Source organism: Rhinolophus sinicus, chromosome 17 (genome assembly GCF_057876585.1).
Source record: "Rhinolophus sinicus isolate RSI-liver-muscle chromosome 17, RSI-T2T, whole genome shotgun sequence".
Classification (NCBI taxonomy): domain Eukaryota; kingdom Metazoa; phylum Chordata; class Mammalia; order Chiroptera; family Rhinolophidae; genus Rhinolophus; species Rhinolophus sinicus.
Window position 1 is genome coordinate 211,376,716 of NC_142517.1, and position 70,089 is coordinate 211,446,804.

Genomic DNA, 70,089 nt, shown 5'->3' on the forward strand with positions numbered 1-70,089 from the left:
GTGTCACAGGGATATGAAGCAACTGGAAATCCTAGCCATTGCTGGTGGGGATGAAAAATGGTGCAGCCACTTTGAAAACTGGTAGTATTTTGCAACACTAAACCTACTCTTACCACACAATCCAGCAATCCCACTCCTAGGTATTCATTCAAGAGAAATAAAAACTTATGTTCACACACAGACTGGTATGTAAATGGTCTTAGTAGTGTTATTCATAAATAACAAAAAATGGAAAGCAACCCAAATGTCCATCAACTGGTGAACAAATAAACAAAGTGTTCTATGCAATACTACTCAGCCATAAAAAGGAATGACATTAATATATGTAGCAACATGGACGAATCTCAAAATCATAAGAGAAACAAGTAAATACAAGACTACGTACTGTACGATTCCATTTATATGGAACTCTAGAAAAGGCAGAATTACAATAACAGAAACCAGATCCGTGGTTGCTTGGGTTGGGGTGGGGGAAAGAGATGGACTGCAAGTGAGCAGGAGGAAGCGTTTTAGGGCGCAGGAATGTTCTGTCTTGATTGTGGTGGTGGTAACATAATTGTATATAATCACCAAAATGCACCAGCCTGCACACTTACAATGGGTGAATTTTATTGTATGTCAATAATAAATATAAATTTTAAGTAAAAAAACTCCACACCTAGATACATCATGGGCAAGCTTATGCAAACCAACAGTGAAAAGAAGGTCTTCAAGGCAGCCAGATACACAACAGACAGAACAAAAATAACTACAGCTGACTTCTCTTTAGAAACTCTGTAATCCAGAAGGGAAGGGAGTAAAATCTTTAAAGTACCGAATGAAAGAAAACGACCAGAATTCTGCAGTTGTTGACACGATCTTTCAAATGTGAAGGTGCAATAGAGACTTTCAGACAAACGAAAGGTGAGGGCATTCATTGCCAGCTGACCTGTGCTAAAAGAATCAGTAAAGGAAGGTCTTCAGACAGGAGCCTGACACCAGATGGAAATTTCGATCTACACCAGCAACGAAGAGCATTGAGAATGGTAAAAAAAAAAAAAAAAAAAAAAAAAAGAAAAAAAAAAAAAAAGAAAAGAAAAAGTAAACCGAAGTCATAAAGGTACGCATTAGAACTAGGAGCAGAGCACACGCGTCCAGACTGCTAGCGGGCTCTCTGCAGCGCGCCTGCGCGTGGTGGAGGGCACACAGGTGGGACGAAAGCACAGACACTTGGCACAACAGCGAGCGAGCGCTGGCGCCGCCGTTTGGCTCTCACCGCCCAGGGAGTTCGGGAGGCTGGCACACGCTGGCCCTACTTTATAGGAGCAGAAACGGAGTCTCAGAGAAGACGAGTTACTGCTGCACTTCACCAGGAAGCCACATTAAGTAACAGGATTGGGCGTTTTCTGTTCCGTGTCGTTCGAGTTAACTTAGTCCCCTCGGACTCTGTGAAACAGGCCACACACACCTGGAAGTGGCGTCGCTGTTAACCAGCCCCGGCGGTGCCCTGTAACACGCGGCGAGCACCTTCCTGCTCCCCGCGGCCGTCGGGAGGGTCCAGGGAGAAGAGGCAACCAATCCGCTCGCAGCGAGGCCGTGGGCAGGGCGACCCCGCCCCGCGTGCGCGCGCAGCGGGCGGGCAGGGGGCGGAGCGCCGCGGCGCGTCCGTTGCTAAGGCCGCGCCGCCCTGGCGACCGAGCAGTCGCGGCCCCGCGCACGCGCCCTGACCGACTCCGGTGCACTGTGGGATGGAAACCCGAACGGCGCGTCTGGGCAGGAGAGAGCGCCGGCGGCCGGGCCGGAGCGGCGGGTGAGCGGGGCTTCGACTCGGCCGGCCGGCGGGAGCGCGGGCGGCGCCGCCATGAACGCGGCAGTGGTGAAGCGGACGCAGGAGGCTCTGGGGAAGGTGATTCGGCGGCCGCCGCTGACGGAGAAGCTGCTGAGCAAGCCCCCGTTCCGCTACCTGCACGACATCATCACGGAGGTGCGTGCGGCTCCGGGTCAGGGCGCGGGTGCGGGGAGCGGGTCGGGACCGAGGGCGCGGGCGGGGTCGGGGCCGGAGTGAGGGCCAGGGGTCAGGGCCCGGGGGGTCGGGGAGCGGCCCGGGGTCGCGGCCCAGGTGCGCGTCGCGGATGAGGGTGGTGGTGCGAGCCGGTATCCGGGCCCTGGTGCGGGTCGAGGTCGGGCCCAGGTGCGGGCCGGGGCCAGAATCAGGGCTAGCGTCAGGGTCGGGGCTCACGGAGCTGGCGCAGCTCCCGCCCGGAAGCCTGGCCTGCGGCCCAAGGGGTGCCCTGGGCCCAATTCGGTGATGCCTCTGCGAGGATGTTCATCACCGTCACCCCTGCTCTTCCTGCTCGTCCATCCCTGGACCTCCTCTTCTGGGGAGTCTCCCGGCCCCTCTCAGGGAGCATTATGTCTTTCCAGCCTCCCCATGGATCTGTTGGAGCACACACTCTGTTCTGCCTGCCAGCGCTGCCTCAGGGTTCTCTTCCTTCGGTGCCTAGCACGCCCCCTCCCCTCCAGGTTTTCCTCCACAGGGCTCTGCACACTGGTCACCACATATTGGAGGTTTAATGGACACCTGTGGTTGTAGGGGAACCAGAGAGGGAAACTATAAAAGAGCAGGTTAGTATCTGCTGATAAATGGCACAGCCTGCCTTCAGTTGAGATTACTTGTTGGCTTTTCCCCAATGGAAGGTGAATTCCTCAATGACCGAGACCGTAACTGTTTTGTTGGCATGTCCCGGGTGGCACTGGGTACGGTACACAGAAGGGGCACAACAAACAGTCACTGTTGAGTGGAATCCGTCAAGGCTCCCAGTAGCTCAGGGAGGCGGCGCCTGTTCCTATGGTGCATCTCAGGTGGGTGTTGAACTTGGGAACTAGGGCGTACTGGTCGGGAGTTAGGAATCAGGCTGAGCTTGGAGATGCCGGGGCTCCTGATCTCTCCCCGTGTGGGTCCTCGAGCTTCATTTCTCACTCTTTCCAATAGGCTGGACACCTTACTCTTCCACAAACTTTGCTTTACTCATTTCTGCGATCTTAACTTAGTTTCTAATGTGTGCCTCTGTGTTAAAAACCCCAATTGTGCTGAAAACTTTCTGGAATCCCACCCACATCCCAAGGGCTGTCTGGCCTGGCCTCCTCCTCCTATAGCTAGTCCAGCACTTCCAGCTGCTCTGAACAGTGTCTGCGGAAGGGACGTGGCTGTGTGGGAGCCCGGTGGGTGCTGGGCCGCGTGCTGCGTCACCTCTGCCCTGTGCGGTAGGCAGGTAGCGTGCTCCAACCCAGGAGGGAACAGGTAGTCACCAGGACGTGGGCCTGGCCAAGCAGAGCAGCTGCCACCACAGCCTCATGCTCTCATCTTGTGCGTTGGTCCTGTGAGCCCACTGAAAGCAGAGTCAGGAAGGGAGTGGGGGGACGTGCCTCATCCCGGGGGTGGGGGTCTTGCTGTGCTCTGGGCAGACACATTCCAATGCAGTTTCAGATAATAGGTGGAGAGCCTGGTATGAAAATCTTTACTGCCCCTGAGTGTTGTAGTCAAGCCACCATCTTACTATTTCAGCTACAGCTAAACCAACTTTGCCTCTTTCATGAATCAAAGCACTGGTCTTGTGACATCAGTATCTCTTGTCACTTAAAATTATTGCTGACAATTTTAACTGCCAACGAACTGGGAAAACCTTGAAAGAAACAAGGGAAAAGTTGCCAGGAATATAAAGTGTAGGCTACTCTTAATATTCCACCTGTCTTCTCAGGAAAAATAGTAGCATAGCTCTTAATTAATTAAAAATAGCAGCACAACTCTTAAGTAGTTTGATGAGGAATGAAAGCTAGCTTAGTTCATAGCTTGCTGCAGCTTCTTCGCCTCAGAGAAGCCTGGTATTAGCATGCGACTGTCCTCGTTTCTCAACACGGCTTGCAGTGACACATATGCTTTGTATCCACCCGGGACACACACATACAGGCATACTCATCCTTACTACATACAGTGCCGTCTGACTCTTTTTTTCTGTTTCATTTGAAAACAAAAATGCTGTTGCTACCCACTGTGTTGACCTGTCACATTTTGAAAAGCTCTGGTCTGAGAGAAGCCAGGGCCCTGGCTGTGTGTGGGGGTGGGGAGGAATGAGGAAATCACCACCCCAAAAGCTAGTTTTAGGGGTCATCGGGAGGTCCAGGTTGACTGAGGGGAGAGAGCAGAAGCGATGTGGCTCCAAGCACCCCTGGCCTAGGAGGTGAAGAACAGTGGAGGAGGAAGACCTTTCCGTCCAGTGTCAGAAATCCGGCTGAGCTGTTCCTTTTCTTCCCAGAATCCAGTCTCTCCACTGGGCCTGAGTGGCCCTTGTAAGGTGCTGTCCCTGCTCTCGAACGTCTCAGGGCCTCGTGTGGTCCTTAGGCTAAGTCCGTATTCCTGAATGGCTTCGAAGGCCTTCTGGGTGAGGCCCCCACCTGACTCTGGCCGGTTCCTCCTGCCCAAAACGCCTTATGACCCCTCGAACAGGACCCTCTTGGCCCTGGACCTTTTGGGGGCTGTTTGGCCTGGCACGCTCTTCCTTGGTACCCCCTCCCCCAACTCTTCTCCTGCTCTCAGTTTAGATATGATTTCTTCTGGGACGCTCCCTGACACCCCTCACCCTCCTGAATGTGGATTTGGGACGGATCGTGTTCTCCTTTAGTGCTCTGCAAGTCTTTGTAGCGTCTACCTGTCCCCACAGCCGGCTGGGTCCTGCCCAGCGCAGGGCCTTGCGCATAGGAGACACGCGAGTCTGCTGAGCCCCTGGGTGTGGGGTTTAGTGGCTGGGGTCGCAGGGCTGACCACGGCCTCGCTTTCCCTCCTGAAGGTGATCAGGACGACTGGCTTCATGAAGGGCCTCTACACGGACGCCGAGATGAAGTCAGATAACGTGAAGGTGGGTTTCAGGGCGGTCCCACCCCTCGCCTCAATAAGTGAGGTTTCCTTTATAAACTGTGTATCGTGCTGTGCGGCAGTTATATGCTGACAATGGTGGGGATACAAAGTCGACTAATTTCAGAATTGCTGTATACCCTTTCATTTTATTTTCTCATTTTTAACAACTGTGTATCATGCTAATTTTATCCATTGAGAAATGGAATTAGTGTTTCCAAGCTTAATGCGGGTGCATCAACTAATGTTAAAAGGTTTACTGAGCTGTTTTTGTTTTGTTCTAAAGAGTCGGTGTTTCTAAATTTGACATCTAAATATAGCTTTTCACCTAAACAGGAGCTGTGTGTGCCTATTGAGCATACTGAAGATAACAGTTTTTTTGAAGTAGTTTATTATTTGTGTTTTAAATGGAAATCTTTTAGGATAAAGATGCCAAAATTAGCTTCCTTCAGAAGGCCATAGACGTGGTGGTGATGGTGTCAGGAGAGCCGTTGTCTGCAAAACCAGCCCGCATTGTGGCCGGGCACGAGCCTGAAAGGACAAACGAGCTGCTGCAGAAAATTGGGAAATGCTGTCTCAACAAGGTAATGCTGCAGCGCCAGCCCCTGAACCTGCCAGTGCTGAAGAGCGCAGGTGAGGGTGGGGGCACCTCCCAAACGTGCACACGGTGGTTTAGGAAGGAGCTCGGAATCTGATCCCACCTATCCTGGAACCCCGCCGTTTGGCGTTTCGGGCGAAGTAACATCCAAGTGTCAACACAGACACACAAGTTCTACACGCTTCCTAAAACAGGCACCTCGCGGGCTCTTGGCTCTGGGGGCAGGTGCCAGGCTTCCAGGCCCTGCGTGCCTCCTGCTCTCAGGCCTCCATTCAGGGCAGATGACTGTTTCCACCTGGGGACCAGGGGGATGAAGGCTGCTTTTCTCTTCCAGGGCTTGTGGGGCATCCCTGTTCTCCGCCTTCTTTTCCAGTCTCCGGTGTCTTCTTCCTCCCCTCTCTTGCTCCCGCCCTTCTCTGCTCCATTCCTCCCTCTCTCCTGACTATTATTTGCAGAGCTATGCTGCCTTCAAAGAAATCCTCTTTCGGTTGTACAGGGACGGGTTTGTTGTTAACACTGGAGATTGCCACAGGGGCCCCTCTCAGTAGATCCAGGTCATTGGAGAAGGTCATCCCCGGGGCCTGCCTTGCTTGTGGGAACCGAGTAGGCCCCAGAGGAGTGGAGTTGGACCTTTATCAAGGGCATAGCTAATACAGCCCTTTGGGTACCTGGTGGGCTGTGGGCCAGCGGCAACGCTGTGACGTCACCGCAGCAGTGGGGCCTGGGTGGGGAGTGGTGGCTCCCAGGAGGCCCCCGGAGAGCCTCGCCCTGGTCTGCGGCCGGCCGGCCAGCTCGCAGGCATGGAGAGCGGAAGCGGATTCCACAGGTGCACTGCTCGCTGTCCTCAAGTCCCACCTGCACTCTCCATGTTGCTCTTCTTTCTGAAAAGCAAATCTGACTCATGTCTTCCATGCCGGAGCCACTGCCAGCTTCCTGTTGCCTTGGGCTGGGGGGGCACCGCCAGCTCTGTGACCTGCTGCCACTCCCTGACCTCTAGTTCTTTTCTCATTTACCACCAGCCTGCACCACCCCGTCTCCTGTGCTGGTCATGCTCCCTTGCTTCCTGCTGCCCGTTTTCTCGGTGCCAGAGCTGCCTCCCTCCTCGCAGCTCGTCTGGCAGCAGTGGAGCGGTCGTTCTGGAGCCCTGGCCTTTCCTCTTCCCAGGCCGAACTCGGGGCCCCGCTGTGTTCCCGTAGCACTCAGGGCTCTCCCCAGTACGCAGTGTGTCCTCGGCCTGGGCCCCAGCCCTGGCAGGCAGCAGTCACCCCGTCCGCCCTGGGGGCTGACCGGAGGTGTGCCGAGGCCGAGGCCGGCGGACAGCGAGGCAGCAGAGTGATTTCTGCGTTTGCTTGAGTTGGATCATTCCTTAGGCCTCTGTGACCCTGTGGGGAGTAAGTGGTAGGTGTTCCCGGGGTGGCGGGGTCAGCTCTGCTGTCCCTGAGCGACACGTGTCTACACTTGGCAGCTGGGTCAGCCCTGAGACAGGATTTGTGTAGCGTGGGGGGGCTCAGCTGGGGACGTGGAGGGGCTGGAGGCGAGGGTGCCCAGCAGACGTGGTGACAGCCTGTCCTCAGCGCTCCACCTTCTGATCTCACTGGCAGACTCTGTTTAGTGAGCTGCCTTGCAGTGTTGCCCTTCGTATTTGTCACTTGTGCCGACCTCATTTTCACCTTGCATTTCATCTCCTCCCGTTGCGACAACAAGCTGTCAAGTGAGGACGTGGTGAAGAGAGTGTTAGCTGGCGAGAAGGGGGACGGGAAGGGAAGGACCTCGCTGACGTCCAGACCTCCGGAGGCGGACAGCAGGCCTGTGAGAGACGAGCAACCCCGGGCGCCCAAGCATCAAGAGGTGAGGTGCAAGTTGCACGTACTGGGAAGTGAAGCCCGGAGTCTGTGTGTCTTTCTGGCAAAGACATTTATAAGTGATACTGTTATTTGACTTTTCTTTTCAGGATAGAAGAAACTCTGAAAAAAACGAGAGAAGTATAAGCAGAGATCGAAAACAGAAAGAAGAATTGAAAGAAGAAAGCAAACCGAGAGAAAAGGAAAGGGACAAGGGGAAGACCAAGGAGAGTGACCGCGACCGACATAAAGACCCCGAGAGAGACAAGTGCCAGGAAGGGGAGAGAGAGCGGACCAAACCCAGGGCCAGGCGGGGCAGGGACGAGGACAGAGGCCACAGGGACCTGGACCGCGAGAGAGAGAGGAGGAGCGAGGGCGGCAAAGACAAGGAGAGGTGGAAAGACAGGGAGAAAGAGCGTGAGCGAGACAGGGAGCGGCGGAGGGGGAGAAGCGGGGAGCGTTCCCGCGACCCCGACAGGGACAAGAGCGGAGAGCACGATAAACCCGAGACAAAGGTGAGGCCCTCTGAAAACCTGTGCCTTTCACTTAGAGACGGCGGTGCTCTCAAAAGCGAATTGGGCTTTGTTAGAGTGCGGGTAGGAAAGGAGTTTTTAGTTGCCAATTTAAGGTTATGACACTCTTGGGTCCCAGTAGAAACCCAAAGAGACAGCAGCTTTTCCCAGGTGAGTTAAGGTTTGCTCTGCGCTGTGTGTGCGCGTTCGGGCATTTTCCTGACGCTTCGGAGTGGCCTGTACTGCAGTGTCGTGAGCAGTGTCACAGGCAGGCTCAGCGGTGTGTGGGCTCTTGCAGCCTGGACACGCTGTGCTTGTGGAGGACCAGGGCTCCTTCCTGCGTCAGGCATTCGCGGAGCAGCGCACTAGGACCTCGGCGTACTGTAACTACTGTAACTCTTGTTGAAGGGAAGTTTCAGGTACGTTTAGGGTTGGCCAGAGCATTCATTCGTTTCAGACAGTGTTTTCTAAGTGTGCAGTTACTCCGGGCTCACTCTGGGTAGTACAGGTGTTCTGTCAGGGCTGGTGTTCCCGGTGCCCGATCTCGTGGGGCTTCGTGTGATTGTAAAGCGCCCTGGGAAGGTCGTGGGGACCTTCTGGCCTCAGCTGCTAGAAAGGAGAAAGCCCAGGTCTGGAAAGGTTCACGGTCGTTCCAGGTGACGTGGGGCGGTGAGGGGCAAGGCCAGATTGAGCTCGCAGTGTCCTCTGGAGATGGCGTCAGTTCTGTGGCGTGCCCTGCGGGAGCCCCGCACACTGGACCTTGCTGATCAGGGCAGCGCACATCTGGTTTGGTTAGTAACTGAGGGGTTCTGCTGGGGGCTTGGGGTCTCCCATGAACCTCCTGAGTAGCGGACCCTATGGCAAATGTCACAAAAACCGGGGTTCCCTTAGGAGTTTGGGAAACAGAGACATTCTCCCTCTTTCCCCCCTATTCGAGGTCTGAGGAAAACGGTTTTCACCGACCTCGTTCTTCTGAAGCACTGGCATATTTTGGTGTCATTTACTATGCGAGGTGGCCCCGATCAGGACGGACCAGGGTGAAGGGACTGCGTTCTCGCTCAGAACTGCTTCCTTCTCCCAGGGAGATTTTGCTGGTGTAGACGGGACTGCTTCATGGGGTGGGCGTGGGTAGCACCGGGCTTGGCAGCTGTGGGCAAGGTGGGTGACCCCGGCTGTGCCAGCGCTCGCCCCGGTCACACCATCCACTCACCTCCACTTAGTTTCCATTTGGAAGTGACAACAGCCTTCTCAGCCCCGCTCTGGGCTTTGGGAAGAAAAGGTGAAACAGTAGGTGTGAAAGTGCTGTGGGAAGTCGGGAGTGGGCCACGTGTGGGGGTGAAGGCCCCAGCCTCAGATCAGAGCGCCGTCTGCGGGCACGCTGCCCTGCCACCTCTGGGGACAGCGGGGTGCACCAGGGGTTGGGGCATCCGCGCAGGGTGTCCCTTCATGATTCGGTGAGGACGCTGTGTCGTCGAGGTCGTGAACAGTCATCCTGTGCTCTTCGGAGGAAAACCCTCCCTCAGCCGTGGCATCTTTTCTCCTCATGCCGAGAATCGAGTCCAGGCGTGAGGTGGTGTTTAGTTTTCAGGTCATTTGTTTTGAGGGTGCTTTCCTGACACAGTCTGAAACCTTTGTGTGAGCAGGGCCACTCCGTTTGAAGGTGACCCACCACCCCAGGACGTAGGAGAGGGGCAGCCTTGCCCAGGTGTTGGGGTTCTGTTCAGCCCTCCCCGGTTTCCAGATGCCCTGTGCTTCACCAGGACGTTCCCGAGAAGTCTGGCTGGGCATCAGGATCCCTGTGTGGGGGGGACACTGCCTCTGAGCCCTGGCCCCCGGCCTGGCCCCTCGGGGAGTGATCTGGAAGGTCCTGGGGAATCCAGGCTGCCTGATGACATCGGAGTTGGACCTGGAGGGTGCCATGGTGCCATGTGGGAAGGGATGTCTTGCTGAGACATCTTTCATCTTGATGTGTTTTTATATGTGACAGATCTGAATAATTCTAGAATTTTAAAACAAATTTTTTTTTTTTTTTTTATAGTCATCAAGCTCAGGGGAGGTTTCTAAAAAGTTGTCTAATGGATCTTTTAAAGACTCCAAAGCTGAAACAGAGGTAAAACATAACTTTTAAAAATACCTTTAAGAGAAGCAAACCCGAGCTGCTGTGCTGGGGGCCTCTGCTGGCCCCCGAGGTGGGAGGACGCAGCGTAGGTCACACACCATAGGGCCCTATTCACATGGGTGTAAGGAGTGATTCGAATGGGTTAGCGCCTGTCACATGCGTGGGTTGTGTTGTCCTCTGGTTTCCTGTGGTGGGCCCCGGGGTTTCTCGACAGCTTTATTTGGCTGTTGAATGTGTATGATGCACAAAGACACAGGGTAGGCATTCGGAAGCCAGTGGGGGAGGAGAAAGGCACCAGGCAGTCAGGGAAAGGGAGGCCCAGCTGGAGGGACTCCTCCAAGCTCTGCCTCGTCTGGGGGACCCTGCAATGCGTTTCGAGCTGGGGTATAGCCGGGCTGAGCCCCATCGTCTCTGTGTCGGCCATCTGAGGGAAGTTAGGCTCATCCTAACTCTCATTATCTGACTTGCATGTCAGAAAGCGCATCTGGGAAGCTGCCGGGAAGAGGGACGAGGTGTGCGGTGGAGGCCGGGAGGCCAGCATGGCAGCTTGAGAGGTGGGGGGGTGGGCTCTGCTGTCTCCTCTAATTTGGGCTCAGAGCTATTTACAGATGTGTTGAAGTAATTAAGCATCTAGCAACAGACGTCGAGTCCTCTAAACTCACCTGATAGAACAGTGTTTTCCAAAGTGTGGTTGGTAGACTCTGGCCTTTTCGGGGCTGTACAAAAAGGTGGAATTCTCAATTTAGAGCGAAAGAGGGTTCCGCTTCCCTCTGATTTGCTCTCGGGTGTGGAGGGTTTAGGTGAGCCCATTGACGTCAGTTCCGCTCTGAGGTGTATGGATGCTGTTGATCTGTTTCCTCCTCTTCCTCGAGCAGAGCTTGAATAATAAATCTGCTCATTGTATCTGCGTGATGTATTAAGTTTTTTCATTCTCTTTTCTTTAAGACCGAGGTTTCTGCTAAAACATCCAAGTCAATGACGACAAAGTCATCCAAACGGCGACCCAAAACCTCGATGGAAGGTACTGTGAATTTTATAGAAGTAGCTGAAAATACGGAGATCTGTTCCTTTGCCTTAATCACGATATCTGGCAGAACAGTGGTTCTGTGGCTAGATCTGCCGATTAGGGGGAAAGAACGACTGTGTGAAAGTGATATATGTGTGTATGGCTCTCACACACGTACACACGTGTGTGAGCTCGTGACACCAGGGGCAGAGTAGCACCTCTGTCTGGAGATCTGTGTTGCAACCTAAAACATGCGATCACATTTTAAGTTTTCAGAAATTTGTATCAGTCATTCATGTTTCATTGACTCTTGTCTTTTGAGCGATAGGCGGAATCTAAACCTCATGCACGAGCATCCTGCGCTTAACACAGTTGGTTTTGTGCACTTAAAAAATAGCAGAAGTTGTCACTGGGAATTGGGCTAAAAGCTAAAAGCTGAAGCTGCCGTGAACAGGCCTGGCCTGGGCTTCGCCCAAGAACAGACCTTGTTATGAAAGACCAGTGAGAAGGGAGCGTCGGGCCAGTGGGGGCAGGAGGTGCTGTTGGAAGCCGGTGGTGTTGGAGGTTTTAATTAAGTGTAATGTTCCTTTGAATGAGCAGCAGTTTCTGACAGACCATCCTTTTCATGAATTATAAAAGTTGAAGAAATATGGCAAGAATGTAATGTTGTAATTTTTCACTTGGAAATTAAACTTGGATGGTAAGTTTCAGTCTTTCACAATAGCACGTAGTGCCTTAAGGAACACCTTTGTGCCAGAAACTTTTTCTCTCTTTTGTATGATCTCTGTGGGATGGGTTCCCAGAAGTGGGCGTGCTGGCACAGAGGGCATGGCTGCTCTAGGGTTTCAGCTGCAGTGCACCTCTGACTGTACCCTCTGCCCGCAGTGCACCTCTGACTGTACCCTCTGTCTGCAGTGCACCTCCAGCTGTACCCTCTGCCCACAGTGCACCTCTGACTGTACCCTCTGCCCACAGTGCACTCTGACTGTACCCTCTGCCCGCAGCGCACCTCCGACTGTACCCTCTGCCCACAGTGCACCTCTGACTGTACCCTCTGCCCGCAGTGCACCTCTGACTGTACCCTCTGCCCACAGTGCACCTCTGACTGTACCCTCTGCCCGCAGTGCACCTCTGACTGTACCCTCTGTCTGCAGTGCACCTCCAGCTGTACCCTCTGCCCACAGTGCACCTCTGACTGTACCCTCTGCCCACAGTGCACCTCTGACTGTACCCTCTGCCCGCAGCGCACCTCCGACTGTACCCTCTGCCCACAGTGCACCTCTGACTGTACCCTCTGTCTGCAGTGCACCTCCAGCTGTACCCTCTGCCCACACTTTCTCCAAGGTTTTAAAGATTGTGATGACGATAGATGAAAAACGGACAAGGCTGTCTCCCTCCATTTACTCATGAAACTGCACGTTTTTTTATGCCTGTTAGTAATTTTTATTGACTTCCTGTCTGTTCTTTGTCTGATCCCTTGTTGCTCTGCTGGAAGTCCCTGTCTTCTTAATTTGCACGACTTCCTTATACTTTGAGGACATCAGCTAATTTTTTAGAAAGTGTTTGTTTTTTACATTTTTTTCCCCCAGTTCATTTCTACTGATTATGTTTGGTTTCTGACTTGCCTGAGTGTTTAATTTTTATGCACTGGAAGCTGCTAGTATATTTTTTTTTTGCAGTTTGTCTAGAGTTTGAAGAGATGGAGATTTGTGTTTTGTCACACATTTTTACATTTAATCTTTTTAGTTATCTCTTTAATTTACAGTGTAAGATGAGGCTATAGATTTTATTTTTATTTTTTTCAGAATAACTCACCAGATTGTTCTTTCCCCCATTTTTTTCCTAGTCTAATTTAATAGATCCTGTTCAATTAAGTAGAAAAAGCATGGGCTTTAGGGTCACACACAACAAGTTTAAATCTATAGTCCACAGCTTGTTAATTCTGTTGGCCCTAAACAAATTGCTTGACCTGAGTCTCAATTTGCTCCTCTGTACAATGGGAGTAAGAATTCTCATTGCATTGTATTCTGGGTAGTAGTGGAAGAAATAATATGTAAAGTTCCTGAAACCTACAGGATGGCCAGTGAGTATTAGATTCCTTCCTTTGTTCTGATCTGTGCCAGAAAACAAAGAAAAAATTATCATCTTATAAAAGTATTAAAAAGAGCCAATTTTAAAAATGCTTTCTATGTACCAAGAACTTCACAAGCACTTTAAAAGGATTCTCCCATCTAATCCTCACAACAAGCCTTTTACTGTTATTATGCCCATGTGAGTGTGTGTGGACTCAATCCAAGGTTCTTCTGTTGATTTTTTGGGGTTTTCTAAGCTCATAGTCATATTGTCTGCTTTTCCTTTTTAATGCTCAGGATGTTTGCATCTGAGTTGACTGGGGAGCTTGTGCTGTGGGATCCTTTCTACGGTCTTTAACAGATTTGACTATCAGAGATTTGCAAGCTTTATGATGTGACTGAACAGCACTCTTCTTCCTTGCCTGCTAGCTGGGGCACCGACTCCCCCACGGACCCTCACACAGCCAGCCTGGCAGTGCCCCTCACATCCTGCCTCGCTCATCGGGAGCATCCTGGGAACTGTCCAGCCTCCAGAGGGTGCATGAGCCACGGAGCTTGTGTGTTCTCCTGGGGGATCAGCCCTGCGTGTACTCGAGTGTGAGGGGATTGTATGTTTTAGACATATCTGGAATCTTAAAGCCATTCTAGAACCCCTCCAGAATCCCAAGAACCTTCTGCATAAGAATATATGTGGTAACTTTTGCCTGTTCTTAAATAGTGTATTATAGCAGAGCTGATCACTTTGAGTTGGTGCTTTTTAATTCCATTTGTTTGCTAACTATGCAGCATCACATAAATTAAGTTTAATACATATTTTCGTTGTGCAATTTCATGTCAGGAAGAGGGGACTCTAGGACCAGTGAACATAGTGTTTCCCCTGAAAAAGCACGTAGCTCTTCCTGCAGTGCAGCTGAGAAGAGGCCTGGGGAAAGCAGCAGGGTGACGGGGCCGGCCCAGCGGAGGCGGCGTGATGTTGGACAGCTGACACCTTAGCGCCTGATGGGAAGGCTGCTTCCCTGTCATCACTGACCAGGTGCAGCTCTGGGTGGTGCAGCCCTGCGTGACCTGGGCCTGGGCTCCAAAGCTCCGCCTCTGGCGGGAGTGGAGCGGGGGCAGAAGAAGCCCTGCCAGGGCTGCAGGGCTGCCCAGCCACGCGCGGATTTCCTGCCAGGACAGTCACAGGCCGAGATTACCATTGGAACGTTCCTCTCTCTAGTGTGCAAGTCTTTGTGGAGTAATTAACCACGGACAGTACAATTAGAGGCAGAAGACAGGTAATTAGGAGAACACGGTGTATACACTGATGTCAGTTAGCGGTGAGTTTTTGGAGGAAAGTGAAGCCAGGAGAAGTGCATCTGAGAAGGGGACGTCTGCACAGAAAGCTGCCTGGGTGAAGACCCGCAGGGCTCCAGGAAGGGCAGATAAACTCTTCAGAAATATTAGAATTCTTGAGTCACGTTTAAGGGAGAAAATAGTGTAAGTCTGGACTCGGAGGCTGAACTCTCCTCGCGTCTACCTGTTGTTTAAATTGTGTGCCTGTAGCTGGGGTGATGCCAGCCACCTTTCCATACGCGTTTCCTCTCTGGGAACCCCCCTGAGAGGGCTGTGTGCAGTTCTGTGTCTGGGACCAGCAGGGACGGGGTGAAAGGTGACCCACGCTTTATCCCACATAGGTCACCTATGTGTCGTTTAGCTGGGTCTTCAGCACTAAGGGACGACTAAGAGGTGACTGGGCTGGAGCAGAATAAGGTTCTAGTGAAAATGCCCCTCACAGCAGCCCCATGTTGCAGCCCCACCACATCTCCTGATGGATGTCGGATTTGCAGGAGCTTTTCTCAGCTGCAGGCAGGGGTGGAGGAGGGAAGCTGCCAGGCACGGACCACAGGGTGGGCAGTGGGGCTGGGGAAAGTGGGAGCGGGAGACTCCCGTTCCGGGCAGTGGCGGTCAGTGGGAAGAATTCCACCTCTCCCGCTTACCAGCCGCCTGGCCGTGAGCGAGCCGCGTGGGTCATTCTCTGAGGCAGTTTTCTCTTTGGCACATGGGTTGAGAGGACATGAGATGATGTCCCCCAAGTGGCCGCCGGTCACAGGATGCCATCCATATGTGATCTGCTTTAGTTTACTGAGAACCCCAGTCAGGGTGAGACAGCGCTCTCTCAGATGGTACGATAGATGTAAATACACTGGAATATTTAGACGTATAGCATCACTTTGTCCATATGACCTACAGTGTGAAAGTGAAAAATCTGTATTTCGGTAGCACAGAACCCGGACTGTTGAGCTTTGCAAAGATTAGGACGGAGCATGGCGCCACCTGGTGGCCGTAAGCAGCGTCCGCTCGCTCTTTGTCCTTGGGTCCGGTCCTGGTGACCTGGCCCTTCCCTTCTCTCCCCGCCAGACTCTTCTCCCCTTGAGTGCTGCCACTGGACGTGCCCTGGGTCCCAGTGATCACCCTCACTCCAGTCACAAATGACATCTTGCCGTGGCAGTCACTTAACTTCTGGAGCGCAGGGTTTGTCCGCAGGTGTTATAGTTCCTTAATTTCTCTCCTGGGGTGTGAGTTCCAGATCCAGGGACATGGGGCCTGGCGAAGGAGCCTTTCCTCACAGTTCCCTTTCACTCCTGGCACTTCAAAGACAAACGAGCCCCTGTGGTGTAGACCGCTGGCCCTGTCTTGTCAGGGGTGTCGCGGGACAATTTGTCGGTTTTGTTGTTACTGTTCGCTGTTTCGGGTGGATTGAAGAATTCAATACGGAATTGATCAGTTTCTTGTTTAAGACATGACCTGTGTCTTCCCTCACTTGCTGTTGTAATGCGAGCTGCCTGAGAGTCCTTGTTCTATTAATATTTACAGCGGTTTGGCAGTCCGGGTTTTCCTGGCACATGAAGCCATCCATAGTTTTAGTTTGCCTGGGTTCCCTCATTTCATTTTGTTTTATTGTTTAAACTTTTTTCATTATGAAAAATACAGAAAAGTAGAAAGAATACAATGATTATAGGCCTCTCACCTACACCCAGTGGTTCTAACATTTGTCGTATTTGCTTCATCTACACTTGTATATTTTTATGAACTATGTCTTAGTATATTGAAAATGTCCTAACACTTTACCTCTAAATACTTCCCTCTAAATACTTCAGCACGCAGCTCAAAAAATAAAAAAGACGTGCTCCTACGTAGCCACAGAATTACTGTGGTGCCCAGTGGAATTCTCGGTCCTCATAGCATCTGAAACCCAGGCTGTATTCTAATTGCCTCAAAAAAGTTATTTCTTTTTTAACGCAGGATCTAGTTCAGATTAATGCACTGTATTATGATGATGATGATCTCTTTAATGTGTTTGAATTTGGAATAACCTCCTCTCTCTATCCCCTTGCCCTTTTTGTGTTCCAGCATATTGACTTCTTAGCAAGATTGTGTTGTCTTGTAGAATGTGCCACCTTCTGGATTTGTCTGATTGTTTCTCGTAGTGTCATTTAACTTACGACACCCCCCCCCCCCCCGGCCCCCTTCCCATCTTTCTGTTAGAGCTAAAGGCCCGATTAGATCTGGGTACAGTGTTTTGCACAGAACGCTAGTGGGATGGCAGGCTGCTTGTGGCTGTGTAGTGGGTTCTACATGCGGCTGGTGAGTTTCAGGGGTAGGGACTGACACACTGGCCCTCCCTGCTTTATGCACACGGCCCTCCCTGCTTTATGCACACGGCGCTCCCTGCGTTATGCACACGGCGCTCCCTGCTTTATGCACACCGTGCCACTGAACTCTACGGTAACTCCACAGGGTGGGGCGCCTGTAGCTCAGGAAGGGCAGGCGCCCGCTCCAGGTGCAGGTTCTCCCTAGTTACCACTGGTCCTGACAGCAGATTGTGCTAATGCACCGACTTTTTTGCCAGTTCATAGTAATTTTAATGTTTTATGATTGCATTATTCTTAAGCTATCATTTGGCAAATTGGTTAACCTGCTCTGTATGAGTAAGAATTGATTGTAGTAGTATTAGTGAATATATGGCCTTTTTATGTTCTTTCTATTTGTGTGAATTGGGACTTAGTAAAGCGTTCTTAATTAAGAATACCCGCAGAACTTTGAAAAGATAAAATTGTGCAGTGTCATTGGTCTCCTTGAACTGCAGAAAAAAATAATACATTTGTATTAATAATTTACTTATTGTGCTAGTGGGTTTTGTAGAGTATGGAAAAGGTTTGACACTTTTAAATAAAATAGAACTTCAAATTATTGGAGTGTTTTCTTCTAAGATTGGAATAGTTACCAAGCTGATAATTATTTTATTTTTACATTTGTTTGTTTTGGAACTTAATATTTCAAATTGATTCTTTGGCTGCCCTCTGTAAGGTATCATAAATACACACATTGACCCACAGCATGTAAGTCTGCATCATTTTGTTTTTTAATTGAAGTTTATTGTGGTGACAATTGTTACATCATTTTTATAGATTGAGAAAAAATATCCTTAGAAAATTGTTATATACTCGTATTTTATGTAATTCTATTACATAAAATAAAACAGTCCTTTGAGAGTTAATGACAGGTTGATTCTGATAAAAAGTATTTCTTTGAATACTTTTAAGAAATTATAAGACGTGTTTCAGGAGAGGGAACATTTTTCAAATTTTATTTTTTCTCCCAGTTTCCTTTTAGACATTGGGTCCTTTAGTGATGGATCCCTTTCCAGCCTAGGGTCCTGCCACAATTCAAAGTCTGTTCCTCCAGCACCTCCCTGCCCCTCTTTTGTTTTTAATCGGAAAAGCATTTCTCAGGCAGTTCATACTGATTTCTATTTTTATAACCATCGGCACGTCAGTCAGTCATCAGCAGACAGGTATTTGGGAGCTTTCAGTATGTCTGCGTTGGCGGGGGTAGGGGTTGGGGGGCGGGGGGCCCAGGCCTGTGCCTGTGCAGAGTGGACCGGGGCCTGCACACTTCCCACTGTCCTGACCCCAGGGCCATGCCCGGACAACTGTTCTGGGCACGTGTTCTTAAAAGCCGCCTTTGGTCGTCCTTTGGAAGGAAGCCTGCACTTTCCCATGTGGGAAAGCATTGATCGGTGGGTGCTGTGATGACCCGCCTGCTGTGTAGTCTTAACGGCCCGTTTTGAACTGTTTTATGTCAGGAACAAAAGAAGGTAATACTAATTCAGCTAGTATGTCAGACGAGCATTCACCTAGTCTGTGGCGTGACAGCACTGAGCCCGTCCCAGCAGTGCCGCAGAAAGGTAAGGACGCCCCTTCCCACTGCTGCCAGGTCAGGGAGATGAGCAGCTCAGGGGTAGCATCCGCCATCTGTGGGAACCTCCCTTCTCGGGTCTGTGGCCCACGTGGGGTCCAAGCCCTTAGCCTCAGGTCAGGAGGACGTGCCCAGGGACTCCCTTCCACCTCTTTACAGAAACTAGAGTGGAATATTCTAGTCACTGATAGCGCCAGATTCTCTCCTGTGTTCCCCCCATTCTTTCTGAGCGAGATAAGGTAGCAGAGCCTGGCAGTGTCAGGAATGATCCAGAACAAGCTTCAGAATCCTGCTGGGAGGCCCGCAGGCTGAGCGCACACCTCCCGGATCTCACGTTCAGAGAAAATGCTTAAACAACATGAAACGCTGCCACTGCCACGATTTTTCTGTCTGTGACGCTCTTTTAGTGTCTTAAGTTGTACCTGGTTAGTCTCTGCTTTCAGCACAAATTTTCTCAGCATTTTAACGAAAGTTGTGGTCAAACACACATTCAGCATTTGCTGATTCAGGCCTAGAGGGGAGCAGTGCTTCCCTGCAGAGCCTGTTGTACTCCAGGAACCCCAGGAACCAGGCCGGGCATGGGCATGTTGGGATCAGGCAGCAGGGGTGTGGTCAGGTGAGGGCTGGTGTTTGTCTGTTTGCTCCAACAGGAAACATTTGTTGAAGGCTTACTGTGTGTGTCAGGCTCTAGGGCAGTGAGTGCATTAGTGAGCAGAAGTCAGACTGGAGAATGGCACCATGCAGCAGGGGGGCTGGAGGTTGTCGGGTGGAAAGGGAGAGCCTTTGCGGGGGGCACTCTGGCCACTGGAGACCCTGGGTACTGTGGAAGCGCAGAGAGCCAGCTGGGTGGAGCAGAGCATCGGGCCAGCTCCTGCCAGGCGTCTGGCTGTGTTAGGGAGTTTAGCAGCAGGAAGCCCTGGTATTTTTAGGAGTGGCTTAATCATACTTAGATGGTGTTAGTTTGAGAGGCTTAGCCAGCAGTCAGGTGGAGAGAGTGGCCTGAGCTGTGGTGTGATGGGGATGGGAGGGACAGGCAGATTCTAGAGTGGCTCACACATCTAAGGACATACACAGCCCAGCTCAGGAGAGGCCTGGACCAGGGATGACACGTGAGGGTTGCTGGCATTTAGTCGCTGGTGGGTGCCCTGCTATGGCTGCTGTCACCTGGGTCAGAGAACAGCCTGAGGGAAGAGAGGGCAGGAGAACCTGCCATGCCTGGTGTCTGGCCCTGGAACCCGGGGAAGAGGCTGAGCAGGGGCAAGGGTCCCGGGGCGGAGAGCCGGAAGGCCGCTGAGCTGTGGGGGTGCTGAGGGCTTGGGGACTGGTCCGTGATGGGTAAGAACTGCTGTGCGTACTTGTGGCCTCATGACTCAATTTCCTTGTTGTCAAGAACCCTTCTGAGCTCCTGGTGAAGCCACAGTCTGTCCCCAACACCGACGGTTCTGGGCTCGGGTCACAGCCGCTGTTCTGTGCTCTGTGCTGGGCGCACCTCCCATTAGGCACTGCACTGAGGAGCGGGTCTACTGTCACCTGCTTCTCTCTTCAGCAGCCCTCCATTGCAGGGTGGAGCCCAAGTCCCCCACCTGCCTTGTCCCCCTCTTGGGGCCTCTGAAACTGCCATGTGCACATTCTCACGCCTTGGTTCCTTTGGCCAGCACGGCTGTTTCACACCATTTTCCTACGTTCTCCAGGCCCCTCTTAACTCTACCCCCAGCCGATGCCAGGTCTGTCCTCTGCTGTGTCACTCTGTGGGGTGCGACCTCTGGGAGGTCCTGTGTTCCATGCAGCTAGGGTCCTGTAGGGCCTCCCGGTTCCCATTGCCACATAAGCTTGGTCCCCCTTCCCCAGAGCTGCCCCCTCTAGGGCACTGTTTGTGAGCTCTCTCCTGTAGTGTTCCCTAGTCAGTGGAAAGTTCTAAAGTCCTCCTGTGGACAAACGGAAGTGTCTGAGAGGCTTCTCACCCTGCGTATGCACGCGGCCAGTCCTCAGAATAACGCAGGGCCTGACTCACGAGTGTGTGTGGTTTGGAACTTCTGCTGGTGAGTTTTAAGAGTGTGATGTAGAAAGATGGTTCACCTGCGGGTGTGAATCCACCTCACCCCAACAGTGCTTCTGCTTGGGGACCTGTGTCCCCATAGGTCACATTTGTCCCCAAAAGCAGCACTTGAAGAAAAAGGATCCTGGGTGAAAAGTGCCAAGATCAGCCCATGGGGAGCTTGGGAAAATTTCTCCTAACTTAGGAGCCGGTAGCAAATCCTTACTGACAGTTATGTGAGGCAGGCTGTTGTTTGGTCTTCCCCAGAGCCGTAACAGTGGCCTGGAAGCGCCTTGGCCGCGTTCACGGCTGTCCTGTACCCTCGAATCTCCAGAGTCAGGCTCCCAGCTTCCTGGCTTTATCACCCTTTGTCTAGTCTGCCTGTTTCATTTGTCTCTGTGATACACTCTTTATATTCCTGTTTCCTGCTTTTATGCAATAACGTTTTATAACTCATGGTTTTGTTTGTTCTTTGCTTTTCTATCTTTGAAAACAAAACAGTGGGAGGAGGAAACTAGAAAAGAGGCTAAGAAGAAATGCCTCTAACAGACATCCAAAATTATGTATTATGTATTTTTCTCTAATTTTGTTTTGCTCATTTCATATACTGAGGTTTACTGACACAAAAGTGAATTTCTAATGTGCGTTTCTTTTTTTTCTTTTTCTTTTTCTTAGGTGACTCCCCTAGTGATACAGGTAAGGAGTGGTCTTAAATAAGTGTGTTTGTTATAAATTGTGTGTGTGTGTGTGTGTATGTGTGTGTGTGTATAGATGTAAACACATGTCCTCAGATTTATGTTTTACAAATTGTGTTAGTGAAAGTAATTTATTTTAAGGAAACGTAACTACACCAATTTAAGATTTAATTTACATGTTTTATGTTTCAAAAGAATACATTTCAGGATTTTTTTTTCCCAGAGTATAAAGTATATTTTCAATATTCAAATTCTGATTTATATTCATTATTTTCCAAAGTATAAAGCCCTTTTACTTTAAATAGTGGAGTAAATTTAATTATCTTAATACTTTGAACTGGTTATTTACTGATTAAATCTTTTTATCAAAGTGAAGAAAACTTTGTTCAGGGTATAAATGTAATATGGGACATGCCCAAAGTAGAAAATTTTTAAAATGTAGTAAAATATGAAGAAGAAAATGGAAAGCCTTGGTGATTCTACTGCTCATATGTTAAATGAATTTCCTTCTAGAACCCCATGCATGTATATGTAATTATTAGATACATTGTTATATTCTATTAATTACATATTAAAATGATGACGTAATTTTACACAAAAGGTTCTCATGTGTGATTAGTAAATTACCTGTTTGTCACTGTTATAAATTATGATGGGTGAATATTCTGTACGTGTATTTACACGTGTCCATTTTTTTCTTTTTTTTTTTTTTTTTAAAGATTTTATTGGGGAAGGGACAGGACTTTATTGGGGAAGAGTGTGTACTTCCAGGCCTTTTTTCCAAGTCAAGTTGTTGTCCTTTCAGTCTTAGTTGTGGAGGGCACAGCCCAGCTCCAGGTCCAGTTGCCATTGCTAGTTGCAGGGGGCACAGCCCACCATTCCTTGTGGGAGTCAAACTGGCAACCTTGTGGTTGAGAGGACACGCTCCAACCAACTGAGCCATCCGGGAGCTCAGTGGCAGCTCAGCTCAAGGTGCCGTGTTCAATTTTAGTTGCAGGGGGCGCTGCCCACCATCGCTTGCGGGACTCTAGGAATTGAACTGGCAACCTTGTGGTTGAGAGCCCGCTGGCCCATGTGGGAATCGAACCGGCAGCCTTCGGAGTTAGGAACACGGAGCTCTAACTGCCTGAGCCACTGTGCCAGCCCCTCCATTTTTTTCTTTTGGTTGTATTTCCTTTAAGTGAAATTGCTGACTTGATCGAGCTACCTTTTGAATTCTGTTTCTTGAGTAGTTGAACCAGTTTGTTTAAGGGCTTTTTCAGGGTTTAAGGGCGCTCATTTCCCCAGTCTTCAGCAGATTTAGGTATCAAATTTCTGGTTTATCTTCATCAAAACGATAGATGCAAAGTCCTCGAGTTTGCGTTTATTTACTCTGTCATCTCAAATATATATGAATCGTTTGTGTTTCTTCCTTTGTGAATTGCGGATTGGGTTGACATCATTCAGAAGGAGAAGCGGTACCTGTCGGCCACGAGAAGTCAGAGGTGTCTGAGAGTTCTGCGATCCCCAGCGAGCCTCCCTCCCGCATCCGGTGCGTGCATGCAGCCCACACGCTCCTGCTTCTCTCTGTACCTTCTGAGTTTATCTCATGCTTGAGCGTAATTATGAGGAAATACTTGTACAAAGGAAGAAAAACCGTATCTTTAGTTTTCCTGTACCTGGGTATGTTATGTTTTAATTACTGGTAGTCATTACTTTTTATACCTTAGAATGAATGAAAATATAAGATTAAAAACATGGGTACTTTAAAATTTGTCAGGTTAATGGAATGTTCTTCATATTCTGCAGACTATGTGCTAATTATTAGTGTGTCGATGGCGGCCTGGAAATGAGTGTTGCCATGGACCCGGGTTTTCTTTTGTCCACTTTGAAATGTGTACATGTTTTATATCCTGTTGTGGTTTTTCACTCTGGGTTCAGAAGAGTCTCTCGTCCTGGGAGTGCAAGACCCGCGCCTCCCCGGGTGAAGCGGCAAGACAGCGTGGAGGTGTTAACAGCAGACAGGTGAGGGTGCTGGGGGCGGGGGGCGGGGGTCTCGTCATCGAGGCGCACACGTGCTCTCTGGGGGGCCTGGGGCTTCTCCAGGTGTGTGGGACTGTGGGCTGAATGGCAGTCGGGCCCGTGTGGGGATAGGGGTGGGGCTGAGAGTGGCAGATGGTCCTGGGGGAACTTACCATTAAGGAAAAGAAAGAGCCAGTTGGGCCCTCGCTTCAACCCATATACCTGCCTCACGTTTCAGGTCAGTGAAAGAGAAAACATAAGTATTCATGCCTGTACAATTAAATCTTAAAATATGTGGGAAAGTGTTGGGGTGTATTTCTCCAATCTCCAGATAGTGGATTTTCTAAGCATAAAAACAATGAGGGGGAAAAATAGGAAGAAAAGATTTAGAGGCTCAGCTGCACAAAAATAGAAAAGAAGAGGTTGTCAGCAAGACCTAAACAGCGTAAAGACAAGCCACAGACAGGGCTTTGGTAAGTTTACAGTCCTGCCTGCGGGACCGTGGGGTCCCGAGAGTACAGCGGTCGCAGGCTGGATCGGAGTGGGTAGCAGATAGAATGGGGGGCAGGGAGCCGAGGCAGCAGGTACAGACACGTTGCGAGCAGAAGCAGGGGCAGGGTCGTAGGGAGCAGGACAGAGGGCAGTGCCGGTGAGACAGCGAGCGCATTTTTCCAGTCACAGGACGATCCAGTGGGGAGGGGACTGTGGTGACCTGGGAGATGCAGGGTCAAGGGCAGTTGTTTGACAGCCCCTGAGTGGGTGAGGGGACGTGGAGGGACTGGCTTAGAGAAGACCGTGGAGCATTGGCATTCGAGTGAGATTCTGGGAGGTACGTTCTCTGCAGTTTGTTCTTGGGAGCAAAGCGTATGTGGGAGGAGGAGCAGGGGTTCAGGGGTCGGGGTGCAGTGTGAAGCCCACGGGCTACAGCAGAGGTGCTCATCTAGGGGCCACCCCACCCTTCTGGGGGGCATATTGGGACATTAAGGCCACGTCGGGACACGTTTTGTCACCTCATGGCTGGGGAAAAGGGGAGGGAAGGTTCTTGGCATCTAGCTGGGACTTGGGGCCAGGGATGCGGCTAAACAGCCTGCAGTGGACAGGCAGCCCCCCAACAGAGACCCACCACCCCGCTCAGAGGAGCCCCGTGCAGAGTGTGGAAGCTGACCCGGAGAAGCAGGGCTGGATGGCGGGGCTGCACGCAGGCACGTGGCGTGAAGTGACGAGAGTCAGTGTGCAGTGGCCAGCTGCATGGTGCTGGTGGTCAGAAGGGGGTGCTGGGATTGCGGCTGGGGGCTTCCTGTCAGTGGCAGTGACAAGCTATGACCCCAGGAGTGTGGCTGAGTGACTGACGCAGGATCAGGACAGGACAGGTCAGGAACTTTAGAGCCCAGGGCTTGGAAAGATCATTTCCCAGGACAAGAAATCATGGAGTTCAGACTGGTGCGGTGTTTGCAGGGAGCCAGGAGTGCAGGGGTGAGGCTTGGGCTTGGCTGATGGCGGTGGCAGTGGTGGGGTTGAGGGTGACAGAGTCTGATGACATGAGATTCAGAGTGGGCAGATTTTAGAATGGTCTGGAAGCTACAATAAACAAAAGGAAAACACTGAGCCTCCCCCACCCTGGGGTTTGTATTTTGGGAGAATAGGCCCCTTAGGTGAGGGGCTGCAGTGGAGACCTGGTGTCCCAGGGAGCCCAGCCAGGGATGAAGGGAGGCCCTCTGTTTGTTAGAGGGCACAAGGTCTGGGGGCAGGGCGGGGGAGGGCCCGCTGGGACCCAGGCCTGGGGCCTTCACTCAGCTGCCACCGGCACCATGTGCTGTAGAGAGGGTCGGTGGTCACGTGTCACGATAGCCTGCATGCAGGGCCAGATGTGTGGGGCTGATGGAAACCGTGGCCAAGTAACAGTTCTGATTGAATCAGATTTCTTTTTGTTTAGGATAGGGAGTGGGAAAGCCGTCTCAAATGTGATCGTGGAGTCACAGAATTCTGATAATGAGGAAGACGAGCAGTTCATGGTGGAGGCTGCCCCCCAGCTCTCTGAGATGTCAGAGCTTGACGTGGTTAGTCACCCGGCGGGGTGTTTCTGTGATTGTACTTCAACCCCAGCGCTTGCATTTGGGTGGACCTTTTCCTCTAATACTCCGTTAGTTTTCCACCCTCTCTAATTTCGTCTTTCCTGTGATGAGATCCACAAGAGCATGATGTTGAGAAGACCACAAACCCGAATCTCCTTTTCTCTCCGTCCTTTCCTGTTTAGGTACAAGCAGTAGAACTGGAGGGAGATGAGAAGCACGGTGAGTTCTGGGTGTGTGTGTGTGTGTGTGTGTGTGTGTGTGTGTGTGTGTGTACCATTGTGTGCATGTGTGTGCGTGTGCGCCCTGTGTGTGCATGCGCATGTGTCTGTATGTGTGTATGCATGTGTGAGTGAATGTGTGCGCATGAATGTGTGTGCATATGGGTGTGAACGCACGTGTGTGTGTGTGTGTGTGTGAGAAAGACCTAGTGCACACGAGCTGTGTTTGCCCGTCGTGGTCAGCAGTCTCCCAGCAGTAGAGGGGACGCCATGGGCATGGATCTCTCCAAAGTTGGTGGGTTTTATTCTAGGAGACAATGGTTACTGCTCCCCATTCTTAGAGGACCAAGGAGGGCAGCCCTGGACCCTTGAGATCAGCTGTGAGCTAATTCGTAGGTGACTCCCTTTGTCACCCGTCCAGTTAGATGTGGAATTGCATGACCCCTGAGGTCAGTCCCAAATTGACAGTTCTGTGATAGTATCTGTTCTCCTCCCAAACACAGTGTTTCCTTTTCTTTCTTTTTTTTTTTTTAACTTTCATTTATTTTTAAATGTGTTTTTCCAGGACCCATCAGCTCCAAGTCAAGTAGTTGTTTCCATCTAGTTGTGGAGGGCGCAGCTCACAGTGGCCCATGTGGGGTTTGAACCGGCAACCTTGTTAAGAGCACCGCACTCTAACCCACTGAGCTAACCAGCCGCCCCCACAGTGTTTTCTTTATTTGAAACATTACAAAAGCAGAGAGAATAGTCCCCGTCGCACAGCCCCCCAGTGATCACTGACCTTGTTTTACCTAAGCTGTCACCCACCGCACCCCGCCCTTCCCAGGGCTGCTTCCAAGTCTTAGAGAATGTTGTTTCTCCAGTGAACGGGTTGTCTGTAGCGCTAAAAGACAAGGGCTCTTTTTAGGGAAACAGCCAGGATTCCATTGCTGTATATACATTAAAAAGTTCTTTACTAGCACCAAATCCCTGTTTTGTCCAGTTCTGTATATTGTTTTTAGTCTGAGTGGAGTCGTGATAAGGTGCCTGCATTGCAGTTGATTGATCCGAGCCTGAAGTCCCTTAACCGTGGGGTCCCCGCCGCTGCTCCCTGTGGCAGAAGCCCTGTTGTCCCTCAGAGTTTCTCACACCTGAGAGTCGCTGATCACACCCCACTAATAGGTCTTTTTTTCCGTATTCTTCTGTTCCCATCCATTGGTTCTAGAGACTTGATCAGATTCAGGTGTTTGGGGCAGGACTGCTTCGTAGCAGGTGGTGTAGGTTCTTCCTGAGGTCTGCTTGTGATGTGAAGCCAGGTGGTTTCCTGAAGGCCACAGCACAGCGACACTCACCCCGTCCTCCCTCCTCAGGTTTCGCCTGGACACCCAGGGAGCGAGACTTTTCCTTCCCTCGGGTGACCCTCCCGTGACTGGTCACTTGGCTCTCTGGCACCCATCAGAGGAGCCTGGCCGTACATTGCTTCTGCGTTGGTCGTTGTTGCTAGGGCTTTCCTTCTTATTTTTTTAAAAGGAAAGTATATCCTGAGTTCACACTGGTATTTGCAACCAGCTTCACGACTGCAGTGTTTTCCTCAGTGCTCTGATTCTACATGTGTGTCTCACGCCCGTGGTCCTGGCCGCCATCATCGGCCGTGTACGCTGGCCTCACCTGCAGTGTGCAGTTTATTAGTTCCATTTTTGTTTCAGTTCTTAGGCATTGAAAGTTGGCTTTAATTTTGTTTTATTTATGTAAAATATTGTGTTTTCAAGGCCACATGGACTAAACAAGGTGAGCTCAGAGAAGCAGGGCTTCCATCCTGTCTCCTCCCCTGGTAGGTGACAGTAAAAGACAAGGCTTAGACTTCCCTTTGAAAGGCAGAAGTACATGCCCCTGTGTGGATTTGTCAGTATGAGCGCTTCTCCATCTTGCTCGTCTACCTGACGATGTGCTGGCACCCATCCCACAGCCGTGCGGAGCGGTTGGTCCTCACGCGTGGTTGTGTCGTCGTCGTCCCCCCCCCGTGGACGGACCTGTGTTAGTCAGCTGCTTTCATACTGATGCACATTTGAGTAACCAGTATTTTAAAGAAAATGGTTTTTCATATGACATTTACCCCGTGGCTTATTTGGTTTTGTTTTGTTTTTTAAGAAGTTGACGCTTGCCCCATAAAAGAAGTATTAGAACTTAGAAGTAATTCAGAATTGTTATATCTGCTTGTAATAGGTGGTTATCTTTTGAATATTACTCTATATTTCTTAATCTTTGGAAGTAGAAAAGAAAATCTATTTTACTTCTAAATTTTTTTTTTTTTACCCTTTAAGGAGCTGATTTCTTTGAAACACTCTGAAATTGTGTAGTTAATTTCCACACCAGCTGGTACCAGTCTGTGTAGGCCATCTTTTGTCAGATAAAGATTATTTGAAGCTGTTTTCAGCATAAAGGAGGAAGACTGAGAACTTAGTCTTCTTCCCATCCTGCCACCCACTTAGGACAGAACGGCTTCGTTGGGCAGAGAATAACTTGAACATAAAACCACTGCTTTTCAACAGGAGGACTTGTCAAAAAAATTTTGGAGACCAAGAAAGATTATGAGAAGTTGCAGCTGTCGCCCAAACCTGGAGAGAAGGTAAGGAGTGGTGTCTGTGAACAGGAGCATTTCAGCCGTCTGTGTCACACGTTTACTTTGAAAAGTTGGAGCACCTTTCAAATGCTGTGATTATCAGTAGCGTCTGTTTCTATATTTAAAAGCTGCAGTTGGGAGGATGGAAAATTCAGGGCTCTTTCAGTGTGCTGTGACTCCCCCGGACCCATCCAGCCCTGTCTTGAGGGCGGCAGCAGCCTCACGGGGGGCCCAGGAGTCAAGGTCAACAGCCCGTCTGCTCTGACCCTGGTTCTCCCTCCATGCGGAATCGAGAGGCGGGGGAGGTGGCCAGTGGCAAAGGAAGAGACGGGGCAGTTTTGGAGCCTGGCTGGCGCTCTTTGTAGCTGGGCTTCCAGCAGTCTTTCTTACAGGTGTGTGATGTGTCTTGTTGGGACCCCAGCCTCGAGCCAGACACTGCCCTTGGCATGTGACCCTGGCGAGAACACCTCCAGGCCGGGTTGTGCCTCATGTCACAGCCGGGTTGCTGTTGTAGTCACTTCAAAAAATAGGAATAAATACTCATTTATTGTTTCGTTTTGTTTTTAACAGAAGGAAGTTTCTTGGCCAGTTTTATCAGCAGCCAACAATTCCAATCAGTTTTACACACGACACACCCACTTGCACACGTGCTCCCCCACTCATCCCAGTTAATTTAATGGTTATTTGTTTTAGATAATTCTGCTTAAAATACCCTGGTTGGTCATGAAGACATGGTCTGAAATAGCCCTGAGGAGAGCGTGCAGTGAGAGGAACGTTACAGGGGCCCTTGGAACAGTGATGACCGAGGCTGACTGGGGTGGAGGCTGTGCCTGAGGCCGCTGCTCTTCTGAAGGGGACGGATGGCTTTGTGCGGCCTGCTCACCCCAGGGCTGTGCAAGGCTAGTTCGTCAGAGTCCTTTTCCTGGGCCTGAGGCTCCCACTGTTCCGGGCTGTCTGCCCCCAGTGGAGGGACTGTGTGCCTCCAGGCGGTTACTGTAGGTGGCCGAGGAAGCTTCAGTTGGTTTAAATTTTATAGCTCTGACTTTTATGCAAAGCATACTAGGCTGGTGTTTCCAAGTGTCCTCTGAAGAGTAAATTTCAGAGTAGTGGATCTTTTGACGTTAGAAGATAAAAGGAAAAGAATCCTCGTTTGGTGAACATTTGATGCTTTGAAAAAGTACAGCGAGGAAGTGTTTGCAGAGGAAGGGATTGCAGTCGGGAGGATGGGTCTTACAGCCGAGCAGGGAGGAGCCGGCAAGCCTGTCTGCTCTGCTTTCTTTAGTAAGTTGATACACCTCAGATTTACATTTGACTTGGTTTTCTAGAAAATCTTGGATTTTTTAAAAATAAAAGAAATTAAAATGTATAGGAAACGTTGAAGTCCTTTCTGTTTTTCCCAGCCCCACGGTCCCCGGGCAGCCACTGGAAGGCATGCGGTGTGCCCTTGCTGTGCCCCTTGCTTCTGTGCGTACCTGCCTTGTTCCGGGAGATGTGCTGTTTCCCTGCTGCAGGTGTGTGACGTGGGTTGCTTCTTCAGGCAGCGTGTCGTTTCTGGGCCCCTCCTGTTTCCATACTTGTGGATCCAGTTTGTTCACTTTAACTGGTGATGGTGCCCCATTATTTGTTGGTTAGTTCCCTTACTGACTGATGGGCATTTCAGTCTCTCAGCCTTTCGCTGTGATCAGTGCTCCGTGGGCTCCCGCCCGTGTCTCCTGGCGTCCGAGAGCCAGCACCCTTGCCAGGCATTATCTGCATGTTTTCTGTGAAGGGCCAGGCAGCAAGGACTCCCGGCTCAGAGCCACAGTCTGTGGGCTACCGCTTCTCAGCTCTGCGGGTGAGCCAGCCCGCAGGCGTCCGAGCACATACAATGCTGAGCGAGTGTGGATGTGTACCCGTGAAACTTGGCTTGCAGCAGAGGACCCCACCCTGGGCCGTAGTGTGCAGCCCTGCCTCGGAGCCCGTGTCCAGACAAATTGCTGTGCCACATCGTCCCCAAAGCGGCTGTTGCGATTTGCTCCCCCAAAGGGGTGGAAGTCTGCGCACGTGTGTGCCAGCCAGTTGAGACAGCGAACATGGCCGCCGCCCTCGACGGCAGCCTGTGCCCACTCTCTCCGTGCTCCCCCAGCCCCAGGCCCACATCCACTCATGCGCTTTCAGTCGCTGCTCTGTACTTTGCCTGTCCTACAATTGTATGTGAGTGGACTCGTTCGGGACATGCTTTTTTTCCGTCTGGCTTCCTTTACTCGTCAGACTTACTTTGAGACGTGTCCGTGCTGCAGCATGTGCCCCCTGTCATGCCTTTGCATTGCTGTGGGCAGGCCACATTTGTCATTTAATGAACACATGGGTTGTTTCAGTGTGGGCCTGTCACAAGAGAAGCTGCGGTGAACGTTCACATATAGGTCTCCGTGTGGACAACTTCTTCCATTCCTCTGGGCACATACCTGGCAGTGGGACTGCTGGGACACGTGGTAGACGTGTGTGTACTGTGGTAAGAAATTGCTAAGCTGTTTTCCCACGTGGTGGCACCATTTTCCATCCTGCCTGCAGTGATGAGACGTCCAGTAGCTCCACGAGGTCGTCACCACTTGGTACGGTCACAGCCTTTGGAATGTTCGGTGCGTGTAAGTGGCGTTTCCTTAACGGAATGATTAGCCCGTCTCCACTGCTGGCTTCTCCTCTTCTCACTCTTAGTGCTGTTGAAGTCTAATGTTGCTGGCTGTGCTGTGCTCGCAGGTTATCCTTTCTGTTGGTTTTACCAAGTCAGTTTCTTTAGTGGGTATACTCCATTTTCCTATTTCTGTTTTAGTTTCTTTTGTTAACTACTATTTGAATCAGTTAGGATTAGACTGACATGTAAGTGAGGAAAGATCTGAAACAATAGTGGCTTCCATGAGGTAGGAAGTGCTTTAGCCCACGAGTCCGAGTCTGGAGGTGGCAGTGAAGCCTTCTATCTCATTCCTGCACTCTCGGGACCTTCACGCCTCAGGGCACCTCAGGGGCCAGGATGGCTGCCCGGTTCCAGCTGTCAGACCTGCATTCCAGCCAGAAGGAAGGAGGAAGAGGGAAGTAGAGGCTATTTATTAGAAGTTGTGCACACGACTTTCACTTACGTTATATTGGCCGGGTCTTTGTCACTGAGGGGACTGTGAAGGGAAATCTTTATTCCAGGCATCAGTTTGCTTGGCTAACCATCAGGGATTCCATTAACACAGACTAAAACTTGCCAGATTTTCTCACTGCCTGGCACGCTCAAAACATGGCAATATTTGCAAGGCACATGGGTATGTGGAGGAGGCCGCCTGCTGGCCAAGAGCCGAGGGTTCTGGAACTAGCATTTCTACCACGTTGGGCTGTACTCGGACGCAGGAAGCTTTGCTGAAAGAAGGGAGATCAGACACTGGGGTCGGCCGCAGTCTGTTCCACAGCCTTTCCTAGGAAGTTGTTCATTTCATTCACATGTACGGAGTCATGGCACAAAGACGTTTGAAGTATACTTTTATGATTTTAAAAATGTACCTACAGTTATAGTTTTCCTTTCCTTCCAGAAATGTTGTCTTTTTTTCCCCTTGATGAGACCTTAAAAAAGCTTTTGAAATAGACACCGTCTAGCAAAGGATCAGCTTTTGGTTTTGTAGATACTCAATTTTGTTTTCATTTCATTGATTTCTGTTCTTTATTTTTCCTTTTAATTTCTTTGGGTGTTTACTTTTTCTAGCCTCTTGTGTAAAATACTTAGCTCATTTATTTGTAGTCTTTGTCATTTTAAAAATCAATATATTTAAGACTATACATTTCTCTTTAAGTATGCTTTATACTTGAATGTTAAATTCCGTGAATAATGAGTTAATATTCAATATTAAAAATTCTGGAATTTTAACATGAAGTACTTTGTTGTTATTCTTTTTAAACGTGGGCTATTGAGCAGTCTGTTCTTTAGCTTTCAAACATAAGCGTTTTTAAAAAGTCTTTTTATTGACAGTATCTAATATAATTGCATGTTCAAAGGATATGGTCTGTATGATACCAATTTTTGGAATTGCGCCTGTCTCTGTGGCCTGGTCTGTGGTCGGTGTGTGTAAATACTTCAGAATGCCTGCACAGCCGTCTGCTCTGCACACTTTGGGGCCTGGCCTCAGTGCCTTCTCGAGGAGGCAGCTGTAAGAAGGTGAGCTCAGCCCGTGGGCCAAGTCTGCCTATCGTCATGATTGATTTATACGTATGAGTCATGATAGGAGTTACTTGTCTTCTCTCTGTCTGCTTAGAAACTTGAATAGGAGATGTTTTCTCTGCTTTTCACATAAGTTGTAGCGGGCCCTTAGTCTCGGTACTTTTTAGTTTTTTGGAGGGAGCATTTTTTTTCAATGCTAAGGAAATACATATTTGTAATCTGGGCATCTCTCCAGCCTGTCTTTGAAGTTGCATTGGAAGAAAAGCCATTTCTTATTGTGCTAATGGACTTGAATAATACATTATAGAATAAATATGTGAATCCGACTGCTTTGAGCATTTTTTTCATTATCCTGACTTATTTGTTCTCTTTTCAAGAGGAAATATTAAACTTTGTTAATAGTAAGATATTAGTTCATGCCAGCATTTTTTCCTTCAGATTTATGAAGGTTTTGAAAAACAACCAGAAAAGCAGTTTTATTAGCGTTTCTTATGCTTCAAAACTACTTGCTTTTTAAACTTTATAACTAAAGATGCTTTAGAGTAATAGACAGCAATTTCAAAGATGGTTCACTCACTTTAAAGTACTGTTTAGAGATTTCTCAGTCCTGAGTTTTCAATCTCCTTTTATATTATCTTCTTTCAGCTTTTTTTCATGTTATATCTGTTCGAAGTGAATGTAAATTTCAGATGATTTTTCTTTTCATTTAAATTCCTTATTTTGAAATAGACTCTCTCAGAGTATTTCCCTTTGTAGATTTCTTTCTCTTTCAGCTTATTTCAAGTTGTGATTTTACTCTCTTCAGCTTCTTGGTCACGTAAATGATGCATCTTCAGGGGGAGTTGGGGTCACCGCTCTCCTCTGGTGAGAACTTGGGCTTCGTGGGGAGGCAGCTGTAAGGATATGTGTCAAAGCCTGTGGGCCGCGTCTGCCTATGGTCGTTATCCAGCTGTACGTGTACATACGAGTCATGATGCTAGTTGCTTGTCTTCTGTCTCGTTTAAAACTTCAAATAAGAGATGTTTTCTCTGCTTTTCACAAGTTGTAGTGTACCTTTGGTCTCAGTACTTTGTGCTGGATTTTACCTGCGTGTATGTATTTTACTGTCCTTCTCCGTGGAAGTTTTAATAAGGGCCAAATGTAGCATCCAGTGTCGGTAGAGATTGTAGATGACATGCGTTTGGAATATGAGAACCTGTCATGTGTTGTAATGCCTCTTGATAGAGAAAACAACCTTATCACAAACATGGTATATTTTAATTATAATAATTAGTATGTAGCAAATAGCTAAATTCTTATGTGAAAGTCAGGGATTTCAGTCTTGCTCTCTTTCACTTTGTTGATTTAAATAGACCTTTAAATTATTTCTTATTTTGGTAGCTAGATGGTGCAATTTCAACACAAATGCTTTAATCCTGTTAGGGAAAAAAACGCTATTCCCAGTTCCTTCTTCACTGAAATTCTGCACCTGATAAAAGTATTTTTAGTTTGGACGTTTGTGGTCCTAGTGTTATTAGATTCCTTTTGCTAGGAATATTGTTTTCACTTAAATATTTTTACCCAGTGAATGATAGTGTGATGAATAAACATCTTATTTTAACTAAAAATTTCAACTTAAAATTCATGTCATGCAACATTGATCACTTTTCTAGATTGTAGTCACTTTTGGCCCCATAGACCATGTTGCCTTAGTCCCACCAATACCCTACTCTGTGCTTTGCATAAAAGTTAGCTTTAGTTTGGTTAACGTTGACACCCTAAGTCTGCAGACATAAATTCAGTTACTAAGTAGGGAAGACCTGGTGTTTAAATATGTTCAGTGTGAGAGTTAACGGATGCGTGAGGGGTCAGTGTTATCGTAGCCGCAGGATGAAAAGCACTTGATAAGAATTAGAATTCAGATTGAATTTCGTCAAATTGATTGTAAAAAAAGGGGTAAAGCTCAGTGGGACAAAGTGCAGGTTGCCTGGAGAGCAATGAAGAGAGAAACAGAAAGGACTTCGTCACAAGTTACAGATGCTCAGCCGCCCAGCGGCCATTGGCCCAGCGGCAGGAAGCAGTGGGACGCTGCCCCGACTGGAGACTCATTCAGTCGTTTGAAGAGGTCTGAAGACTTAGACAGTCCCCAGTGAGACAGCATGAACTTGTTTTAAAAAAAAGAACATTAGAAATCAGGGCTTCCAACGACCTGGCAGAGCTCAGCCTGCCCTGGCCGGCCGCTGCCACAGGTCTGGCGTGGCTGTCCTCGGCATGGAGCAGTGTCACTGAGCTGGGTCCTCAGGGTTGTCTGCTGTCCCAGGTGGGTAGTGGCTCAGCGGTGTCAGCAGTGAGCAGAGCCTGGCAGCTTCTCGGCAGCTTCTCACCCTCTCTGCCGTGTCTCCCATGGGCGATCTCTCATCTCCCCGGGGCGCTTGGAGGCCAGCCATGGCTGCTTTCCAGGAAATTAAGGTTCCGGGAGTCTCATGCCCCACACCTGGGTCCTAGCCCTCATCCGGCTCTGGGCTTGAGGAGGAGGTCACATGGGCTACCTGGGGACAGCAGGGTGTCCCAGATTTCCCGTGCATTACGAAGGACGCAGGGCCTGTCGCTCTGGAGCGGGCTCTCGCTTGAATCTCTTGGCTTTAGGCGGAGCAGCATGTTTCCAGAACCATCTTAATCCTGAAATTCCATATTTCTTTGGCTTCACTTTAAAAAAGAAATGTATTTCCTGGTACCTTTTTTTTAATTCTGAGTTTATTTTGTTCTTTTCGAAACATGCCCACTTGAGCCCACTGCTATGAGTGAGAAACACATTTATTTTTCTAGCTCCCATCTTGTTACTGTTCCTTGGATTTGTTTCTGACTTGAAAAGCTGCTTCCAAGGAAGTGCTGCAGCTGGGGGATCAGACCGGACGTGGCTGAGAAATGAGGTTTTCTCAGGTTTTGATTTCAGCTGGTAGAATGGACTCAGAAGGGACGTGATGCCCAGACCAGTGACAGAGCTTTGTCACTTTTCTCCGGGGTACGGGTCACAGGGGTGTTTTAGAGGAAAGAAAAACTGAAGTGTTTGGCATTAAAAAACGTTGATTCCCGATCCTTACAGCAGTGACGCATGTGTAACTTCTCATGTTGGAGCATCAGCTAGGTTTTCTGATCGGAACCCCCCAACCGTTCCTCTGGCCACAGATCCCGCCCGCCCCCCAGGTGGGGCCTTTAATGATTAATGAAGCCCCTGACAGCCCTTGTCACCCCTTGTCACGGAGGCCGGGACGACGGCCACTTAGCAAAGGGTTACTCTACGTGTGCTTTACATTTTAGAGAACGTTCTTAAATCTCTTATAACACAAATTGATGTTAAAATAGAAATGTGTTTAGACACTAATTTCTTAATAAGTTATTTATAAGTAAAATGCACTGTATATTGACACTCTGACATGTATACTTTATGTTACAAACAAGATGTATTCTAGAAGTTTTATTGGTTAGGTTTGGAAACTCAGGAGTCATTCCCTTATATTAATATGTTGGGTACTGGTTAGGTTTGCCGTTAGCTTACAGAAGCTTTAGTGCACAAGTCGAGTTCACTGGCAGTGAAAAATGATAGACACTGATGTTTTCGTAGCGACAGCTAAGCCAAGCAAATAAAGTAAATACTTTGGAGCATTTTTTAAAAGGTACTTTTGAAGAAAAACAGACGTAGAAGCAGGTCCAACCTTTAAAGCTGTGAAGGGCACTTTTGAGAACTTTCAGCTACTCCAGAGATAACCGATCGGGATGTTCAGTGTGAAAGTGGAGCGTGTGTAACTGTCGTCCTCACAGGGTCTGTCCCTCTGCCCCCTTGGGTGCCGTCGTGGTTCAGCCCTCAGCCCTCGAGTAGGTGAAGTCAGCTCAGGGACTACGGAGGAACGGCCTCCGATTGCCCATCCTGGGGGTGGTAGCAGTGACCCGAAGGACCCCGAGTTTGGCGAGCTTCTGCGACATGCCAGGCCTGGGTCTGCTGCCGCAGCCAACTCTCAGTCATCTTACACTCACAGGAGAGCTGCATGTCAGTACAAAGGAGTTTTCCCCTAAACTGTTTGAGAACTAATTGCTGACATCACTGCCAAATACTTGACTGATTTCTACAAATAGGGACCTTCTGCGTCACCACCACAGGGCCCCCGAACTACAAAATGGACACCGATACAGCTGACCCTCCAGCAAGCCCTCTGTCCGCTCTCTCAGTGGGAAACAGTCTGTAGGTCTTTCCTTAACTCACAACCTTTACCACTTGGAGGATTACAAGACAGTTACTTTGTAGCAGGTCCCTCAGTTCGGGTCTCTGATGTTTCCTCAGGGTTAGATCCAGACGGAGCTCTTCTCGCAGAATCCTGTTGCGCAGCGCGTGTTTGTCCCACCGCTGCTGGCTCTCGCCTGGGTCTCTTGATTAGAACGAGTCTGCCAGCTTCGCCACTGTCAGGTTTCTCCTTCTCACTTTGTAATTACTAATATTTTGTTCAGAAGTACTATGAAGCAGTGTAAGTGTCCTGTTCTTCTCTAACCTTCAATTTAATCATTTATTTGTCCCTGTGGGCTCATGGTTTCCAACTTTATTCAGCGGGTTGCGTACTCTCTCACTCATTATTTTGATTTGGCCGGTGGAGTCTCCTTCAGATCGGCTCTGGCGTCCTTTCAGTCACCAGCGTTCCTCAGCTCCCCTTCCTTTGTGGCCTCTGTGTACTTCCACTGCCTCAGCCGCTTCTCCTGGTTCCTTTTAGTGGAGACGATGTTTAGAACCCAGATGTGTTCGCAACATGTGCTCCCTGCTTTTGGAATGTTTCGGCTCTCAGGCCCTCTCAGTGGTCAGAACTGGAGAAAAAAGTGCATGTGTGCGCACGTGTGTGTACGTGTGCATGTGTGTTGTGTGTGTGTGTGCATGTGCTTGTGTGTGTGTGTGTACACGTACACCAGAGGGCTCACTCTAGTTACCCCCTTCTGTGTTTGTAATTCCCTCCCTGAGCAGTGTGAACCCTGGCTCAGTATCCCTGGTAACCAGTCTCTCTCTGCTGCTCTGCACCCCGGCCGGTGTGGATGCTGTGTGCACCCACCTTGGGCTCTGACAGCACCCCTTACGCCCCAGGGGTGAGCTCCCGGTCACTCCCGGTCTAGACAGCCTGTGCTGTCTGCGGCCCCTCCTCCCTGGTGCCCTCCCTCCTTCCACACGCTGGGCCCACACTCCCCACCCCGCACCCTCGTGCTGATGCTTCCCTGGCTTTGCCCACCGGGGGGTTCAGGAGGAAAAGGGGCAGAAAGAGACCGTTCCTGACTTGCCCTCGGAAGGGACTCTCGTAAGGTACAGACCAATGTGTCTCATTTCCCTTTCCTGCGCACATAGCACTGGACACAAGTAAGTTGTCACTAACTGCTGACTGAACAAGAGTTAGCAGAGAAGGAGGGAAATGGATGGGAACACGTGATAAAATGTGAGGAAGCACTGGGCAGGAATGAAGAAGTTGGAACAGAGCGTTACAGGAGTAGCGGACATTTTCCACAAGGCTTCAGGGAGGAAAGGGGCCTGGTAAGGAGGGGCTATAGCCTGGGTGAACCCCGCACAACCACTGGGGTTGCCATCCTGGTGCTAAGCCCTGGCGGCCCGGCCTGGTCGCAGGCCCCTGAGCATGGGGAGCAGGTATAGCTGTCTGCCCTGTGGGTTAGACAGTAATACCAATTTCCAAGGCAAGTGTGATAGGAATGTGGTTTGCATAGCTTTCTGACATCGATTCATATGCTGTTAAATGAATGTGTGCCTTTTAGAGGCACTTGGTACATTGATGAAAGCAAGAAGCTTAACCTGCTATGAGCCTGCTCTCTAAAGTGCTTTTATGTTCTGGGCAAAAAAGGGAACTCACAATATTGGCAATACTGTTGAGATAAAAGGGTTTTATAAAAACAACAAAACAAAGCACCATCCAGTGAGTACACTGTAGGGCAGGGAACAGTAGGTTTTTTTCAAGGGAACCAGAGTCAGATTTGCTTTTATACTTGTCTGTAGCCCAGGTGCCCAAGAAAGTGGGACAGGAGCTGCCACATTTGGAGAAAAACAACTGGCCCCCAGATCCTTATTATTTAGTCAGGTTGGTGTTTCACAGGTAGAAACAACGAAAGACATACCCAGGCTGATGCAAGGGCTCAAAAAACATTGCTCTTGTATTCTTGAAAAAAAAGTTGCCCGAAATATAGTCTGTCTGGATAACTGAGAGATCAGAAAGCAAACATGAACAAGCAGCTCGAAGCCCACCCCTCTGGAAAGGCCGTGTGTAGACCCCTGTGACCTGTGCAGTGGTCCCTTGTCACAGGTGGCATTGGCGCACTTGAAAAGTGCCTGGTCCAAACGGAAATGTGCTCTAAGTGTGAAAGGCACAGCGGACTTCAAACACTTAGAAGGAAAAGAGCAACATAAAGTATCTCGTCAGTATTCTTTGTATTGACTAATGTTGAAACAGTATTTTGGATAAATTGAGTTAAATAAACTTCACTGAAATTAGTTTCACCTATTTCTTTTTACTTTTTTAATGAAACTGGTAGAAAATGTTAAATTATATATGTGACTCTCGTGTTTCTATTGGGCACCAGTGGTATGGACGAAATGAATTCAAATGGAGCCGTAAGCCAGTTAAGCAAATAGAACTGAGCATAACTATTACTACAGAATTGAATGGAAAAGCCCTAAACCGGGTTTCAGAAAATTAGTTGTATAGAAAAATAACGTCGTAGTTGTAGGTGGGAGGGTGGAGGGTCAAAGGTGGCAAACCCACATTAAAATCATCATTTATGCTCTAGTTTTTTCTTCACTTTCCTTAAGGTGTTTTGATGACTGAGTCTTAATTTTAATCTCGTCAAATTTCTCAGTCTTATGTCTTATGATTAGTGGTTTTTGTGTCTTAGTTAAGAAGTGCTTCTCTAAGGTCAGAAAGATATTTCTTCTGTTTAAAAAATTAAAGCTCTGTTTTGACATTCGGGTCCTTAATCCACCTGGGATTGATTTTCCTGCCTGTTGTGAGACAGAGGTGCCGTTTTTGCCCCATATGGATACCCAACTTTCCCTCGTTTCCACACTGATCTGCCATATGTGGGGCTTTTTCCGGATTCTGTGCAGCAGCGGTCAGCAAACTTTTTCTGCATAGGGGCAGGTAGTCAGTATTTTCAGCGGAGAGAGCCTTGTAGTCTCTATCCCCAGTATTCAGTGCTGCCCTTGCAGGCTACATGCTGAGGAATGAGTGTGGCTGGGCTCCAAAAAAACTTTATTTATGGATGCTGAGATGGGAATTTTATACAACTTCCACGCATGTCACAAAATATTACTCTTTAAATAATGTTTGCAACTATTTAAAAGTGTAAAAACCGTTCTTAGCTCCTGGGCTGCACAAAAACAATGGGTGTTAGACCAGCCTGCAGGCCAGAGCCCTCCCCACCCCCATTCCCAGTCCACCCTGCTTTCATCACTGTAGCTTTATAATCAGGCCCCTCTGGTAGCTTGGCTGGCGATTGGTCCTCTGTGCTTCCATGCAGGTACTGTCACCAGCCCCCTGGATTGCAGTGGGAGCATTCCTGCATGACACTCGCCGTTTATTGGCCTTCTTTAATGTCTCAGTAGATGCTGATGCTGTAGTCGGTGGAGGATGTGAGCGTCTCTTGTCAGATTTCCATCTGGGTGCTCTGGAGTTTATCCTGCTGTTGTAAATACTATCTAATTTAAATTTGTTTTCTAATTCTTTGTTGCTGGTAGGTAGGAATGTCCATGACTCACAACCAGCTTCCTTGATAAACTTTTCAAAATGTGTGTTGATTCTTTTGTGTTTTTACGCTGTACCAGCGGCCGGTACTGACACATATGATGGTGAGAAACGGGCTGGGGCACCCGGAGGCTGAGGGGCTGGTCCAAGGCTGTGGGGGTGGGGAGCGGTGGCGCACCTGGGCACGTGGGCGGTCACCCGGGGCAGGGGCCCTGCTGTTCCCCGTGCCACCCTGTTGTTCTCGTCACCGCTAAGTCCTGGCGGCTCACTTCCTCCTTGCCTGTCCTCCTGCTTTTCTTTTTCTTGTCTGATTGCTCTGGCAACTAATGGGAATGAGTTTCCTTCCTCACTTCGATGGGATGCTTCTGAAATTTACCCTTTTCTGATATTTGTTGTAGCAAACAGATGGAGAAAGTACAATTTTTTCCCCCCGTATGGGGCTTTGTCATGCATGCGTGTTGAATTTTATTAAATGCATTTTCTGCAATGATTAAAATGATTCAGTTATATTTAATTTGTTAACTAACATTGATGGCTTTTTTCTCTAGAATAGATGATCGATGATGGAATGATATTGTTTGTGGATAACTTGTTGGGGACTTACCTGTAAAACTGTCTGAACACGGTGTTTCTTTTGTGGGAAAAGTTGAAACCACTGCTTTTATTTCTGTATTAATTATGGGAGTATTCAGCCTTTCTATTTTTTCTTAACTTCTAGTTATCAGTTTCTCTTAAAATGTCCAAGTTTGTAAAAACATCTTGATAGAATTCTTTTAAACATCTCTATTTGTAGTTTAGTTTGTTCTCTCTTTATTAATAATTCTCCTTATTTGTGCTTTTTTTCTTTTCCTGAAATCATTTTCTTTCAGTAATTTGTCAGTTTTCTTAAACCACCAACTTTTGACTTTATTGATCTTCTCTTTGAATCTTTGCTTTACTGATACCTCCAATTTTTAAAATTTCCTTCCTTTTACTCTTTGTGTTTATTCTGTAAGAACAAAACTTCATGGTTAGGAATTACAGATCTTGTTTTTTTCTAAAGCATGTATTGTAACAGATAGTTAATAGTGAAATAGAATGTATTCCAGCTCTGAATGCTCTGTTCCCTACTAGGTAAGTGTGTTTCCGCCTGTTTCCTTTCGGAGTCAGTGTTTCTTCTTCATCTGTGCTGCCACATCCAGTAAAGAGCCACTTCTTTCAATTGAAAAAAATTCAGGCTGGTTGTTGTAGCATCGTTGAACATGGGCTTACTTATCTTACATTTAACCTAAAAATGATTCTTGAGCCAAATAAAATCACTCGTGTGTTATCTCTTAAGAATGAATGGCACATATTAAAATTCAACATCCATTATGACTAGAAACTCATAGTGAACTAAGAATAGAAAGGTATCTCCTCACGTTGGGGACAAGAGGACCTGCGTCAGGGACAGTGTCACCCTGTTTAGATTTCTGGAGGTTCTGCCAGTGCACAAATAAAGGAGGTTCCATTCCAGAGGGAAGACAGGATCGTCATTCTGTGACGATGACAGCAGCCTATCAAGTAACTCAATCCCCCCAAAGTTAAAACTGTTAGGAAAAAAAATGATGACCAGTGACAAAATAAATGTACACAAGTCAGTATTTTTCCTGCATGTCAGCAATACGCAGTGGGAAACCACAGTCTCCTCCCGACCTGGAGATAACATTGTCACTTATAGGGGCATGTCTGCGCCTAACAAGGCGTTTCTAGTAACTGGATTGGGAAGCCAAGGAATTTTACCAAGAAATGGAAAAGGTCTGGAAAAAATCAAGGCCTTGTGTTCCTGGATGGGAAACTCAATATTACAGAGATATCGTTTCCCTCCAATTTATTTATAAATTTAATGTGATTCCAGTAAATATTCAATGGCTGTTTTGGAACTTGGCAGAGAGTATTTTAAGGTTCATCTGGAAGATAAACGTGTGAGAAGAGGCTTTCGTAAAAATGCCCAAAAGGACCAGTTCTAGGGCAGTAAGGTCGCGTTCTTATTGCGTTAAACTTTGCGTAGAGAAGGGAGCGTTTCCGCTGAGAAGTTGAGTTCTGCCTCCCTGTTGCCCGCTTGCTCTGTTAATGTCAGTATGACCAGTTCTCCGTGTGATCAGATGATTTGTAAATTATTTCCATTTTTCGGGTCAGTGAGAAAGGCCAATCTGAACACTGTCTTCTGTGTTCTGTAACTAACCTGGCTTCATTCAGCCCGTGACCCCACCGGGTCTCAGCCCGGCCTCCTCCTCTGACCTTACACTAATGTCCAGGAGGGCTGGCTCCTTGGGTCTAGTCCGGGGAGTGATGTTCATGGACGTACTTCACAGTTAAGAACTTGTGCTCTGCACCAGCTCAAGGGCTCCTTACGTGCATTTCTTCTCCCATGGGAGCTTCCCCGTCAGTGTGGACAATTAGCTAACATTTATAGCGTACTTCTTACGATTAGGGAATTGCATGTGTCGCTTCATTTAAGCCTCGAAGTAATCTGTGAGATAGGTTATCCCCATTTTCTAGGTTAGGAAACTGAGGCACAGAGGTCATCTCGTCCAAGGTTATGTAACATTAAGTTGCAGAGGTAGGCTGGCACCCCAGATCCATCTGGCCTGGTCTGAGCAGTTAACCCTCACATGGTGTAGCTTCTCATGCAGGCATTCTAGAAGCTTCCTGCTCATGCTGATTTCTTATCTGTAGTTGCTGCAGCGAGCAGACTTTCTCACCTGGAAGATTGTTCACATGTTGTCATATATGTCCCCGACGTGCAGCGTTAGTTGTCTGTCTGCTGCCAGTGGAATGGTTCAGTGTCATTGCTCACAGTTGTTGGATTGCGGAAATGCTGCAGGAGCCTGTGTCCTTTTCTACACATAGAAATACAATGTTGTTTCATGAAAAATAGTTGTAAGTTGGTGTCCCCATTTTGGAAAACTGTTTGACATTGTCCTAAGATTGAAGACACACATGCCCTGTGACCCGGCAGTGCCTCTTCTGGGTGCATTTCCTGCAGAACCTGCAGGGGGACGTAGATAAGAGTATTCAGAGTTGCATCGTTTGTAAACGTCCATCGGCAGTCGCGAGGGTGAATAGATAAAATTAAATGCCATTCAGCAGAGCAAGTGAATGAAATACACGTGCTTGTGACTCCTTGTTGATTCCTAAATTTACTGTTGAGGAGAGGCTGACACACACGGGTGGGCACTGCGATGCCATCTGCCCTGTACGAATGCCGCAGGCGAGCAGGGGACCAAACAGCAGGGCATGCTGTACACCCAGGCTGGTTCAGCACCAGGCATCACGGTGGTGACCTTAGGCCTCGGGGACCCCGGCGGCCTTGCTGTCTTGACCCAGGCTGCAGGTATTACATCTATCATTTTGTTACACCGTGCGTTCTGTTTTGTGTGCTTTTCTGTGTGTGTGTAAAGGCTAACGTGTTTGATTGCAGACTGTTTCACTGTGCGTTCACGATAGCCGGTGTGACCTGCATCAGAGATGAATGTATGGTTCCCATAGGAGTTTGGCGCTGTGATATTTCTGGGTGAACAGAACACTCGAATAGTTACTCTGTTGGTCTCTGCTTTCCTGTTGTAACTTGGATGCAGGCATTCCTCGGTTTATGAAAACAAGGCACTTTGACAGATTGTCTAGGTTAGTGCCTGAGGTCACAGAAGAGTATGTTATTTAAAGCACATACTCACTCTGATTTATTACCCCCCGGTTAATCACAGCTTTGTTTATTGGGTTTGCTTCCTGTAGGGAAAGCCCTGCTCAGGGTGTGCAGGACCCTCAGATCCAGGGGCAGGTGCCACCAGCCCCCCTGTTGCACCCCAAATCTTGCTCCTGTAGATGGCTGGCAGTGTCTACGGGTCCTGCTTGAGGCATCATTTTAGAAATAGTACTTTCTTCTCCTAAAGCATTGACATTGAACTTAGAGAAGCAAATCTCTCAGGTCAATGGTTTTTATTTGTCTGATGTATAATAAATATTTTTAGATTTAAAAATCACTCTGGGGACAAGTGTGGATGTGGTAAATGCAAATAAGATTAAGTCCCAAAGTAATTTACTGAAAACTCTTGGAAAGTCACTTTTTCTAAAGTGCTTATACCGGGGTGCCAAAAAAATGTATACATACGATTTGTATTCACCTTTTGTTATCGGTACATATTATTACAATTTTAATATAGTTTTTTCCTTTCGTAAAATGTATATAGTTTTTTTGGCCCCCTCTGTTCTTTGCCAGAAGCATCCTGCCAGAAACCAGCTTAGTAAATCGTCTGCAGCCTGCAGCAAAAGGAGGGCACCGGAGGGCGGACACATGGCCCGTGAAACACACATGGCTGCCACCCCTCTGTCGCCTGTAGAAACCGATCCCATGACAAGGGTGCCACAGCCACGTGCTCAGGCCAGCCAGCATGGCTCCGGGAGGGTGTCTGAGCTCAGAATTGCATCTTTCAGGAAAGAGTTTTGAGGTCTGATTTCATGGTGTGGCTTATTTATACTTACAAAATGGAGATGGGCAGGGACTGTGTCAGTAAGTAAGATAAATGGCGTTTTGATGACAGGACTTGTCTTCCTGGAGCTGGACATAACCACCTGTTCGTTGGTGCTGACAATACATAACCACACTCGTATTTTCCCGTGTGCGCCCATGGCCGCCACGGTGCCTCGCGGTGCGAGCTGCTTCCTCACGGCAGCCAGCTTGGGGCTTTGTGGCATTGTTCTTCGTGTGGATAAACTTAGGACCACGGTCAGCTTTATGGAGAGTTTCCTGTGTGCGAGACACTGAGCTGCCCGTTTCATGTTACCCCGTTTAATCTTAGCTGCAGAGTGAACGTTTTTACTTCCATCTTACTGTGAGGAAACTGAGGCACAGCGCTTGGTCAGGCTCCCGAGGCCGTCGCATGAGGAGGTGGGGAAGCTGGGCTGGCACTGGCCTCACGACTGCAGAGCGCTTGTTCCCGGCCACGCACTGCCTTCCCCACCAGTCCTCCCGTGTTCTGGGGGTTTTAGGTGGTATTTTCTGTCATTACATAGTTTCATTATTTTTCAGTCTTTCGTTTTCAAAAACTAAGCATATTGCATATGACTGATTCCTGAGTGGTGAGTGTGGTAGTAGGTTCTCAGATTTTATTGTACATCTTAAGTCCATGAAACGGGTTTGTAATGGTTACGTTCTCCTGGAAAGTTGCTGATGGAGCTGCATAAGCGGTGTATAAATCAGTCTGTCGTCAGAGGGTGTGCTTTTCTAAGCACATAATCACCGCCTGACCTATTCACCCCCACCCTGCCACGGCCATTCAAATGAAAGTTTGAAAAATGCCAGAATTTTGATGTTTTGCAGCGACGAGTTTGCAGCAATAAGTCTCTCTTGACTATCAGAACCCGAACCCAGATGTATCTTATTTTAAATTCTTGACCTCTTAAAAATAAAGTTATAAACTTTATGATTAGTGTTCCAAGTTCTGCTCGGCTCTGCGGTGCAGGGACATAGAGCTGGACGAGGCGACGTGGAATGGAGGGGCCGGACCACATAGCCACAGCGTCCTCTTCACCTTGTAACTCAGGGATCCCTATGACATTTATGTATGTTCGTCTCCCATCCTGGGTTCTGAGCCCTAAACAGTTTTACAGTAGAGTCCACATGTGCTGAAGACATTAGAATTCTTAGTAATCAGTATGAATGGGCTTATATAGCACTGTCTATTTCTCAACTAAGTCAATGAGAGATTTATTCATCTGCCTATAATAAAGTCAACACATGTTTTCTTGGGAAGTAATTTATAATTGTATCAGAGTCGTGTTCATCATGTAGCATTTTAAAGGCATTTATGTTGCCATTTCCCTTTTGCTCTCCTTAAACTTATTTTGAGGTAACTGTAGATTCACGTGCACTTGTGAGAAATCACAGTGATATCCCAGGTCCTTTTCCTGAGTTTTCCCCACCGCTGACATCTTGCACAACCGTAGTGTAATGTCACACCAGACGTGCTCCCCGTGATACAGTCAAGATACAGAGCCTTTCCATCACGGCAAGCATCCCTCCTGTCCTTTCACAACCACACCCACACCTGCCACCCACCTCCTTCTTAACCCCTGGCAACCACAATCTATTCTCCATCTTTCTGATTTTGTTGTTTCAAGGATGTTCTGTAAGTGGAATCATATAGCGTGTAATCCTCTGAGACGGGCTTCTTTCATTCAGTATAATTCTCTGAGACGCAGGCGGCGGTGGGAGTCAGCGGTCCACCCCTTTCTATGGCCGAGTAGCCGTCTGTGGTGTGGATGTAGCCGTTCATTTAACTCTTCACCTGTTGAGCGCCGTGGGCCGTTTCCAGGTTTGGGTGCTTCGAATAAAGCCTCTGTACACATCTGTGTCCAGGTTTTTGTGTGAACACGAGTCTCATTTCTCTAGGAGAACACTTGCTGGGCCTTGTGCTAATTGCATGTTAGGTTTTTACAGAAACTGCCACACTGTTTTCCAGAGTAGCTGCACCATTTTACAGTCCCACCAGCCGTGTACGAGGGTCCGGCTTCTCTGCGTCCTCACAGCATGTGGTGGTGTCACCGTACTGATTTTAGCCATTCTGATGGTTGAGGAGTGATGGCATCTCAGTGTGGTTTCAGTTCGCATTTTCCTAAGGGGTAATGACCTTGAACATCTTTCCACGTGCTTGTCCTCTATCTGTGTGTCCTCTTTGGTGAAATGTCTATTCATGTCTTTTGCCCATGTTTTAATTGGATTGTTTGCTTTTTGCTGTTAAGTTTGGAGAATTTATATATTCTAGATACTAGTTCTTTGTCAGATCTACGGTTTGAAAATATATTCTCTCACTCTCTAACTCATCTTTCATCCTCGCAACAGGGTTTCTTGCACAATGAAAGTTTTAAATTTTCATAGAGTCCATTTTACCAGTTTTTCCTTTAATGGATTGTGCTTTTGGTGTCAAGTCTGAGAACTCTGCCTGGCCCTACATCCCAAAGATTTCCTCCTTTTTTCTAAAAGGTTCATAGTTTTACATTTTACATTTAAGTCCACAATCTATTTGGAGCTACCTTCTGTGTAAGGTGTGGAGGCTTCGGTCAGGGTTCACTTCCCCCATGTGGGTGTCCAATTGTGCGGGTGCCATATGTTGAAAGACTCCATTCCTCCACTGCGTTGCTTTTGCACTTTTGTCAAACATCCGTTGGGCCTATTGGCGTGGATCTGTTTCTGGATTCTCTGTTCTGATTCATTGGTCTGTGTGTCTGTCCTGCCAGCACACACTGCCTTGCTTACTGTAGCTACATCCTAAGTCCTGAAATTGGGTAGACTGGCTGCTCCCTCCTTAGTCTTCTCTTTCTAAGGTTTTAGCTCTTGCAGGTCCTCTGCTTCTCCACATAAATTTTAAGATAACCTTGTCTATATCCAAAACAAAATTTGACATTTTTATAGGAATTGTGTTAAACCTGTATATCAGTTTGGGGAGAATTGACATTTTTACCATGTTGAATCTTGTAATTGATGAACATGGTATGTCTCTCCATTTATTTAGATCTTCTTTGATTTCTTTCATCTGCATTACGTAGTTTGCAGTATACAAGTTCTATACACATTTTGGTCGGTTTACATCTAGTATTTTCCCTTTTTTGAGCAAATGGAAACACAGCTGATTTTTGTATGTTTATCTTATATCATGCAGCCCTGCTGAACTCACTCACTAGCGCCACGAGTTTCACCTTTTATTTTCATTTAACATTTCCAGTGTGCCAGGTGTGTTCAGGCTTTGCATGTGTTTGCCAGAAGTCAGCAGGTGGTGGGGCTAGGGTTGGCAGTGAATTATTTATTCACTTCATTTGTTCACTTGACAAATATTTAAGGAGCCACTGTATGGACCACAGCGGATCCAGACAGGGGTCCCTGCCCTCCTGGAGCCTGCAGTGTGAAACTGGCATTAGAAGTAACACAGTGGTTACATAACGTAGTAAAGCAAGTTCAAACGTAAGACATAAGCCTTCGATTATAACTGAATGCCTTTGCCTCGTACTCGGAGTGGGTAACGCTGGCAGGCCACAAGCAGGCTGAGGAGCAGGAGCGTCGGGGAGGGCTTCCTGAGCCAACAGCGTTCATTTTCCCAGGACAGGAGTCCCAAGCAAACTGCTTATTCATTATTATCAACTTGCATCACTTTTTGAAATTCAGAGATGTCTGTGATAAAAGCTCATATAAAGAGAATCCTGAAGTTGCTTGTCAACGAACTCCAGGCCAAAACCAAAGCAGGTTCCCCGGTGGCCTCTGGGTCCTCACCTCCTTCAGCCCTGCTGCGTGAGCTCACCCCACCCGACCGACCCCGCACCAGTGTGCCCCCGAGGGCCCCAGGCCTCAGAGTAGCAGGCTTCTCGGCCAGCGGCTCGGTGCAGCGTCAGCCTGACCTCCGCGGGGCCCTGCCTGGTGCCGTGGGCCACACCCTCATCCTTCTCCTCCCCATCACCAGTTTTCTCTCTTGCAGGTTCCTTTCCTCCTTTCACCTGGCAAGCTGGGTTTCAGAGTCATTTGAGGTGGAAAGGTGGTGCGTTCAAGTAGTGATGCAGGCTCAGGCCCCTTTCTCAGCAGTGCATTTGGGAAAATCATTAGTGTCCCGAAGCTTGTGTAACCATAGCTACTATAAGTTTCTGGTCATTTGGGAAATAACACCTTAACATAGAGAAATTTGCCCCTCAGACAGCCTTCCAAGTAAAGAGCCCTGTACCCTCTGCCAAGGGAAGGAATGGACCCTCGCCCACACTGCTTACTGCGCACACAGCGCTTCGCACGCACGGCGGGGCTGCTGCTGGCCCGGCCTCACGTTCGCAGAAGCAAAGCAGTGTCACGTAGGCCGGAGGGTCTCGAGCCAGCAGTGTCCCCACTCCCCTGCCATGCTGCCTGAGTACTGAGGACGCCTAGCTCTCTCTCTCTCGCTCTCTCTCTCTCTCTCTCTCTCTCTCTCTCTCTCTCTCGCTCTCGCTCTCTCGCTCTCTCTCTCTCTCTCTCTGTGTTTTCCCACTGCCTGTAGGAGAAGTTGCCCGCCTTTGAGTCTGCCTGGAAGAAGGAAAAGGACATCGTCTCCAAGGAGATAGAGAAGCTCCGCGCGTCCATCCAGACGCTGTGCAAGAGTGCGCTCCCCCTGGGCAAGACCATGGACTACCTGCAGGAGGACGTGGACGCCATGCAGCACGAGCTGCAGCTGTGGCACAGCGAGAACAAGCGGCACGCGGAGGCCCTGCGGGAGGAGCAGAGGTCAGTGGGGGCGGGGCCACTGGGGGCGGGGCCACTGGGGGCGGGGCCAAGCCTGCACCAGCGCCCAGCCCTCCTCCCCCAAGGAAACCTGTTGCTGCTTCTTTCCTGTCCTAGTGTACATTGCTTTGTAGCAATTGGAGAAGATTTGGAGTTCATGTTCGCATGCATAACAGATTCAGACATTAAAAAATACAGGGAACTTTGCAGTTTGGCTACCATGTTTTTCATGTGTTTTATCAAAATCCCCAAAGCTTTATAACTGTTTATAGTTGGAAAGTATTTTAGTTTTTTACTCTGAAAGAAATGCTAATGAATGTATTATGAAATTCCTCCTATGAAAGAAATATAATAGTGACTAAAAAGAGATTTATTTTAGGGAAGTGTTTGACATTCTATATCAGTGAATCTGGGGTGCATATAATTTTATATCAACCCTTAAGCGTTTTAGAAAACACTTAATAAGACTCAGTGATATACCCAAACCCATATAATAAAAAGCTATATTATAATGAAGTCCTACTCTTTATTATTAGTCTGCTTATTCTTAAAAAGCCCCTTAAATTTTAAAATGTAAGCATGAAAGAAGTTAGAAATCACTGAGAACTTTTTGGTGCCTATTCTAGAATGATCCATGGTCACCCCCATCCAAAAGTAGAGCGTTCCTCTGAAACCTTTCGTAAGCCGAAATGGCATAAAGCAAAGATTTTTGAGCATTGCCAGACCCAAAAAAATCACCCACCGAATCATCCCAAGTAACACGTAAAACCTCACGTAACCCTGTCATGTGGTCAAAGCAGGAGGGATACGATAGATACACACCCACCAGTCAGTCCACTCAAGCAATGGACTGTCCATTTTATCCGTTATTGGGGTTCTGACTAAGACCGCTTTGCTGCTTGCAGAACCGATAGTAACTTCGTCAGCTTTCAGGACTCTTTTTCTGTGTGTAAGTGGTGTGCGTGGTGCAGGTTCAGCGCACACAGGCCTTTATGTCCTTCACCGTGATCGACGCTCAGTTCCATCCAGTTTTATGCTGAGTGTCACACCCTTAGAAGCTTCCTTCAGCTTTTCTGCTGCCGTAGGACACACTTGCTAATGGATGCACAGAGTAAATGGGTAAAGCACTGGTGCTCCCGGACGGGGTCAGAGAGCTGGGCCTGGCACTGAGATGCAGCGTCTGGCTCCTGGAGGAGCTGGCAGGGCCTCACACCGGCGGCTGCCAAACAGGCACTGACTGCTATTTTCACTTTTTGCATTTCTTGTAAAAGCAAGAACCCTTTGGATTTCTTCTGGTTAGCTCAAACCTGTACTAACAGAGGTCTTTTGTGAAAGTGAAGTGGCATAACGTGAACTTTCTAAAACCAGGGAGGCCCGTAATCGCTTAGCACTTAACATTTTGATGTAAGGTGTTAAAAAGTATCATTGCAGACATTTCCTCCCTAAAAAACCTGGTTTTGCTTTACAGTAGGATGGTAGGAAGCTGTTGGTTTTTTTGTTTTGTATTTATGTGCTTAAAAAACCTAAAGGGAAAGATTAAGTCTGACCTGGCTTTCCCAAGTATTTCTAGTGTCACCCCAGTACTTAACCCGTAGTGAAAGGCCACCTGTCATGTCTTGAGCAAGTGAATCATGGAGACTTCCTCCAGGAAGCCCTTGAGGCTGGGTGAGCCTCCCCTTGAGGTTGGGATTCCAGCAAGGGGGGGGGGGGGCATATCGGGCTGTCTACATGTTGCTGGGTCTCGCTACTCACCTCCCTGCCGTCCTCCGGGCTCTGTGACATCTGTAACTTAAGTACTTGAAGAAATATCAGCCTGCGCTGTCTAAATTTCATGTTCAACTTCATTTTGGGTTGTGGGAGTTGTGAAAAATGATCTAGATTTCTCCCAGGTGTGAGGTTTTTCCTCTTTATATCATTATTGTAGTATGTTTCTGATTTTATCCTTTTTCTTTGGATGCGATCAGTAGTTTCCTTTTGTCATCTTTCAGTGTATAATGAAGCATCAAATCTAAAATGAGCCAGGATACTTACCAGCCACTGGTTGTGTTTCCGGCAGCATCACAGACGGCACCGTGGAGCCCTTACGGGCCCAGCTCGTGGAGCTGGAGCAGCTGATTAAAGACCAGCAAGACAAGATCTGTGCTGTGAAGGCCAACATCCTGAGGAACGAGGAGAAAATTCAGAAAATGGTGTACAGCATCAATTTGAGTTCGAGAAGGTGAAAGCTCAGGAATCTCAAAGACTAGAAGTCATCATCAGTTGGAAAATAAAAAGGAGGGTAGAGCATTATTCCTTTTGAACTGTCAGCTTGCTAAGAAAACGAATGGTTTCCAATGTTATCCAACTAATTTTCGGAGCTTTAAAACTGTAGACGTATTAGTGTATAGAAAAGACCGTGTGTTCCTACCTTCCTCCAGCTAGAATACTTGCTAGTTATAAATAGCTCTTCAAAACGTCTGTGTGAGAAGTTTCTTTGCGAGCCTGTCCTGTGTTTTTCTGCAGTAGACTGTTGCGTTTAGTTTATTACCAGAATTCTCAGGCAGTAAGTGGCCTTGGTACACCAAGGCAAACCGTAGTCGTTGACTTCAGGTTTCAGGTCTAGTGACAGGACTTCCATAAGTCAAGCACTGAATGAAGGAGGATAGGCATTTTATAAATAGAGTGAGACCTGAAAATGAATGAACTGTATTTGTAGTTCATTTCCACCTGCAAAGCGTTCATTTCAGCCTATACCTTTATAAAGGGACATGTGAACTTTCTTTTAGCCTCTCTATAATTGCATGTGCCTCTCCGTGTAATTTTCTTGTTGGTCCCTATTATCTTTTGCTTGTGTTTCTAGCCCTTAAAGTTCATAAATTTCAAAAGGAGATTCGAGGTGGCCTTCCTGACCTTGTCTGGACATGGGGTTGTCCCCGGCCGTCCTCTCCTTCAGCATTTGCCTCTGCTTTTCCCCACAGTGGTGCTGGTGGGGCTCGGCAGGAGTCCCTGTTCTCTGTAAGAAGAGGGCTTGCTCTCCAAGGAACTGGCGCCATGTCCTTTCTTTCGCACAGGTGTGTGCACCTGTGCACCTGAGAGACAGGTAGCTTAGGGAAAACGGCAAAAGGAAGACTTAAAAGGATGCACGGATTTACAACATTTTTTGATAGGACCATTTTGGGGGAGAAATTATTTTTTAAAGCAAAACAGTTTTTGTTTTTTTTAAAACATGGTTTGTATTTAGTTTTTCACATACATATAATTCTGCAAATACATCTTTAAGTGTGGGTGCAAAGGATTTCACTATTTGGAGACATGTTTACTGGTCTTAGGTCTGGGTTCTGACATCTTGTATTTATTATGTAAACCAAGAGTGCCAGGTTAAGTGTTAGAACTGCCTGCGGAGGTTTTGTTTCTTTAAGGATGAGCACAGATGGCACAGTTTAGTTTTTTCTTAGTGTGATATCCAAAATGAATCTTTTACTCAGGTAGTTATATGATTTTCTAAGCCAAGTGCAAGATCAGACTATTAAGACCTACCATTTAGAAACACTGGTCTTCTTCTCCATAAAATACACCATAAAATTCTGTTTGATCAGATTATACTTAATACTTATTGGGGGAGGGGAGGTATTTAGTCACTAGCCCTTCGTACACTTATAATCTTTTCTTCCACTAAATTCAAATGACTTAGCCACAGCCTTCAATGGACTCTGTTTTGCTTCAAGTTAAGATATCTGCCTTTTATGAATTTGTATGTATGACTAGAATTTTTATGTTGCAAAAAATTACATGCACTGTATGTGGGTAAAATTTTGTATGAAGTAGTCTATCAAATTGTATCATAAAACTTATTTTTTTCTTTTATACATAAATCATTAAAAATAATCACATATTTTTTCTATAACTGTATCAGTTGTGCAATTCAGTTGACACCTGGAAAAAATTTATAAGCATTTGTATTTTTTTATTTTCATTTTGTTTTTCTTTGAAGAAAGTTCAGGGAAATTTATTTCTTCATATTGTGACGCTTATCTCTCCTGTATAAATTGAAAGTTTATATGACAGATAAGCATTTATCAGAAATTTGAAGATCATTCGTGAGGTTTTAGAAAGTCTGCATGTGATTTTTCCTGTATCTTATCACAAACAAATTAAATCCTGATGTTATTTATTATTTTGATAAAACACAAATGGGATTATTAAATGTTTTCTCTATTTTGGTTTATAAGTTTTCAGGAAGTACTAGTCATACTTCAGAAATTTTAATTTAAAGGTTGAGCTGATGCTAATTTATATTCAAAGGAAATACACAAACCTTTGGAAAAAATAATTCAAGGCTAACATTCAAGCTTTCTTCTTTGATATTCATACTTATTTTTCTTTTTGATAATCAGTTTAGAAAAATAGTAGTGATTGAAATCTGTGAAGAGAGATGATGTCACTACGTGACTACGTGCAGTTTAGGATTCGGCGTGGTCTGGCCGCTGGGCGGCTGTTGCCAGGGCGCCTGAAACGTGCCTGCACTTCTTTTTAAAGCTGCTGCACTGAGTAAGATTTGTCTTGCACTGAGTAAGATTTGTCTTCCACTGACGTGCCCAGTGTCACGGCACACGAGTGAAAGGACAGATGGCCTGGACGGACCTCCACCAGCTTTTGAATAAGAGCTTGATGGCAGCAGTCACAGGCTTAGGATGGCCAGTTTGCTCAAGCTTCCAGAAGGATGGCTAGGAAATGAGACCTCGTACACAGATCATGTGCTCACACGTGCCCGCCTTCAAGGAAGATGGTCTACAGAGGCCAGGACTCAGCTCCCAGCTGTGAATCTTCCGCCACCCGCAGAGATGCAGCGGGCACGTCACGGAGTTCGTCTACTCCTGAGAGCCCCTCACGACCCCCTCAGCAGCTCCAGCAACATGCGATGTAGGTAAGCAAGCGTGTGAGGGGTAGAACGTGCAGGACATCTGGGGTCGGCAGGTGGGCCGAGTTTCACTCTGTCCTACGATGCACTTTATTAATTAAACGGCGTTTTGGTGAGGAGAGATTGTACAAGCTCTGCAGTAGGGAGGAAGCCAAGCCCCTGGGAGAATCCCCTGTTGCTTGTTTTGTGTGAATTTGTGGGGACAGAGTCCCAAAGAGCAGTTTCTAGGCTCTCGGCCTCACGTGGAAAGGTGCTGGCTCCAGTAGTAGATGGTCATCAGCTGTGACTAGTTGGCCGTCAGCTATAACCAGTTAGCCATTAGCCACTGATATAACTGCCGTGGCCAAACTAGCAAGCACGGACTGCACTTAGCAAGGGTTGGTTGATTGGCAGAGAAGGGGATGGCGGATGCAGCTAGCAAGTGGGGTTAGCAAGCGCGGATGGCAAATTGCAGATAATGTGGATCCTACTTCATGTGGATCTTACTTCCTGTGTCTCGCCCAGCCGCCATCGACACTAGGGTGCAGGAAGACCCCTTGTTGGGGTACTGATGGATGTTTGCTTTTGTGTCTCGACCAGCCGCCATTGAGAATATAGTGGTATGAACCCCCCATCCATGGCTCTGTTGCTGTTCCTTTTTGGTCTCGCCATATCTTGTGTTCTGGTGCGGGGAGCGGGACCAGAGACCCTGCGTGACAGTGTTCATAAAGGGAGATGCAGAAGGACTTTTTGTAATTCAGCAAGAGAAAAAATCTAAGTGGCTTTTTAAACTGTAAAAGGAGTTTTCAAGCCCATAGTTAGAGCTGAATTGCAAATTGATTATCTGCTCCTTGAACCAAGCAAGTTGGTCTTTCTGGTGAGAAAATGGCATTCAGAAGAAAACGTCCATAAATCACAGGGAGGCCCAGGGCTTTGCACATGAGTGTGATCAAAATGCACACTCCTCTTCCACGGTTCCCAGCAGCCACGTCCCCAAGCTGCCAGACAGTCACGTCAGCTCAGAGGACATTGGGCCTGCACACCCAGGTTAGCTCTGGGTACCAGTTAAATTCACATCTTTTTAAACTTTTATTTATTTAAGTGTGTTTTTCCAGGACCCATCAGCTCCAAGTCAAGTAGTAGTTTCAGTCTAGTTGTGGAGGGCGCAGCTCACACTGGCGCATGTGGGGATTGAACCAGCAACCTTGTTAAGAGCACCACGCTCTAACCAGCTGAGCTAACCGGCCGCCCCCACATTCATATCTTTTTGTTGTTTGCTGCATTCTCAGATTCTGTCCTGCACCCTGCTGTTTTAAATTTACCCACTGTCGGGGAGACCTCACGTGTCCATCTGGAGGTGGCCCTCCTTCTGCGGAAGCCACGCGAACGTCCCTGATGACGTGCCCGGCTGCCCCGGCTCAGCTCCCGATGGCTGACCTTGGGTGGCCTCCAGGCTCCTCTGTCCCCAGTGTGGCCTCCGCCTTCCCTTGGCTGCAGCTCTGGGCCCAGCACATCCCTGCAATGCCCTGAGTCTGACAGCGCTTGTGGCTGCCCCCCACCCCCATCCCAGGGTGTCTTTTATTCCCTGAGGACTTAGAGAAGAAGGTTCCAGAAGGAGTTGTGCTCCCTTTTCCAGGTCTCCACCACAGGGATGCTTCTGTTGAAATGTTCACGGACGCACAGTTAGTCCAAGAAACATTTTTTCTCCTGTGTTTAGATAGCTTGCTACTACCGTGTTTCCCCGAAAATAAGACCGGGTCTTATATTAATTTTTGCTCCAAAAGACGCATTAGGGCGTGTTTTCAGGGGATGTCTTATTTTTTCATGTACAACAATCTACATTTATTCAAACACAGTCATGTCATCTTCTGGAACATCGTCATAACGTACTAAATGTGTCTGGCTGACGATCTTCACTGGGGCTGATTTTCGGGGAAACACAGTAGCATTTGCTTGTTAAAGACAAACGCCCCACCTGGGCTGAGGTCTCACAGTGAAGCCTTGCCCACGCCTTGGGCCTGAGGAGAGACAGGGTTGAGACACACGGGCGCAGGTGGCCTCAGCCACTGGTGAGCTCCGGCCTCCTGGGTGGTGGCCCTCAGAGATGCCCACCCAGGGTTTGTGGTTTCAGAGCCAGGCGTGGAGCCCCACAGAGCTGATGGGCTCAACAGCTCTGGGAAGTGTTGGTTTTGTTTTCATGAAGTCCATAAAACCCTCTGGCTCGGGCAGGGAGAAGCCAGGGCCACTCTTACAAGCTGCGGGCTTCCTCAGGTAGCCGCCCACCCTGCCCGATGGATGGACGACGGGGCCTGGTGGGCACAGGTCTCCCTGGGTCTGGGTGGCATCCTGGTCCCAGGCCACAGTGGCTGGAGGAGTGGGGTGCAGGCAAGGATGGCTGCTGGCCCCCTAGAACAGGAGGCTGAGGAAGTGAAGGATACCCCACTCGGGACAGGACTCCAGTGAGGATAGCCTGGTCCCTGTGTCCAGTTCTGGAGGACCCTCAGCTGCCCCTGGCGGGAGATGGAGGAGGGGTGCCCAGGAGGATGGGAGAGGTCCAGTGCTGGAGACCCCACAGAGCTGGGGGAGCACACGGAGGGGCAGACCTCTGGGACACAGGCTGACCTTCTCCCCCAAATTAATCTGTACATTGAACAGCGTAAAAAATATCTGAATGAGAGAGTATTGAATAAATTTAAGCTAAGATACTATAAAGCTATAGTAATTAAAGCAAAGTGGTACTGGTATAGAAAAATATAAATTAATCAATGAAACAGCCCCCAACCAGATACATTATGGGGAATTTAGTTTCCGATAAGTGCGGTATTTCAAAGCAGAAATGTTTCAGATTGTTGTCCAAATAAATGTTACTGGAACATGTGGTTACCCCTATGGCAAAAATACAACATGCAAGAGTAACTTCCCAAAATTAAAGAGTTTAAAAAATATGAGAATACTTGAAGAAAGTAATTGGAGGGAGCACATTTTATATTTATAATGTTTATATTATGATACACTATATACATTTCTGTGATTTATAATAGTTGTGTGTCACGAGGGGCAATGTAGTGTATAGGAATAAAGCACGCAGCAGGGAGCATAGGAAATGCTACATACATTCTAGGGTGAAGAACTTCCTTAAAAAGGTATGATTTTTCAGAAGCCATAGATGAAAGCAAGTAACACTTGGCTCTATAAAAATGTAAAAACTTCTATAGACCCAACCAAAAGTTAAAAATGACACAGGGGGAGAAATATTTGCAACATCTCTAACAAAGAGTTATTCATAACAGACAAAGGCTTTTGAGTTAAGAAACCTACTTATAGCCCCATTGAGTGATGGGAGGAAATATCAGTAGGTCGTCAACTCCTAGAAGAGGCCAGCGATTAGGAGGTGAGCCTGTATCTGACTGCAGGGCCGAGAGAGAACGTGGCCGAGCGTTTGGGAATTTAGAGGAGAGAGAGGGAGACCTGGGTTTGAGTCCCGCCGGGTCGGGGGCCCTGCCCTCAGTCCCTGGAGGGCTCAGCCTTTAGCTTGTGCCTTTGGACAAGTGGCCTGAGCGTTTAGCTTCACTTTGCCCCGTGTTTGACCACATGCATCCACTTGGTCCCGACCTCGTCGTTCATGTCAGGATAAACGCGTCGCTGGTTATGAAGCACACAGATTGATAATTGACAGTGTGCTCTATAGACCTATTGGCTAGTCGTGATCTGTGTCTGTCAGTTAACATCGCACTGGCACACGTTAGAAAGATAACAGTGCGCAGTGTGCTTGAGGATGTGGTGGTGAAAATTGTCCAGTATGTTTACACGATGTTTCAGAAGGACGTCTCAGAACTGAAAACAGGAATATTTTGCTGACAGAAGAGAAAGCCGGAGCAGGCACCTGACCAGTATCTTCAAATAAAAGGTCTGGCGGGTAGAGGAGGTGGGGTTGAACCTGTACCAGTGGGCCTGGGACCAACCTATGGGGGAGAAATAGAGGAAGATGAGACTTGGCTCTGTCTAAGGAAGAAGTCTCCATTCAGACAGAAAGGCCCAAAGGTGGGGTGGATGACCTGGGGAGGGAGTGAGCTCCCCGTCACAGGAGGTGTGCAAGCAGAGGCTGGGTGACCGCTTCTCAGGGATGCTATTGAGGGTTCTACTGGATGCTCCCTCTGCTGCTTCCAGACCTTGTTGACCCCCAACAAGGAAGGGACCATCCCACTCTCCCAGGTCTCCCCCAAGCCTCACAGTGCTCTGTCTGCTGACTGCACTGCCATGCCAACCCCCTCACATAGGAAAGGCCTGGTGGGCACAATGCCAGGGCCTACGGCACTTTAGGGGCTCGTGAAAGTGTAATTTCTTTTATAAGCAGAAGGAAAAAATGAACTTTTAGGTCAAAGTAAATGTTTTACTATATTTGCTTTTATATCAATGCAGTTGTAAAGTGTAATGGTTAATATTTTCTGTGGAGGAAGGGCCCGTGAAAGCGCAAATGCCATGGTCTGTCATGCAGCCTCAGTTGGTCACTGGGACTCACACCCGTCTGTCCCTCTGTCCCGTGCAGCTGGACCCACCTCGAAGGTGACCTCACTCTGCTCTCCACAGGACATACTGGGGGAGGGGAGCCCGGGGAGGGGAACCCGGGGAGGGGAGCAGAGCCCGCATTCTTCCGGTGGGTTTTCCATTTCCAGGGATTAGGGCTCAGAAGGAAAGCGTCTTTGGGGCAGTTTCAGTACAAACACCGGGAGGCATTCAAAAACAGCACTTTCAAATAAAAACTCCTAGATCAGGGATATTACGTGTTAAGCTCATTTGGATAGTTGCAAAATCAAAACCTGCAGTGGCACCGGACTTGGCGCCTGCAGCCTGTGGTGCCACAAAGGCTGTGGTGGGAGCTGTGCCCCGCTGAGTGCATGGGCACTGGGGCTGGGCCTGGGGACAGGCCTGGTTCCTCCGAAAGCCCCTCCTGCCGCCTGTAAAACCACACACCCCTGTCGGTAGTCTCCTACCAATACACCTGCCAAAACAACCATTCGTGGCACTAACATTCTTGGGCTCCTCAGCAACGCACAGGTCACCATTTATAAAAAGTGAAGTGGTCCCCAGGGTGAATTGGACTGTGTTAAGGGGTCCCCTCACCCCGCCCCCCATGAGCCTGGCAGAGCCCAGCCTGTGGGCCCCTCGAGTCCGCGCATGGCCACCACTCCCGGCCTCTGAGCCCCTGGCCCAGACACTGGCTCACCGAGGGCCTGAGCGCCAGGTCTCCAGGGGCAGGGTGGGCACTGTCGGGGCCAGCCGGAGTTACGGAGTTAAACGCTTGCAGGAATGGTTTGAGCAATTATGTTAAAAACAAAGGTAGTCATCACTTCTTAATTTTTTTTATCATATTTTACTCTTATCTGTGCCTTTGAGGTCATTGGATCTCGTGTCTTAGGGTGGAAATACCACCGGTGTCTCAGCCTGTCGCTTCCTAACTCAGGTTTGGTTCGGTGTCTCCAGCCAAGGTGGGGGAGTCACGCCACAGAGCTGGCGCCTGCGAGAGTGGAAGGGACAGTGGTGCGCCTTAAACTTACAAGTGTGTGGTGTCTGCAGGCGTCACTCTGAGCAGCACAAACATGGAGGAAATTCTTTCCAGGATTTAAAGACGCTGCTCAGTTCAGCAAAGAAGTCACTCATGTCACTGCCAAGCAGGGGACGTTCCCCTGTAGGTCTCACTTTTTTACTTGTTAAAATAAGTGAGACTATTCACTGACACTGATGTCAGAACTACACTTGTTTTTCAGCTGCAACCATAGGTTGGCTATGGATACAAGAGTTCAGCAAAAATCAGCAAAAGCAGTCTATGAGCATCAACTGTCTACATGGAATTCATAAAAAAGAGCGTTGTATATTTTCTTACTTGGAAATTATATCCCTAATATTTAAAAATATGTATCATATCACTGTTAACATTTCTGATTCTTCCCCGGACCAGGGGAGGAAACAGTCTCTGGCTTTGGTGCTCTCGGTTCTGACTGGGAGCTGGGGCGGGAAGGCCTCACCCCTGGGGGGGGGGGCGGCAGAGGGACCTGGGCCCCTGGAAAAGTAAGCCCTCCTCTCACTCCAGGCAGCCCCTGGAAGTGTAACTGGGGGTGTGTCCTCCCTTCCAAGACCATTTCCTTCCTTAGCAGGTTCCTGGAGCCACACTTCTAGCCGTCCCTAGGCCCTTGTAAAGGGCAGGTTTGCCTGGTCTGGGAGGGCTGCGGCTGGGAGAGCGGGAAGGGGTGCTGATTACTTTCCAACTCGCTACACCTGTCCTGCTTCCTGACAAACAGCCTCTTGAGGTTACAGCTCCTTCAGGCTCTGTTTTCTCAGACATTTTTAGGGGTTTCGGATGTGGCCTCTCCCCCTCTGTTTAGCGGGCTCCAAGGTACTGAGGGTCTCCCAGGGGTCTGGCACAGTTGGCTAGGGGCTCCAGAGCCAGAGGACTGTGGGTGGCGTGTGGAGGGAGGAAGGGGTGTGGGAGGCATTGCAGACGCAGCAGAACTTGCCTCATCAACGCCAGGGGTAGGTCCCAGGCTGCCCGTCCAGGGTCCTGCCCGGTGGCACCCTCACCTGGGGAGGCCAAGTGGGGGATGGTCTCTGGTGCCCTTCCCTGACCACACAATGCCCTTTGCTTGATCCTGCTTGAGTGGCAGCATCACTGAGTGGACCAAACTGGGTGCCAGGGCTGGTGGCCCCACGCCTCTGCCCAGCTGGACTGCCGCCGGTACTCTGACCATTATCATTTTAGCCTTCTGCTGACATACTTAAAATTTGCCGTTAGGAAACACCGAGAAGGAAACAAGACTCGTAATCCCACCTTCAGAAGTTAACCATGATTGGTATGCTGGTTGCTGGTGTGTCTCTTCTTAAATTTTCAAATATTAAAAAATTTTTTTTCACAATCTCGCCTTGTTTTCTGCATCTACAACACCTACGCATAAGCACACATACTTACACAGTCCTCTAGCCTCTGCTAGTTCATGGACTGGATACCTTGTTTTGGTCCAGTTGCAAATGTTTTCTCATTCCATGTGGTTCTTTGGCCCATTGCTAAACACATGCCCCTCCCCGGCCTCCACGCCTACCTGTTACCTCTTTGTTCTTGATCTCCGGTTTGACCCAGTCACCTAAGCCCAATCCTTTATGGCCCAGCATGTATCAATTTCATGAAAGTTCCACATAATTGTTTTTCACAATGTATCACTTTATTAGGCTTAACAAGCAACATTTTGACATGTCATTGTCCTCTTTTATTGTGGTAAAATACACATAACATAAAAGTTACCATTTCAATCATAAGTGTCCAGCGCAGTGGCACTGGGTACACCCCACTGCTGTGCAGCCATCCCCACCCTCATCTCCACAACTTGCTCATCTTCCCAGGCTGACACTCTGTCCCCGGGAAACACTCCCGTCCCCCTCCCCAGCCCCTTCACCACCCTGCTACTTCCTGCCTGAATGTGACAACTCTAGGGACCTATCTCATCTCAGTGAAATCATGCAATATTTGTCCTTTTTGGGGACTGGCTTGAGCACAATGTCTCAAGACTCATCCACGTTGTAGCCTGTGTCAGCATTTCTTTTCAAGGCTGAATGATATTCCACTGTATGGCAGACCACACGTGTGTATCCACTCATCTGTCAGTGGACACTAGGTGACTGTCACCTTCTGGCCATTATGAATGCTGCTGCAGTGGACATGGTGTACACGTATCTGTTTGCGTACTTGCTTCCATTTGGGGGATATATACCAGAATTGGAAATGCTGGGTCACATGGTGCTTCTCTGTGATTTATTTTTTTGAGGAACTACCACCCCGTTCCGCACAGCGGCTGGACCTTTTTATATTCCCTGCAGCAGTGCACAGGGTTCCAATTGCCCACATCCTGCCACACTTGTTATTTTCGTGTTGCACGTAAGTTTGAAAAGAATCTACTTTCAAATGATTGGGTACCATGTGATCTCTGTGTATGCTTGTCGTCTCAAGCTTGTTGATTGTTACGTCCAAATCCATGTCTACAGAGTGTTTTTTCTACTCGATTCATCACTTAGAGAGGTGTTTTAAAGTCTCCCACCCACTGGGAAGACGAATGGACTTCTTGATGTATTTTTCATCCTTTGGAGACTTTATTCCACTTGGATTTATTATACTATCTTACTAATGGCCTCTATTTTTTCCCACTGTTTTTTCTCAGCCTCATTTTTTTATTTTTCTTGTTTTGGCCTTGTTTTGGGAAAAGAAGTTTTTTCTTTCCTATTTTTCTTATTCATTTGTTTTAGAACTTCCTTGTTTGGAATTTAGGCATTATATGGTTGTTATTTAATGGTTACCTTAGTGACTTTAATACCGATAGTTTACAGTTTCAGATTAATCACCATCTTTAGCTTTATTGCAATAACACAAGGACTACCCACTCAACTTACATGCTTTATTATCTGGTGTTTCAGTTCTATCCTGATTTTAGCTGACAAACGTTTCATTGTTGTTTCGGCAGCTGAATTTTATTAAAATTTATTCACATGTTTAGCAGTATCTGCTTATCAATCCTTCTTGCGCCTCAGACCTTCCATCTGGGATCCTTGCCTTCTTTCCAAGATGGACCCTGTGGAGTGTGCTTTCAGGAGCCCATGATGCAGCTGGGGGCCTGGGGTGGCAATCGTCACTTCGTGCACACTCAAAAGGGCGCCTGAACGGTGGGCAGTGGGAGTGAGTGGCCTCACCCCGCCTGCCTTCCATTGGCGGGAGGGGCTGCATGCCCAGCGTGCCCCTGGTCCCAGGCCACCCCAGCGCCATCTCCGGGGCTGTCGGCAGCCTTCTGGGGACCCTGTCTGTAAGAAGGTGTGCTCAAAGTTGGGACTTAAACTAAACAGACTTCCTATAGGAAACACGCACACACAATCACACTGCTGCTAAAGTCGCTTTTATGGACATTTCCCTGAGAAATATTTCTCTCTGGAAAAATAAATTCACAGGATGTAATTAAAACCACGATATGTGTATGTTGGCCTGGGTGCTTAAGTGCTTCACCAAATGGGCCACCAAATAGAGAAATGAAGGCTGGCTTTGTTCACGTCTGTAACAATGACCTTTATTAAGTGGAACCCGGGGCATTCTTTCGTTACTTTATGGGTTCAGAAGTAGGCTTTCCTCAGTGCTGGCCCAGGGCATACGCCCTTGGGCCTGACCCAGTGTGACAGCAGCAAGGGTGGCACAGTGTCACCGGGATGGAGGCAACCGTCTCAGCTTCTGTCGATGGTAGAATGACCTGTGATTCCTGGCTTAAGACCTCAGAGAAAATAAACTAAATTCATCTTGTCTTCAAACATCAGAAACATTTCTGAAAAGTTACCAAAGCACTGTGCTTTTGAGTAACAGGACTAAAAGGGAGCGATGTGGGTGTCGTCTTCTTTGACCGTCTTCCTGCCCGTTCTCTTGGGGGCCCCTCGCTCAGCCCAGTGTCTGGGGGAGGCCCTGCGATGGGCACAGGGGGGGCGGGGCGGTCAGTATTCCCTGGAGTTGATATGTGATATGGGCTGAGAGGTGGTTTCTCTTGCAGTGGCTGAGCTACCGTGTTTCCCCAAAAATAAGACCTAGCTGGACAATCAGCTCTAATGTGTCTTTTGGAGCAAAAATTAATATAAGACTAGGTCTTATGTAATAATATAATATAATATAATATAATATAATATAATATAATATAATATAATATAATATAATATAATATAATATATAATACCGGGTATAATATAATACCAGGTCTTATATAATATAATATGTAATACAATATAATACTAGGTCTTATATTAATTTTTGCTCCAAAAGACGCATTAGAGCTGATTGTCCGGCTAGGTCTTATTTTCGGGGAAACACGATATGAGTGTCACGGCCTGTGGTGATGCCACACAGAAGAAAACTGTCACAGTGGGGACTGCACACAGAAAAAAGCCAGTCTGGAGGTGGATGTGACCTAGGGCCAGACTTTCAGCTTCTGGATCCAGCTACGCCTGAAAACATACCATCCTGGACATCCCTGCTCCTCAGCTATCTTAGCGGGTGTGATGGTTCTGCCTGGCTGGGTCACGGTGCCGTTATTTGCTCAGACACCGGTTTAGGTGTTGCTGTGAAGGTATTTTGTAAATGTGATTAATACCTACAATCAGAGGACTGTAAGGAGGTTGCCCTTAATGGTTGGTGGGCCTTGTCCAATCAGTCGAAGGCAAAAAGAGGTCACCATGGGCTGGCCGGTGGCTCAGGCAGTTGGAGCTCCGTGCTCCTAACTCCGAAGGTTGCCGGTTCGATTCCCACATGGGCCATTGGGCTCTCAACCACAAGGTTGCCAGTTCGACTCCCGCATGGGATGGTGGGCTGCGCCCCCTGCAACTAAGATTGAACAGAGCACTTTGAGCTGAGCTGCCACTGGGCTCCCGGATGGCTCAGTTGGTTGGAGCGCAGGCTCTTAACCACAGGGTTGCTGGTTCGACTCCCGCAAGGGATGGTGGGCTGTGCCCCCTGCAACTAACAACAGCAACTGGACCTGGAGCTGAGCTGTGCCCTCCACAACTAAGATTGAAAGGACAACAACTTGACTTGGAAAAAGTCCTGGAAGTACACACTGTTCCCCAATAAACTCCTGTTCCCCTTCCCCAATATCTTAAAAAAATAAATAAATAAATAAATAGGTTACCCTGAGAAAAAAGATTTCTGCCTTAAGACTGCAGCATAGGAACCCTGCCCGAGTTTCCAGCCTGCTAGCCCGCCCTACAGATTTTGGACCCAAGACTACAAGAGTTGACTACAAGGTGAACTCTTGTCGGGTGTCCAGCCTGTCAACCTGGATTTCAGACTTGCCAGCCTCACCATCACATGAACCAATTCCTTAAAATAAATCTCTTTAATTAGGGCACATACGTTGCTTTTTCAGACATGACAGTGTAGTGTAGACCTAGCTTTGATATGCACTGGGAAGTAAAATATTCATGAGACTGGCTTCTCGGTGCCAGTCGCTCCACTGCGGTGGTCTGGAACCGAGCCCACACTGTCGCCAAGGTCAGCCTGTAGATACCTTCATTTTAAATCACTTTATTGTTAAAAAACGCTAACCATCATCTGAGCCATCTGTGAGGCATAATCTTTTTGCTGGTGGAGAGTCTTCCCTGGATGTGGATGAAAATGCAGTCTCTTGCATCTTGTGGATGAAAACGCATTTTACTGCGTTTCACAATAAAGCTAAACGCAGTAAAGTGAAGACTGGCCCTGCAGCCTGGGGTCCAGGCTGAAAGCAGGGGCTCCTGGCCCAGAGGGACCTGACCCAGAACGTGACTCTGGAGACTCATGGTGGAGGTGATGGCTGGCCTCACGGTCACCTAGGGTCAGCCTGGAGTCTCTGACTCAGTGAGACCAAGGGCCAGTCACAGGGCAGGGGCAGAAACTCAGGGCAGGCCAAGGAGCTCCATCTGAGTGAGGGGTGGGTAACTAACTGCACAGGGACGGACAGAGGGGAGAGACTGGTGAGCTGAGAGAGACAGGAAGCCAGAGAGGCACAGGGACAGAGTGACAGGGAGAGATCAACACAGAGAAAGGCAGACAGAGAGAGAGAGCACCCAAAATAGCTGCAGCAATATACATCCCATCCCCCACCCACATCCGTTCCTTCCTGCGACACTGACCTTCCTTCTCAGAGAGGTGGGCGGGGTCTATGCTGCTCCTTGGACAAGGGCAGACTTTGGTAGCTTCTTTGACCAGTAGAATGCCATGGAAATGATGATGCATGACGTCCAAGGTGTCACATCTATGCTGCTACCTGGCTCTCCCTGCTCCCTCCTCGCTCTCCATCTTTTCTCCTGCCTTCATTCTCCCCTTGGAATCCAGCCACATGTGCCCATCCCAGACCACATGGGGAGGCCACGTGGTGGTGTTCTGACCGACATAAGCAGCCAGGCCCCCCAACAGCCTGCATCCACCTGTGAGTTAGGGTCCCTTCAGCTGACCCCAGCCCCAGCCAGAGTCTCCCAGCTGGGGCCTCAGCCATGAAGGCAGAGAAAAGCCTGCCATGCTGTGCCCCGTGCAAACTCCTGGGCACAGAGGCCGTGGGAGACACACGTGACAACTGTTATTTGAAGCCACCAAGTATTTTGTTACCTGGTAGTAGGTGGGGGTGGGGGCAGACACAAAGGGAAAGAGACTGTGTTTCAGAGAGAGGCAGAGATAAATACAGGCATACACAGCAGGGCAAAGAGACACACAGAAAGAGTCAGAGAGGCTTGGGGTCCTACACAGTCTGAGAGGCTCTAGGGATGGTCCTTCCTCTCCTCCAGCTTCTTTAACTGTGGTTCTCTTGCTGTGCGTCTGAGTCTAAGACCTCTCTCTGCCTTCTTATCAAGACACCCGTCATACGGCCACCGTAAATCCAGTATGACTGAAATCCTTAATTACATCAGCAAAACCCCTTTTCCCAAATGAGGCTCCAGAGGTTAGGAAGTGGACTTATCTTTCGGGGGACCACCATTCACCCCGTTTGCTGGACCATAGGCTCAGCCCTGCATCCGGACCAGGCACTACGTGTGCCCAGCGTGGCCGTTGTCAATAACAAGCCCTGACCAGCTTGGGTGAGAGAATCACAGTATCTGTGTGACCAGAAGCAGCTTTTGAGGAATGGAGACATCTGCCAGGACAGATAAGACAGCTCCCAGCCAGCAGTAAGTCAGGGTGAGCGGAGATGTTTGCGCAGAAAGGAGACAGTGGGGGAGGCTGGCAGGGAGCCCTGGTGCCAGTAGGTCCCCAGGGACCAGCTGGTTGCGCTGGGGCTGGTGTCTGGCGGGGGGGTGGGGACCGAGGGCCTGGTGTGTGCACCCTGGCTCTAGAAGGAGCCCTGAGAGCTGCAGGAAGGAGGCTGGAATGTACACTGTGAAGGCCCAGAGCCGGCTGAGGCACAGACGAGTTGCAGGTCATTCAGGAGCAGTCAGCCTGAGTGACAGCAGCCCAGCTGATTGACATGGAAAGCGGCAGGGCAGGCGAGGCAGGGTGGTGGGCTATCCTGAGGAGTGGGGCAGGGTCCCAACTCACTCTGGCTTTAACACTGGGAGTCCTCACTCAGGAGCCCCTCCAACCTGGGGCAAACGGGTGTCTGGTCACCCTGGGGCGGGGCTCATCTCTAAGAATTGGCCAAATCTGCTGTGAGGCAATGCTCCTGGGATGCAGGTTCAGGCGTCTCCCACCTTTGACTCTGAACACCCTTCCCCACCCCCCAGCGACTGCCACACAGTAGGTGCTCACACAGGAGTCGTCTGGTCTCATGGAGCTCTGTGGTCTCCTGACACCCGTGGAGCCCGCAGACACCTGTGGGGACACACAGAGGGCACCGCTCGCCAGGGCTTCCCATGGTAGCCTGGCAGGTCTGTGGGCTTCGGGGTCCACACTGTTCTCCATTGCTTCCGGCTGGCGAGAGCATTGTGTGGGAGTCTCCATGGGCTGCCACCACCAGGCGGAGGGCCGGCTTGGACACCGCTTCTGGCTTTGATCCCTGCTTCTCTCCCAGTGGGGGCTGTGAATGGAGGCGGTTCCTGCCCAAGGATGGGGTGTGGGCGGAGCTGGGCCTGGCCCCTGGCCCCTGGGGGGCAAAGGAGAGCTCTAAAAAGTGAAGGAGACCCAAGGCCTCCTGAAAGGAACTGTCCCACATGCAGGCCCACAGGGGCCCTGGACCAGGAGAGCTGCCTGGCTCCCACCAGGCAGGTGGCCATTTGCTACCCCATCCTCAGAGCAGGGCCGTGGGGATGAAGCTGCCAGCATCACCAGCACCCCGGCACCCTGAAATCCGGGGTGAGGGGCCTCACCACATGCAGCAGTGAGGCTGTTTCCAGGAGGGGCCCTGGCGCCTTGCAGTGCGGAGGGAACAGGGGTGGGATGAGAGGCTGGTTAATATGGGGAGGCCTGGCCTTCCCAGAGCTCCTGAGCCGGAAAACTGCTGTTGGACATTTCTGCTATAAAATTATGTTTACTGAGCGTCACTGGAGCTAAATCTCCCACATCTGATGATTTCCTTAGAATAAATGCTTAGAAGAGGAATTTCTAATTACAGATTGTGAACATTTTATGCCAAGCTATCCTCCAGAAATATTGGGCTAGACTCCAAGGAGGGATCATTTGGGGACACTGGGTGCTTTATTTTGGGGACATAGATGAGTGGGCTGCTATGGGGGAGGCCTGAGCTGTCAGACCGCAACAGGACTGAGGGGTGATTTCAGAGTGGGAGGAAGTGACAGGCGTGGGAAAACTCAAGGGTGCCACCAGGACTTGGAGGGCGGCAGGGACAGCCCCCTTTGCCTGAGGCGGTGGCCCTGGTCCATCCAGCGCTGGTGCTGATAGCACTATCAGTGTGCCCACAGCTGTGATGGCACCGGCAAATTCCTGTTGGTTGTGGACCCTGTGGCCTGAGTGAATTCTATCTGCAGCATTTATTGTGCACCCCTTTGTGGTGGGTGTTTTAGGCTTAAAGGACCTGGACGAAGGGGGGCCCTGCACAGAAGGTGAGGTCTGAGGAGAGCGGCTGCAGGGCTGGACCATCCTGGGTCGGAGTCCCATCTCAGCCACTGTGAGTTTGGGGCATGGCACCGAACCTCCCCGACCTCAGGGTCCTGAAAAACAGGGTGAGGGGTAGTAGCACTTCAGCACCTGTTGGTGTGGGAGCACTCCCCATGGCTGGTGGGCATTGAGGAGGGGCTGGGGATGCCAGGGGCCGACTGGTGCCCCTGGTCCTTCTCCAGGAGAGACAGGATCCCCAGGGCAACCTCAGAGCCAGGTGCAAGCACCCGGACCTCTGCTCAGGCCACTGAACCCTCGATGCAAAGGTGCTGGCTGCAGGAGCTGGCGGGATGGGGCTCTCAAACTGGCTTCATGTTAGAATCATGTGGGAGCCTCAAAATCACCAGATCCGGGCCACACCCCAGACCAACTGCATCAGACCTCTGGGGTGGGGTGGGGTGGGGTGGCACCAGGTTTCCTTTTTGTTGTATTACAGTATTATATACACAATAAACGTTACCCTCTTAATCTTTTTCAAACATAACGTGCTGTAGTGTTAAGTATATTCAGACTGTAGTGCAGCCAAGCTCCAGAACTTTCTCATCTTCCCAAACTGAAGCTCTGTCCGTGAAACAGCTTCCCAGCCGCCCTCCCCAGCCGCGGAACCCACCCTGCTATCTCTGTCTCTGTGAATTGACTCCGTTTGGAACCTCGTATGAGTGGAATCCCGCAGTATTTGTCTCTGTGACTGGCTTAGTTCACGGAGCATAATGTCCTCAAGTTCATCCATGTCGTGTGTGTGTGTGTGTGTGTGTGTGCGCGCGCGCGTGTTTAGCATGTGTCAGAACGTCCTTCCTTTTTACGGCTGAATACTATCCCATTGTATAGACAGACCACACTGTTGATCCCGTCACCCCCGGATGGGCACTTGGGTTGTTCCCGGGCTTCCGTGTTTTTAAAGCTCGCAGGTGTTTCTGTGTAGCTTTGGTGGAGGCCAGTGGGCTGGGCCGCCCTGGCTCCCAGCCGGGCAGCACGTGGGCGTCACCTCGGGGGCGCCAAGGGTGCTGTCGCCCTGTTATCAAACCCAGACAGCGCTGCACGAAACCCCGTCCCCCAACAACACCCCCGCAGGGCCTGCAGCCAGGGTGGCGCCACCCGGGAGTCTGCGCGTCTCAGCACCGGCACCAGGTCCCGTCTGCGGGGCTCCCCTGACTCCAGACTCGTCCTGTCGTCACAACACCAGAGCGGCCAGCGGGTCACATCCCGGCTGTGGGGCTGCGCCCACACTCGGCGTCCCTGCGGTGTGTCCTGCTGCCGCTCCTCCCACGGGCCCGGCCCCCGCCTGTGCTCCGCGTCCGCTCCCTGCCGCCGGCCGAGGCCCTCCTCCGCCGCCGCCTCCTGCAGAAACCTTCTCTCTGACCCGGTGGGAGCAGGACGCAGCCGATCCGCGCTTAAGGACCCGAACTCCGCACACACGGTTGGACAGCGATTCAATGAGCGCGTGCGCACGAAGTTATCCGACACGTGCGTCGTTCGTGTCAGGCGCTGAGCTGTAACTCACGGACACGACTCCTGCCGTCGTGGAAGGGGTTTTCGGGGAGCGCTCGTCTAATACCACAGTAATAC

At 48.9% G+C, this 70,089-nt stretch overlaps 1 protein-coding gene across 4 annotated transcripts; it reads left to right on the forward strand.

The window, feature by feature from the left end:
• Positions 1 to 1,205: 1,205 nt before the first annotated feature.
• On the forward strand, positions 1,206 to 53,270 carry IFT54 (intraflagellar transport 54). Of its 4 annotated transcripts, none has more exons than XM_074315957.2 (15): positions 1,213 to 1,963; positions 4,824 to 4,892; positions 5,311 to 5,472; positions 7,191 to 7,334; positions 7,438 to 7,842; positions 9,878 to 9,949; positions 10,904 to 10,979; positions 20,985 to 21,005; positions 22,451 to 22,535; positions 22,925 to 23,008; positions 24,939 to 25,062; positions 25,260 to 25,296; positions 27,824 to 27,900; positions 48,843 to 49,066; positions 51,052 to 51,184. In XM_074315957.2, the coding sequence occupies exons 1-15, from the start codon at positions 1,841 to 1,843 to the stop codon at positions 51,056 to 51,058; spliced, it is 1,710 nt and encodes a 569-aa protein (XP_074172058.2). In that variant the 5' UTR covers positions 1,213 to 1,840; the 3' UTR covers positions 51,059 to 51,184. The 4 variants fall into 4 exon arrangements, with proteins under 4 accessions (XP_074172060.2, XP_074172063.2, XP_074172058.2 ...); XM_074315953.2 differs by having other exon boundaries at positions 1,217 to 1,963; positions 51,120 to 53,270; XM_074315959.2 differs by lacking the exons at positions 48,843 to 49,066; positions 51,052 to 51,184 and adding an exon at positions 28,588 to 48,803 and having other exon boundaries at positions 1,206 to 1,963.
• Positions 53,271 to 70,089: the final 16,819 nt, after the last annotated feature.

Excerpts from the sequence above, each read along its gene's own strand:
- IFT54 (XM_074315953.2), top strand. The coding sequence starts at position 1,841 with ATGAACGCGGCAGTGGTGAAGCGGACGCAGGAGGCTCTGGGGAAGGTG. Across the intron at positions 1,964-4,823 it reads TGCACGACATCATCACGGAG|GTGATCAGGACGACTGGCTT; the intron begins GTGCGTGCGGCT and ends TCCCTCCTGAAG. Across the intron at positions 9,950-10,903 it reads ACTCCAAAGCTGAAACAGAG|ACCGAGGTTTCTGCTAAAAC; the intron begins GTAAAACATAAC and ends CTTTTCTTTAAG.